The sequence below is a fragment of the Pteronotus mesoamericanus genome, unplaced genomic scaffold (genome assembly GCF_021234165.1).
Source record: "Pteronotus mesoamericanus isolate MK-2021 breed Mesoamerican mustached bat unplaced genomic scaffold, CSHL_Meso_final scaffold_533, whole genome shotgun sequence".
Taxonomy (NCBI): Eukaryota; Metazoa; Chordata; class Mammalia; order Chiroptera; family Mormoopidae; genus Pteronotus; species Pteronotus mesoamericanus.
In genome coordinates, this window is record NW_026555320.1 from 597,188 (window position 1) to 667,140 (window position 69,953).

A 69,953-nucleotide genomic window follows, 5' to 3' on the forward strand; every position below is an offset into this window, starting at 1 on the left:
CACACGGTGGTGCTATTTACCTCTTCAAGTCCTCATCATTGAAAAACTTTCTCTCTTGTACCCCGATTCTGGGACCCGCCTCGCTGTGTCCAATGCTGCCCGCCAGCCTTGAGGCTCAGTGCATTTCCTCCTTGGCATGTCTTCTGGGGGGACCACTGTCCATGGCTGTGAGAACCATTCAGGATACCCATGACCCGAGCCCTCAGAATTCATCTTCAGATCTTGAATGATGGAGTCAGCTAAACACGTCTGCCGACCATGAGAAGCGATGATTGGCTTTGGGAAGCATGTTGAGCTGATGCGGCCCCTCCTTCATCCTCGGGACTGCTGCGTGGGCGCAGGAGCAGGGTAAGGGGACCATCGCAGCTTTATCGAGGGCTCTGTGAGCACGGCTGTGGTTGGGGTGGCAGAGAAAAGCTGTCCTTTGATGAGCACCTGCGAGGTGTTGAGCTCCTCCTTACGTTCACTGTCCTTTCTCACACATTTCACGAGGAAGGCATTACTCCCATTGTATAGACACGGAAGCTGAGGCTGGGTGGGCACATCGTTTGTCCAATGTTACCCAGCCCAAAGTGGTGACATTCAGTTTCAGCCCCAGGTGGGACTCTCTCCACAGCTCCCAAGTTCTCTCTTTTCGTGTGATTTGTAAGATGGAGCCCCACCCTTGTAGCATTTATAACTGAGGGAGATAATATGTTTAATTTAAAAAAATATGTTTAATTTAAAAAAGGTGACAGTGCCTTGGCCGGTGTGGCTCAGTGGACTGAGAGCTGGACCGCGAACCAAAGGGTCGTGGGTTTGATATGCAGTCAGGGCACATGCCTGGGTTGCGGGGCAGGTCCCCAGTAGGGGGCGCACAAGAGGCAACCACACATTGATGTCTCCCTTTTTCTTCCTCCTTTCCCGTCTCTCTACAAATAAATTTTAAAAATCTTTAAAAAAAATGATAGCAACTTAAGAGAGCTGCTTTTATTGACATGGAAATGGCCACAATATATTGCTAAGTGAGGAAAAGCAAGCTTGAGAATAGCAAATTAGTCCTCAGTGGAGGCAAACAGTGAGAAGGATTGTGCCCACCGCCCTGGTCATTGCGACACAGGAGACTTCCCCTGTTTCCCGCCAGAAAGCCCCGTTCCAAGGGCTAACCATGTCTGTTACGTACTGTAGGTTAGTGCTATCTGCTCTGCATACAAAGGAAAGATGTTCACTATGTAGTGACTATGTAAACTATGTAGACACAAATAGTTTGTGTTTAGATGCTTTCCCTGCATTTAGTCTGTGAGATTTATCCATGCTGTTGCATGTAACGGAGACCTTTAAAATTGCTGCGCGCTCTTCCATGGACTGAATATACTACTGGTTGATGGACATTTGGGTGTGAATGAAGTCACCGTGACCCTCCTTTTACATGTCTTTTGGCTGATGCAGTAACTCATCTCCTGAGTATTTGGGTGGTTCCCAGCGTGGGACCACATGAATAATGCAGCGATGAGCACCCTTGTACCTGGGCTTTGGCGCACATCCGCAGGCCGTTCTGTTGGGTGCAGGTCTGGGGGCAGATGTGCTGGGTCACTGAGCCCGGGGATACTTAGGTTTAGTAGACAGCCGGAGTATTTTCCAACGCGGTGGCAGTCTTGCTTGTTACTGGCATTCAGCGCCAAACACAGGGTGTGTGACAAACAGTCCCTGGATGTGTACATGGGGAGGGAGGGAGCAGGAGGACAGGGAGTGAGAGTATAGGACAAAGACTGTCAGCATTGTAGACACGTTTCGTCACAGAGTCATGGGCACGTCTAGTGCTGGTTCCCGTTAGCTTTCACCGCGGAGGGTAATGTTACTGCCTGGTTCCCAGGCTCTCACGGGGAGCCCTGCTGCAGACCACAGGCTACTTAGGGACACAGGCCTCTTGAATGTCACTAAACTGTTAACAGAGGTGCCAGCCCCCAACTCCAGGGCTGTGGACTCCACGCCCTCTCCTCTCTCCAGCCAGGAGCACGCAGCCCCTTAGGTCCTGGGGAGGCTGTGCACAGCCCACCCGTGGGTGATCCAGGGGGCCCAAGGTTCTGTCTGTGCTTCCAGTAACAGAGGGGCGGGTATCGGCCATGTACTCCAGCTCCCCAAAGGGGCTAAGGGATACCAGTACAACAGGGTTGTCTTTCTGAGGGTTTGCAGGGGAGAACGATGGTTTTGGCAGCTCTGAGCAGGTCCCTCCGAATTACCGCGGACTCACAGCGCGCCCACACACCTTGGAGGCGGGATCTGGGCGATGCGCCCAGGCGCGCCTGGCCTCTTGCTTCTGCTCCTCTGCCCTCAGCGGGCAGGACGGTTCCTTCCCAGCACCTGGGCCCCTGCCGCAGGCAGCTGCGGCTGCCCGAGCCCAGGGCAGGGCTTTTATTGTGAAAGGAGCTCCCCCCTTCCGTGCTTTCGGGGAAGTGGGGAGGCTGGGCCAGGAGGAGCGGCAGGGACTTTGCAAACTCTGCAACCGTCCCTAGCTGATCCCGATGGCTTGAGGCTGCGCAGGGCTCCCGCAGACCCACAGATCCCGTGTGCATTGGCCCAGGCCTCCTCTAACACCTCCACCCACGGAACAGCCCGCGCGCATCGCATGCCCGGGAGTTGTCGTGGGGCCACTTGGCTGTCGGGAAGCTGCGGACCTTTGATCTGAGAAGCCCACGTCCAGGGGAGCCTGGAGAGCCACCCTGCCGGGGCGCCCGGGTGCGGCAGGATGAGCTGGTTAGCGGACTGAGCACCGAGGAGCGGGTCGGCCGCATCGCGGGGGACATGGTAGGAACTGCTGGAGGGGAAGTGCTGTGGAAGGGTAGGGTGGGCACCCAGACAGGTGGTCACAGGCAGCGCGCACCCGCTCTGGGCGCCCGGAGCCCCCAGACCTCTGGGGCTAGAATTGTTCCCCGAAGTTTCCATGGGAGCGGTGGCGGCTTTCATTTCTGCACGGAGAACAGGGCGGGCAGCTGTGTTGTTTCCCTCGGGGGAGGATTGTAATTCGGGGCTTTCACCGCCGACCCGCACTCCCTGGCTGAACCCCTCTCCGCTCCGCACAAACTTCATCCAACCCGCAGCGCAGGAGAGAAGCGGATTCTGGGAGGCGTTCAAGGCTGCCTTTGATGGGTGAGGCACCTATGAAGTCACTTTATTCCACTGGAAAATGCATGCGAACTTTATATTATCTTTACATTATCTTCTATAACATAGCCACGTTTGAATAGTAAGAAGTAATGACCTACACTTATTACAGTAGAATCACATTGGCGCTGGCAAGGTCCCACCGCCTGTTCTTAGGGCCCCACCTCCCTCCCCCTCCAAAGGGCAGGTGTGGGAGCGCCGGTCAGCCCGGAATGGCGCTCACAGCGCTGGGGACCTTGTGAAAGTAGCTCCTGCACCGACTGAGTTCACAGACGCCAGCAAGCAGGAAAGGTAGACACTCGGAGGACGTGACCCAGACAGGCAGCCAAGGCAGAGAGGCAGGGCGTCGGGAATTCTGGGGAGGAACTTCAGTTTCCTCCTCGGTAATAAACTGAGAGCTTGGACCAGATGTCCATGGAGGCTCCACTTAGCCCCCAAAATAGATGATGCGTGAATAATGCCGAAGCTGGTCCCCAGCCCTGGCGGTGACCTCTTCTGAGCACGGACAACTTAGAGGGTGTGAGGAAGAAGGGCTTCTCAGCCCTGGTTCTGACTGCTCCCCAGACCAACTCTGGGGCAGGGGCCCAGACCACGGGTTTTTTTTAAGGTTCCCCAGGGTATCGCACGGTGTAGCCAGGACTGGGACCCACCGGCCTCGGGGGGCTGAGGGGGCAGGGGTGGCTTGGGCGGAAAGCCCACTTCCCCAGGGTCCCTGCCTCTGTAGAGCGGCCACTCCTCGGTCTCAGGTCCTAAAATGGAAGGTTTTGGTGAAATCCGTCTGGGAAATGATACATGCAACATGCACCTCTTGGGGAGTCCTTCCATAGAGAAACCTCTTTAAACTCATTAACACTGAGATGGGAACTTTGCCAGCTTGCTTGAACATGGAAGCCTTTATCCAGTAATTCCTTACCCCTGCTGCGGTATGGATCCAGGGTACATAAGAAGGGAAAGTCTGAGTTAGAAATATAAAGCTAAACGTCTGGAATCCTTATATGTCTTTATGCAAAAGCAGACCCTGAGCCGCGCGACCTGAGGGCACCTCTGATCCTCCTGGAGGGGGTGTGGACCTCTGCCAGGTGTGGGTGTAGATTTCTAAGCTAAGATTGCGCCCTCACTGCTCTTCCTTACAGGGACGGTGGGAGGCTTGGTGTGTGCCAAAGACTCTGAGCTGCGATGAAAAATATTGATAGAAGTTAAGACTATTACTGCCAATTTCTTTTTTTAAGTTTTCTTCCTGACTCTTGAGAGGTAAAAATAATTGACAGCCATCCAGCCAACTTCTGTCTTCAGGTAACCATGGTTACTATTGCGCTGCATCCCCTGCTCTTTGAGGAGTATCATAAAGCGTTGAAATCATACCGAACATGCAGATTTACAGCCTGATTTGTTTTGTTCACCTTTTATCAAAGCGTGTTTCCGTGGCTACATCTCTCCAAAGAATCTGCATGACCCCATTTTTAATGCTCAGGACCAGGATTTTGATCATCATCTCCCTGCTCGTGGACCTTCCACGTTGGGGCTGTTTTTAGTGGCATGTGGCCAGCCCCTCATGGTCCCTGGACACGGCCGTCTGAGAGCCTGGCTGAGTGCGGATCAGGCAAGTGCCGGAAACAAAGTGCTGCAGCCTCTTCATCAAAGATTTTACTGCTGCTGGCCAGCCCCCCTTGAGGGCGCAGAAAGTGGGAGGCACCTGTCTTCACTCAGTGCCGTGACCACGCCCTCAGGCAGGCACCAGGAGGTGTGTGGACCCAGGGGAGCCCACGCCTGGGTCCGCGCCCCTCCACGGAACCAAGAGCTGAAATCCCTGGCACTTAGCTGGGAGGGGGGTCTCCAGCTGAAGGAGCTGAGGGAGCCCTCTGGCTGACCTAGAACCTCGCCTCCTGGTTCTTTCGCTCCTCCCACCGCCAGCACACGATCCGTCACAGACACGGTGGCCTCTGCACAGGCTTGAGGCATTTGGTGCAGCTTGGAGTGGTGGCGAGGAGGCACGGGGTTTCCTTACCCCTGCCAGGTTATGAATCAGAGCGGGGTGTGAGTCAGGCTGGGCCGCTCATGGCTCCGAGTGCTCTAACCCTCAGGCTCCTTAGCTGTGCAATGGGGTGTTAAGAATGGGTTGTTACAAGGAGCAAATGGAATCACAGGCAAAAACACTCGGAGCCCCAAAGGTGCTGTAACAACAGAGCCCCCCAAAACAGGTTTACTTTTTGTCAGGACCTGAAGCAAACAGTGGGGAAGTCACCGTGCGTCTCCTTTAATACCAGTCCAGGAGGTGCTTCTGGGAGTCTTCTCAAAGTGTGGCTCCAGTGGAGGCAGTTTCTATTCTAGAATAGTTTTCTTGCTCCTTTAAATCCCTCTCTTCACCAGGCAGGAAATACCCAGTCTGCGGAGATGTTTGCCCAGTGTTTGTTCCCGGGGCCTCCTCGCGGGGCACTGGGCGCTGGGCGCTGGGCGGGCAGGCAGCCCCCACTCAGCCACAGCCCCCGAGGTCTAATCGCCCTGGGCAGGTCTGGGTGACTCCCCGGGGAAGGGAAACCAGTTTGGGAATCAGAACTGGGAATCCAGGCTTCCCGCCGAGCCTGCCCGCAGGAACCTGACACCCTCCGGGAACATGGCTCCCACCTGCAGCTCCTGCTGCACACCTGAGCCAGGTGAGCAGGGGGCTGGCGGTGAGCACAGGATTTTAAACAACCCGCTGGCCCCAGCCACACCACGCAGGAGTTGGTCCAAGAACAGTGGGTTGGAAGTGGGGGTGGCGGGTGGGTTGGCCTCCCTTGACTGTTTCGGGGACCAGCAGGAGACATGGGCTTCAGGTGGGCTTCAGGGATGCTGACAACCCCCCATAAGAGGCCGGGAGGTCCGGCCCTTTCTCTGCATCCAAGGCTCCAGCATAGAAACAGCCCGCATCGGGTTTCCCTGAGGCCCCGGTGCCATGAGCCACCTGAGCTGCCTTTGCTTGGACGGTTTTTTGATGTGACTGCCAAAGTATTTCCATCTGGGGCGTCTGGGGCACAATCCCTGTATTGTCTGGATGTGTCTGCACTGGCCTGTGTCTAACGGCCTGACTGAGGGTGCAGCAGCGGTTTGCGGGGGACCCCTAGGCTGCCCTTCTCTGTGTGGACCCCTGTGCCCCCAACCCCTCCAACACAGACACATAATCCTGGAAGTGGCCGGGGGTCTGGCCATATTCCCGAGGGCCTGGCCCGATGGATCCAGAGCTGGGAGGTGCTTTAAGGTAGCAGCTGGTGAACTCAGGGGTGAGGGAGGAGAGCACGAGAGGGAGGGAGGAAACCGGGGGTCTCGTGCTGGTCTCCAGGCCTTGGCTGGTTCCAATGAGCATGTGTCTCCTTTGGCAAGGCCTGAGTCAGTGGCTTTGCGATTCTTGAGTGGCACATCTGGAAGGCCGCGAGAGGGGAATTCAGTCTGTGCCAGACTGTGTGTTAGGGCCCCCTTTCTCTTCCGGCTGCCTGGGCATTCGTTTGTTCGTTCATTCATCCATTCAGAAGGTGCCAGGGCAGCGGGCACAATGATGAATAACACACACCCTACTCCCAGGAATGTGCAGTCTAGTGATGCTGCTTGTGTGTGCCTGCGTGTGCACTTGTGTGCGTGCACCTGTGTGGGTGTGTCTGTGGGGCAGAGCAGGTAGTAGGTTCCGGGGAGAGGGAAGCACAAACAACTGTTTCTTTTTTCTTTAATTATTTTTAAAGATTTATTTATTTATTTTTAGAGAGCAGGGAGGGAGAAAGAGGAAGAGAAACATCCCTGTGTGGTTACCTCTCGCACGCCCCCTACTGGGGACCTGGCCCGCAACCCAGGCATGTGCCCTGACTGGGAATCAAACCTGCGACCCTTTGGTTCGCAAACCAACGCTCAATCTACCAAGCCACACCAGCCAGGGTGAAATGTTTTTATGAGCTAAATGCTCCAATGAGGATGCAGAGAAGGGGGATCCTCATTTGGATACCCCCAGCCTAAGGAGCGAGGGGGCACAGGAGGCTGCAGGAAGGGACAGAGAGTGTTGAAGGATAGCCTGGATTTTGGCAAGTGAAGAGAAGAGAAGCAAAGCTGTGACATACCAACCAGAATAACTAAAAAGCAACACACCCTGACAGTATCAAGAGCTGCCTAGGACGCAGAGCAGCTGGACGCTCCGTGGAAACGCACAGCGATATGGCCACACTGGAAAGCAGTGTGTTGGTTTCTTCTAAAGTTAAGCATGCACTTACCATACACCCAGGAACCCTATGTGTTTACCCATGAAGAATGACAACTTATGTCTATACAAGAACCTGGATCTGGCTGTTTATTGTAGTTTTATTTGTGACTTCCCCAAACGGGCAAACACCCAAATGTTCCTCAGCTGTAGACAGGACAAGCGCATCGTGAACCGTGCAAGCCACAGGCTCAGCCATAATGAGAAAAGGTACTGATACGGGCAAGAGCGTGGACAAATCCCAAAGGCATTGGGCTAAGGGGAAGAACTCCATCTCAAGGGTTACACCTTGTGGGATTCCATTTATAGGGCATTCCGTAGGGATGGCGGACAGGTGATAGCTGCCAGGGGTGAGGGGCTGTACAAGGGAGCTTTCTGGGGCGATGCAACTGTTACATGCTAATTGTGGTGGTGGCCACATGAATCTACACATGTGTTAAAACCCCTAGAACGGTACATTAAAAATTTTACTTTTCCTGTATGTAAATTAAAATAATATAACAAGAAAAGGAGGGAAAGGCAGCCTGGCAGAAGGAACAGCATGTGCGAAGCCCTGGAGGCAAAAGTGAGCTGTTGAAAATGGAGAGAGTTGAGGGGAACCTCCTAAAAATGGAGGGCCTGACTCGGGAGTGAGTGGTCTCCAGACCCAGCCAGGAATCTGTGTTGTTATCTGAGACAGAGGGGGCGAGGGAAGGGCTTTGAACTTGGAGAGCTGGGATTGTGTTTGCGTTTTAGAGAGCAGTTTGAGGGTAGGGTGCGGGGAGGGGAGGGGAGTGCAGGGGGCGTGTGTGGGGAATGGTCTCGATCCCTGGGGACAGGATGGAGGAACAGTCAGGCAGGACAACTTCCAGCCCTTGGTGGCGTCAGACGGGGAGCCAGAGGACAAGTCAAGAGTGACTTCAGTTTCTTGATCAGGCATCTGGGTATACAGGCCTCTCCTTGTGTACCCGCCTCCCTCCTCTCGTCTCATCTTCACTTTTATTTATCTTATGTATCCTTCAGTCACACTTAGAAGCAGTTGTGATATAGAAGTCACTTATTTAAAAATGGTATCATTTGAACTCTATCAAACGATAATTATGTTATATTCTTAAGAGCAATGCTAAAGTTTTGACATTTGCCCTGTAATCCTCTGAATTGGTCTTGCCTTGATAATTGTGAAGATAGGGTAGACAGAGTTGAGATGCTAAACGACTGCAGCATTATTTAGGCTGCCTTGCCACCTTGCCTTCAGTCCTCCAGCCCTCTGCCAGCCAGCGCGGCCACCCAGGGTCCCATCGTCCTGGCCACAGGCCCCACGGACCGCTCCTGCTGGGGGCTGGGCAGGGCTGCAGCTGCTGCATCTCACGGAGCCCAGCTTCCCCAGCTGCCGTGGGCTTGGGTTTCTGCTAAGTGGCAGCGGGAAGGGACTGTGTCACATACTATTTACTTGTGGGCAGTTTTTGTTTGGCTTTCAAGGGTGTTTGCTTGCAATGAACCAACAGCCTCTTCAGAACCATCTGGAGACTTCAAACCTTCCTGTCTTGGCTTGGGCAGCAGGTCCGTGGTTCCACATTTAAGAGCCAAGTCAGGTAGGGATTTGTCCAGAAATGCCATCTACCAAAAAGCTGGACAAAGACAGCAAAGGGGATAGGGCTAGACGAAAGGAAGAGAGAGAAAAAAAGTGATCCCTCAGAGCCAGAGCCGTGCAGATGGGACAAGGGGAGAAGGAGGCGGAGACAGAAAAGGACCAGCTGTGGAGGCCCTCCCACCGGGGCACCCACGCCGGGGCAGGCAGGAGCGTGAGCGCGCCCCTGGGGCCTGGGGCTGTGCTGGGCTGGGGTTCTGCCGGGGCCTCAGCAGGGTGCCACCCTCCAGCAGCTCAGTGGCTTTTCCTCCGGCCCAGCCGGCGAGGACTGACTGCCACTGCTGGTGGGCACTTCCCCCTGTCCAGGTCAGCCCTGTGCTCCTGCTGCGGGCGGGCAGGGGCGGGCGGGCGCGGGCGGCACTATCAGCAGGACCTCGCCTCTGTCCAGGCTGCTGTTGCACCAGTGCTGCGAGGTGACTTCCAGTGCACCCTGCACAGGAGAATTCTCAAGATAATCCTATCAAGGATTTTTAAAGCGGCTTTAGTATTTCCAAATGGTTGGGGATGTGTTTTAGTGGTAGGGAAGACCCAAGTACAGTCAAACCTGTAACATTGAAGGGTCACAATTTCAAAAAGTGCAGGATCCACAAAGCCGTTCATCCTTTTTGCCAAAGGAGATGGATGAAGCCCAGCCCCGGGTAATCCGATGACCACCAGAGCAGCAGCTGAGGGTGGGCCATGGTACCCCGCTCCGAAGCAGGGGCATTTGGTGGGGGGAAGGGCCAGAGCCAGACTCCAGCTGTCCCCAGAGTGTATGGGGTTTGGGGTCGCACTGTCTGGGACGCCTGCGTCCAGTGGAGGTGGAGGCTGCAGCCGGTTGGAGGTCTGGAGACTGGGGTGGCCAGCGAATGGGCCGTATGGACGTCCATCCCTGCGCTGGGAGGCGGGTGGGTGGGACACACAGGCCTCTTTCTCCGGTACTGAGTGGCTCTGTTGTCTGTCCACACAGAGGCTCAGTGTGCACCTCCTGGGGGACCTGGACCCTGGCTCAGAAACTGACTGTCGGCAGTGGGTGGCCTCCCAGACAGCTCGAGCGCTCCCTCCTGGGGGCCCACACCCCGGCCACGGTCTGCAGATCCTGGTCTGGGCCAGTTCACTGTGTTCTCTCTACCTGCCCCGCCCCCGCCACTGAGTACCCCCAACTGCCCCCGCTTCTCCCAGCACCCTAGAGACCCTGTCGCAACTACGAAGGTGCTGTTGTGTTTCTTTCTTTCGGAATGTTTTCTCTAGTTAAAATCCCTTTGGGCAGGGGTGCGGGTGGCTGATTGGGGGATGATGCCCCTTGTCCGGTCACTTTGCTGGCGGTCAGGAGGGGTTGCTGGCCCCTCGTTCACACTCACTCGTGCCCCTGGCAGGGGCCCAGGACGGCTGAGCTCAAACCGTGACTGTCACAGCCCCATTCTCGGTGCAGCTTCACAGCGCGAGCAGTTCAGGGGGCGAGTGGTAATCAGAACTGAATTCAGACCCGGCTTAGCACCTTGGACAAGTCAGCAAACTTTTTACCTCTCAGCCTCCGTTTCCCCGTGAAGACAGCACTGCCCCTTTGTGGGCTGGTGTGTTCGGTGCTCTGATGAGCATAAAGTACTTGTACAATAGCCATCGGCACATAGTGACAGCGCTCAAGTAATGGGAACCGTGATTACGTTGTCCGGGGACAACAGGCGGGGCTGGAGGTGTGGCAAGGCCTGGGCTTCTAGGACAGTTAGTAGGATCCTGCAGGGGAGCTTCAGGGGGAGTGTGAGTCGGGGCGTAGCCCTGGACCCTAACTCCCGTGAGAAGGGGTTCTGGGTTCGGGGGTATGTGCTATGAATGGCCTGCCTTTATGTCCGCCTGTGGACCCTTCCGTGTAACGGTGAGCCAGAGAAAGCTGGAATCAAATGGTGGACCTACAAGTGTACCTAGTTCAAGGTTCTTTTTTGAGAAAAAAAATTAATTCATTTTCCAGTCGCAGTTGACATGCACTGTGATCGTAGCTCCCGTTGTACAACACAGTGATTAGACGTTTGCCTACCTTATGAAATGGTCACCCCAGTAAGGCATGTACTGAGGGTTTCTTGACCTTAAGATGCAGAGGAGCCCTAAACCTGGTTGAAGAGAAGTTCCACCTTTGTGTTCACTAATCTCTGGCCGAAATGCAGCGTTTCCTCAACAATGCCTGTAGGCGTTAGCCACCAGGGGTTAGCAGGGCCTGCGACGGTCACCAAGAGGAACTGGATATTTTCCATCATGCACATCGAAACAGATACTTTGAAATACCATCTTTACTCTTCACTATTTTGCAAGTGCGTTTGTTATTAGATGTCAGGGCATCTTGTTACTTAATGTGCTCATTAAGAAGCACATGCATTATTATATCACAGATTTTGCTTTTAGACACTTTTGATAACAGCGTTTTGATATCATTGGTTGTCTTTGTAACCCTATGTCTTTTATTTTATCCATTAAAAATAAAAGCACCCTGAGAAGGAGCCGCGGCTTCACCAGGCAGCCAGAGCAGCCTCTGGCACTAGAAAGATTCGGGACCCCTGCGTCTGTGTATTCATCCGTGGGATCTGATCTTGGGGGCATGCCAAGAGACCCCTGCCCCTTTGCCTAAATGGATCTTGCCTCAGCCTCTACTCCGGGATCATTTAAAAAAAAAAAAAACTTCAACAAATTTCTAGTGTGTGCTAGACACTGTGCTGTGTGTTGGAAGATAATTTTCCCCAATACTAATAGCAACAGATGTTTGTGTTGGGCTTTGTAGCTTTCTTATCCATTATCTCATTGAATCCTTAATCCTTCCCATGTTAAGGACGATGCTGTTAGGCCCACTTTAGAGATCAATACACAAGGCAATTCAGAGTTCTGGGAGGCAGAGTGATGGCCCGGTCACACGGTTCATAAACGTGAAGGACTTCCAGGTGGGCCCCGCAACCACAAGGGGCATACTCTGTCCCCTCAGTCCACCTCAACACCCTCACCCTTGGATGTAGCCCTTTCATTTCGATAACTAGTCTTTGGAAATTTCTGTTAAAAGTAAATATCCTTGGAAATGCGTTGCTTGTCCGAAGCGCGAGCGCCTGGGTCCCAGGAGTGTCTTGTTTAGGCCTCGCAGCGGGAAAGGCATGCGGCTGGATTGGGAAGATCGGGGTTAGGGGATCCCTGGAGAGAGAGTCTCCTTGGGGCCCAGGGGGCACGGGCAGTGGGGTGTGCTGCAGCCGGGGGTGGGGGGCCAGGAAGGCCAGAGTTCTGGGGGAAGCCCCACCAGCCACCGTGAGCTGTGAAGCCCAGCTTGACTCTCTTTTTGCGTTTTGCTCGGGGAGCCTCCCACACACAGGCTGAGCCCCAGACACCTCGCGGCACTTCTCTGAGCCGCTGCGGGCGCCCCCGTTCCTGGAAGCCCCTGAGAAGAGTCTGCGCCAAGAGGGCACGTGATGGATAAGCAGACGTTTTCTTTGCATCCCGACACCAGAGACCTGCTTCTCTTCTCTGACTCTGAGAGGGTCCCTGGGACACTGCGGGGTGCCCCCGCTGTCTCGTCTTCAGCTGTGGCTTCCCGTCCGTTGGACGTGGAACGCCCCGCAGTGCCCGTGCAGTGAAGATGCGGAGAGCCGCTGAACAAGTGGTGTCCCTGGTGGGTAGCCTCCCACGTTTTATACTTAAATCTCTTCAGAGCCGCCCACCATGACCTTCCGAGATGATGGAAATGTTCTCTGCGCTGTCCACCACGGTAGTTGCTACTCATAGGGGGCTGGGGAGTGCTTGAAACGGGGCTGGTGCAACCAGGAGCGGGAGGTTTCACTTTTGAGTCATTTACGTGTAAGTAGTCCCACGTGGCTCTCGCACAGGCCAGCGCCGCTCTGGACGGAGGAGCGTGAGGGACGTGCGGGTGGAGCCCAGGCCAGGCTCGCGCCCATGAAGAGAGCTGGGTGCGTGGAGGAAGTCCGTCTGTGTTCCATTTTCTCAAGTTTTACTGAGTTGTGGTCAAAGAAGGGTTTATCTCCTGCGAAAAACAGTGAGCAAGTGAGATCCCAGAGGCCAGCTCGCCTCCCGGCCTCACCTGAAGCCGTCCACACAACCTGCTGTGACTGGGTGGATGTAAAGCAAAGACGGAGGTGACTCCTTCTGCTTCTCTCTTTTTTTTTAAGATTTTATTTTTTTATCTTCAGAGAGAGGTGAAGGAGAAAGAGAGGGAGAGAAACATCAATATGAGGGAGAAATATCAGTTGGCTGCCTCTCGCACGCCCCCAACCAGGGACCTGGCCCACAGCCCTGACCAGGAATCAAACCAGTGATGTTCTGGTTCACAGGCTGGCGCTCAACCCACTGAGCCACACCAGCCAAGGCTGAGGTTCCTTTTTCTCTAAACGCCTTTAATCTGCTCAGCCTCCCTGTGGTCACGAGTTTGGTCAGAAAAGGGAAGAAGTGTGTCTGGAAGATACAGACCTGCCCCCTCCCACTCTTGTCTGGGGCTGTGTCCTGGCCTCTGAGGGGCCGGAGAGCAGAAATCTCTGGAAGGCTGGACAGCCCAGAGAGAATGTGCTTCATTCTTCTCAGCCGTCCCCCCTCCCTCTCGACCCCAGCCTGAGAGCAAAACGTATGGCTGTTAATCTGAAGGCAGCCAGAGAGAATTTCCAACGAAGGACAGGGTCTCCGAAATTCCGGCTCTCTGCGGGGTCCCCACACGGGTGCTCCGGTGAGCGGGAACAAAATGGGAATTCCGTGTGGGGCCGGGAGCGGGCTCTCGTGGCCGACAGGGCTGCCTCAGCGTGTCGTCAGCGTGGAGCCCAACAGCCCGGACATGGAGGCAGAGATAAAGGACGCGGCGGTGAACTCCTCTCGTCTGCGGGGGAGAGGGTTCGCGGCCCACCTGCGGGGCTTGTGTTCTCCCCACGGGGACCAAGGGCCCCTGACCCCTGGGCATTGTCAGAAAGTGATCACCATAGTGACAATGGTAACAATGGGGATGTGGAGGGAACCCGGCTCTCCGCCAGGCTCTGTTCTGAACGCTGGGCCTACAGCAGCTCATAAAACTCTCTCGGGGCTTAGTGGAGTGATTTCATTTTCATGAGTGACAAGTCACATTCTTTTCCCACCAGAATGTCACCTTCATGAGGGGAGTGACCATTGTCTGCATTGTGCTTGACATGTCTCTTCCGTAAGGAGCAGCATGTGGCTCAGGACCATCTGCTCAATGAGCTAATGAATGGACGGATGCTCCTCGTAGGGCGATGTTATTCTAATCACCATGGTTCAGACGAAGACACTGAGGCCCCAGGTCACACAGCAAGGACACAGTGGAGCTGAAATCTACTTCCAGACAGTCTGGCTCTGAGCTCCACGTTAATGGCCTGGTGATGGTAGGAAAGCCTGGTGAGCTGCCACCTCCTCTGGGTTCAAAAATGAAACTTGGCAGCCAGCTTAGGAGCTGGAGAAAGGTCGAGGAGAGTCCAAGGGGCTTGTCTTTCAGTTGGGGACCCGGTGGGGCCCTCTGGGACCATTCGAATGTGAGGTGCTCCGTCCCTTGCGGAGCCTACGCCTGTGGGCCTTGCACCATCCCCATGGAGCCTGAGGACTCGTGGCCTCCCTGGAGAATGTGCGCCAACCCCAAGAGGCTGTTTGTCTGCCTGATGACACGTAGGTTACTCTGTCCCTGGAGCAGAGACTGGGCAGCTGGCTGCGCCAGGGACTTGCGCAGAGGCACACATTCCACCCTCCCTCCGTGAGCTGAGCAGTGAGTCAGAGCCGGGCCGGGACGCGGCTGGAATGCTGCTGCCTTTGCGGCCGGGCCAGGTGCCCGGGGTGGGAGGCCCCACGCGCCAGGGTTCCTCGCCTGGTGCACGTGGTGCAGAAGTTTTTCTTCCTGCCCCGTCTCCGCCCTCTGTGACCCACACCTTGGGTGACACCTGCAGCTCCCTTGAGCAGAGTCACAAGGAGGTAGTTTTGTGTGTGGCTGTGTCCGGGGATTGGCAAAGGAGTCTGGGATCCAACGGCCAGGCCGAGGGTGGGCAGGCCCGCAGCAGGTCCTGTTGGTCCCACTGCTGGCCTCTGCCCCCTGCCCTGCAGGGCTGCCTCTTGGCCTGACCATCCTGCTTTCCAAGTGGCAGGTATTGTGTGCAGGCTGCTGTTCTCTTGAGAGAGTGGGGGAGGGCGGGATCAATAGACAGACCTGGGATTCACACACGGGGGAGGATCGTCAGATCAGAAAACGACACATTCTTTTCCAAAAATGTACCCGGGGCTCTCACCCAGGGCAGCTCTCAGCCTCGGCTGTGCAGACTCTTCTCTCAGCTGCCCGTCACATGAGTCCATGCAGAGAGGAGCCTCCTCCACCCCGCCCCCTCCTCCCAGCTGATGCCTAGGCATCCACTGTGGGTCTGGAATAATTGCAAGCATTTGACCGTTATCCCATCTGATTCACATAACCACCCTATAAGGTCGTGTCTTAGGTTGGCTGCCCCCAGAAGCATACCTTCCGACAAGGATTGCAGCACAGGTAGTTGATTTGGAAGCTGTCACCAGCAGAGAGTGGCTTGGGGGTGGGGGGGTGGGAGGGAAGCCCGTCTGGAAGGCAACGTGCCTGTTGCTGCATTTCCAGGCCACACCCCTCCCTGCCAGCATGTCCTCTTCGGGACCCGCCTGGTGCACACGGGTGCCTCTCCCCAGCCAGCACCCTCCACCCCCAGCAGACCCCAGGGTGTCAAACAGAGGACACTTCCTTGGTCTAACTCTGTCACGTTCCCTCTAACACTTCTGGGTAGCTGAGGTTGTCAGGAATGTGAAAGAAAAAGCACATTCTGCTTTGTAAATACTTTCCTTCTTACATGTGTTGTTTCAGAGCGCCTCGCCCACGCAGTTAACTGTCAGATCGGCCGACAAGCCGCTGAGGTTATGGGCAATTTAGTTTTCATGGTATGTGGGGGCAGGATGCAGCATGGGAGACACTGAAGACTAATTTCTCCTACTTGTCAGTTCTGCCTCTTAAAGTCTTGCCTTGGACCCATTTCCCAAACGATAATGTACATTTTCTGGAAGACAGGGGAACCCTCATTCTTTGGGACCCCGCGGCTCCACCGCACACTGGGGAGGCGCCGTGGAGATGCCTGTCACAAGAGCGCTCTCTCCTCGGCTCTCTGTCCCCTTTCCTCCTCTGCCACCACCGCCTCCCCATCCAGCAGTCACTCCATTCCAGGCGCCTCGGCAGCAGGTCCGCGCCTTGGCAGAACTCTACCCAGGGCCCTGAGCTAGTCCAGAAAGCCGGCCTGGGGGCAAATGCTGGACCAGTTCCGCTTCATGACCCAGAGAAGCCCGGGTGTCGCCCTTCCAGCTCCTCTCTGTGATGGAACCTGGGGACCCACAGTCCAGGGTCAGGGACCATTCCTTCTAACACTGGATGCAATGCCGTCCCACAGCACGTGGTCCCATCCAGCCTGGATCGGGTTTGGCCCAGCCAGGCCAGGGCAGGAGGCCAGGACAGAGGGGAAGGAGCCAGGGTTATGAAATATTGGTCTGTCTCCGTGCGGCTCGCTCAGCCCTTACCAAGAATGCGGACAGGGAGGCGCGCCTGCTCATTTATTCAAGGACACGAAGCTGAGACAGAAACGTGGATGGGCTGACTTCATCCCTTTCGAAAGGGGAGAACTGAGATGCAAGGTAGGGCCGCCGCTACTTCCAGGAACACCTCCTGTGTGTAGCCAGGGGCCTCAGTGAGACAGTTGAGGCAGAGGGGAAGGTAAGGGCACCGGTCGTGAGAGCCCTGGCACTGGGGACTCTGGGACACCAATACTTTTTCTATTTATGTGGCCAGCGAGAGACAGCCAAACTTGCTTTGGAGGCAGAATGTCTGAGGCCCGCTGGATCCTTGGCTGGCTGCTCTTCCCTGAGGGCTCCTGGGAGCCGGCCTGCTGCCTCCGGCCCCCTCTCCTCCCCATGAAGTTGCGTGTCTTCTCAAGGCTTCCTCTGCGCAGCCCCCTGACTCTTCCGGTGGTCACACGCGCCCTCCTTTCCTCTCCGGATTCTAATTAGGACTAGAAACTACACAACATAGAAACTGCATTGATGAGAAATCTGGGCTTGACCATCACTAGTCTCCTTCCAAAGGAGGAGGGAGCTAGGGTAGGTTGGGGTTCAAATCTCTTGTCCCACAACCCTGTGTTAGGTGGTGCGGGGCATCCGACCTTTTGGCATCTCTGGGCCACTTTGGAAGAAGAAGAGCTGTCTTGGGCCACACATTAAATACATTACGACATGTAATCACCAAAAACATCTCATAATGTTTTAAGTAAATGTACAATTTTGTGTTGGGCCGCACATGGGCCACGGGCCGCAGGTTGGACGCCCCTGGTAGTGCCTCGCCTCAGCGGGGACCCCAGACAGTCCACCAGGTTACGGTCTGAAAAAACCAGAGCTTCTGGTTACATTTACTTCACCTAATCCTTTCATGATTTTTATTTCTTGTTCATGTTTTATAATGAATATATTCACAGAGCACTACCTGCTTATGATTCATAAGTACTAGGAAAAATAATTTGTAAAAGTTTGTACCAACAAAGGCACGTCACCAGCAGGCTTTGAGACCTCTGGTTCAAAGAAAGTGGTTTTACCCCCTAGCGTGACTTGACCCGAACACTGTGTCAGTTTTGAGTATGTGCACTTCACCCGTTCGTTCATTCATTCACTCCCACATTTATTGAGGATCTGCTAGGCAGCTGCTTTGGATTCTGAATCGGTTGTTCTGCCCGCCTCGCCACTGGAAGAAGTTTTGGTGGGCTGCCGGCGCTGGGGATGGAGCGGCGCGTCACGGAGGCCTCTTTCCTTGGGTCTGGCAGGGTGGCCCTTAGTGCTTAGCATGTCTTCACTGAGGAGAGCTGTTTGGGTCAGGCTGTGGGGAAAACATGCGACAATTTCACGAGAGAGCTGTTCAGGTGGCCACGAAGAGGGGCAGTGACGCAGAGCGAAGGCTCCTTCCTTCCCGCGTAGCAGGGAGACTCGGGAGATCTCGCATGCGCTCTTTACCCACAGTTCCCTCAGGTGTTTGGGTTCACCTGTCCCAGGTCTCATTAATTAGTTAAGACACAAAACGTAAACCAGCTAAAGGGAGATTATCACACGAGCACCCACACCTGGCCACCCTCTTCTTGAGAGAAGATGCCTCATTGGATAACTAACCACAGCTTCCCTGGGTTGCTCTTTCCTCGCTTATGAAACAGGAGAGAGCGTCTCAAAGTGTTCTCAGTTCTGATCGTTGCTCAGTGCCTACCCCCATGGATGATGAAGATTTGGGTCTTTTCCCACCTCCACCAGCAACACGCACGCACGCGTGCACACACACTGTTCTCATCATTCACCTTCCCAATATAATTAGATGATAATTTTGGTTCGATCGCTGTTTACATAATTATAACTAAGTTGCCACAAGCTTAATGACTTAAAACAGCACGAACTTATTCTCGGGGAGCTCTTGCTTCCGGAAGCCTTGAGTCTTCCAGAGCTGGACTCCAGGGTGCTTGCGCTCAGCGCCTCCTCAGGCCCCCTCAGCCCCAGGCCTCTGCCGGCAGCAGCTCCGTGTTCTAGCCCCAGATAGAAATGCACCTCATTGCATTCTACATTCCAAGTAAAATGCAGCCCAGGGGGCCAAGAGTTAAAATGTCCATTTCTATTACTGTGTTTGAAAAATCATTTCTATTTTGGCTGAGCCTTTGCCAAAGCAATTTCTTGAATTGCTTTTCTTATTTCCACGAGGGGGTGGAGCATGCATTTGGATCAGATTCCGGCCATCTCCAAATGTAACATTCTTCTCCTTACTGTTTTCATAGCTGGTATTTCCTGGGGCTCTTCTCCCTGTTCCTAGTCTCCCCCTGACTGAGAGCCATCATTCTCTGAGATGTCACTGGGTCTTCCTCTCTCTCTGCCGCCCCAGCGATTGCCATTTGTTCGACAGGGAGTTCCCCGCCATGTCCCTAGGTCACTGCGTCCCTGAAGTGAGGTTGGAGAAATGAAGCAGCAGACCCCGGCCCGGGCAGACAGCCAGGGACTCGTTTGTTTGGGGGGCATGAGATTCGAACCTGAGCTCTGGAGGACTGGCCGTGACCCCCTGCCCTGGGCCGCCGGCCCCCTCTGTGCCATAAACCTCCAAGTGCCTTTGCCTGTCAAAATGCTTTTCCTCCGATGTGCCAGGGAGAGCATTCACGTGGGGCAGTTAAGGAAGGGTGAGGAGAAGATGGAAAGAGATTTTGATTTTCAAGGACTTTTTCTGTCCTTAAGAACCCACTGTGTGGACTGCTACTTACAAGCCGGGCCTGTCTTCTTGACGTGGCACCCACTTTTGCTGCAAGCCAAGACTCTGAAGCCCAGGAAGGTATTGAGAGAGGCAGCAGAATCCGAGGATCCTTTCCCACGCTCAGCCCCTCCCTCAACTCCCCTCAGTCTCCAAGGTTCTCAGATCTTCCCTGTCATTCTGTGAGGCAGTGCCGGGCTCTGGGGAGAATTCACACCGTGCCTGCCGTGGACTTGCTATGTGACCTTGAGCAAGGCACGTCTCGAAATCTTAATTTCTATAGCTGTTCAATCACCATCTTGGTACATGCCTTGCCGGGTGTCAAGAGTGCTTGGTCTGTGGTATATGCTGGGTAAATGGCTATTGTTAATAGGATCTGCTGTATTCACCTCTCTGGCCAGATCTATCTGTTTTCCTGGCCAGAGTCTTGAGAATGCTGGAGCTGAAAGGGACTTGGGCACCATCGGGTTCCGGAAGGAGCAACAGGTGTAGAAAGCCTCCTGGTTTTGAGATCAAGCCCAAGACCTATCGGAGGATAACAGATCATTGGAAACCTGCTTCTGATGTTACCTCTCAAGGTGCTCAGAGTTCAGTGGGTCAAATGGTGGCATTTTCTCATTGATAGTCTTCTACTTAATAAGGCAGGACTGGAGACACAACCAAGTTATTTTCATTTGGGGAGAAAATTAACTGTAGCCCGAAAACATGCTTCTTTTCCCTCGACCTGTGCAAACAGGCGGCCACCTACCCTGACCTCTTTGAAGCGTCATTTTTCAGATGACCTGCTTGGTCCCAAACAGGTGACCCTCCTGTAGGGCCCACCCCGAGGCCCAGTGCAGTGTTTCTGAATCACGGCTGAAGCAGCCCCTTCCCAGGGTGGCACAGCAATTAGGTCGCCAGCTCTGCAGCCAGACGGCCTGGGTTCCTGTCCTAGCGGTGCCCCTGCCAGCTCTGGGGGCTTCAGGTCACCCCGATTCTCTATGCCTTGTTTTTCTTGCCTGTAAAGTGGGATAATAAATATTAATACATACCTCATAAGACTGGCATGCAGCGTAAATGAGTTAACAGAGCAAAATTTGGTCAATAGATGCCAACAGCCCCAGGCACATAGTGAACACTGTATAAATGTTAATTATCATTCTTTGGGGTTTTTTTTCTCCCTTTTTTCTTTTTTCCTGGAAAGTGGCCAGGCCTGAAATTACAGGGACAAAAGTCCTCTCTTGTCTTGAAGTTGCTGATGTGGAAGGGAAATCACAGCTCTCCAGCGATGCTGAGTGAAGCAGCCTGGCCGGGTGGCGGCTGAGGGGACAGGCAGCCGGGGGTCCTGCCCACCGTGGAGCGAAAGCCCCACGCCCCCCGGGCCGGGCAGATCTGACTCGCAGAGGGGCGCTGGGTGCCTGGAGAGCCGGACGGGCTGTGCCTGCCGCCTTGGCCCGTCGAGGCCCGGGTCCGCCCCGCCCCAGCCCGGGGCCTGCCTCTGCGTTCAGCCCAGGGAGGCAGGGCCTGACCGGGTCTAGTCTGCAGCGTCGCTCGCAGGCCTGACCTGTGGCTTTAATCCAGTGCTCTGACAACATGCCCATGTATTCCCTGTCACCTCGGCTGTGGCTATGAAAATTGTTTAACTAATTTTTAAAAAACGGAACAAAAACTCCCAATTCCAAAACCTGTGTCGTCTCACTGAACGTCTGAACGGAGACGATCAGTGATCAGCCAGTGGAGACGTTTAGAAGAGGGCAGAGGTCAGGGAGCAACGCAGAAGGGGCTGTCACTCCTTAGCGGCACGCGCACAGCCCCCCACCACCGCCCTCACCATCCTCCTCACCATCCTCCTCACCTTCCTCCTCACCATCCTCCTCACCATCGCCACATGGCTCCCCTGGGCCCCTTCTCCCACCGAGAAAACTCCTACCAAGTAGCACTTTGCAAGGGCTTTGCAATTTTGCCTGTTTTGATGGGGCAGGAACATGTGGTTTCCGTCTCCTCTCCCCCTTCACGGTTATCCGCCCTCCATGGCAGGTTCGTGGAGGACCAGGTTTGGTCATCTTTTTTTTTTTTTTAACATTGGGAGTTGAGGAAAAACGGCGTTTCCCCTGTCCCCGATGTCAGTTCCTCTGCCGCAGCCGGGGTTTAGAGCAGTGCATTCTGGAAAGTGGTCCGGGGAAGGGGCAGCTGGTGCCCCAAAGCGGGAGGTCCCGTCCCGGCTGGACTTCTCCCGGAGGAGAGGGGCTTCCCTTTCCCTGCGACCCTTCAGAAGCAAGAGGAAGCCTCCCGCTGGCGGCTGCAATACGAACTGCAGTCGGGTCCTTCCCGCCAGGAGCCCTCGTTTCTCAGGCTGCTCCTGGGCAAAAGCTGCCCGCCTGTGTTGGAATTTTTTTTTAAAGTCCTTCTCAAAAGACCTCTCTGGTTTCCTCTCCCCATGCCATCCGCCCATCTTAGGGGGACGCTGGTTCATGGATATATTTGTGACCAGTTATCAGATTGCGTCATCGTCATCACAGCCTGAGCCCCACCTGAAGTGACAGTACTTGTACCCTTATTAGTCAAGGGAAGGATGCTACGCTTTATCGCTAACCTGCCTTATCGTTGTTGTATTTTTTCAGGTGAGCAATATTATAACTTGATACCGGTATACACTACACGGTGTTCACAACTGTAAATCCCATTACCATCCATCACCACAGAATTAAACTCCTTGTGGCGCTCTGACCAAGGGCCCACTGTGAGCCCAACAAGAATCACCAAGGGATCTGCATCAGCTGGGTTTTGCTGTGATGACGCTGAATCACAAACAACCCTGACACCTCAGTGGCTTATGACAACATATGCTTTTATCTTGGTTACGAGGCTGGGGGCTGAGTCCCGGTCTGCCCCAGGTGCCCCACCGGGGACACGCTGCTCTCATGGCAGAGCACGGATTTGCCAGGAGGCCAGTCACACCGCACAAGCACATTTAAAGCCTCTGTTGGACGTGGCGTATGTTACGTCCACTCACATTCCATCGGCAAAAGCAAGTCACATTGCCAAGTCAAGGACCACAGTGGGGGTGTGCTCCATCCTCAGTGAAATGTGGCAAGGGGAGAAGGGAGAGCAGTGAAGGGTAATTCCGTCCTTCCCTTCCCTTCACATTTCCCTGCCACTGCCCTTCCCTTCATGTTTAAGAGCTGCCTTCTACCCAGCATGGAGGCCACAACAAGGAGTTTGGCAGTGGCTCCCGTCCCCAGCCCAGCACAGCAACCCCACCCCCCAATGCCCCACCCCCCATCCTGGCTTCTCTGTGGACCTGGCTCTTTACCACTCTCCTGGCTCCTCCCCTTCCCTCCGTTGTTAGGGAACCAAAACCCAACTCAGTCTTTTCCCTTGACCCCTCCACCTATCCCCCCCGCCCCCACGCTTCCTCTCCTCTCCGCCCTGCTTGCCTTTAAGCCCAGCGAGTCCTTCCCCTGCCACCCTGGGTATCTTTGGGCAGAGCCTCGGCAGGACGGGACGTTTCTCACGGCCAAGGTGGCCTCCTCCGGGTGGACACTTGCGGTGTAATGATGAAAGAGTTTCTCTCTCTGAACGCCGTGAGTCACGCTCTCAAATATCTCTACTTTTCAACTCTGACGTTCCAATGGGCCCAAACCCGGGAACGGGCGTGGGTTATTTTTCAGATCCCAGGAAGGCAGAGGGGGTTCAGAAAGTGAAGGCAGAAAAATCCTGCTCCCACCACTCATTCCAACGTCCCAAACCACGCAGTGGGCCCTTAACCCGTTTTAGCGCATGTCTTTCCCGCGCCAGTCCTTTGAGGGAGGAATGGCCTCATTCTCCCCCAATTCTGCAACTGAGGAAATGGGGCAGAGAGGTGTGTATCTGGCCATCGTAATACAGCTCAGCAGTGCAGGAGCTGGTCTAGAACTCGCCTGTGTCTTCCCCAAAGAGCTGTCTTCTCTGAGGAATTAAGGGGGAGTCGTGGTAGATGGGTGGGAGGTGGGGATTTGAGGAGGGAGGAGAAAAGGAGCCATCACAGAGCCAGACAGCGAAGGTCCCTGTTCCTCTTTCCCTTCCACCACAGCCATCGCGGGGCAGAAAAGGCCATGTGGGCATTTTCAATGGGGGGAGTGGGGAGGCGGGGCGGGGGTCAGCTGGGGCCTGGGCAGCGGCGGGGCCCCCTGGGTTCCACCCACAAGCTTTCTAGTATGTGGGGCGTCACCCCTTTCTCCCTTCTCTAATGTATTCTTCCTCATTCAGCTGAATAGTTCTCTTCAGAGGATTTCTTTTTTTTCAGTTTGATCAAAGCTGCTTTTCTTCTCCCCGAGCTTTACTTGGGTGGCCCTGTGGGGACATCTGCGCGGGGCGTCCTGCACACGTCTCTCGGCATGACCGCACGCTCGCCAGCCTCCCCAGGTTGTCTGACGCCAAGGCAGGCTGAGAGCGGGATCAAAACATTCTTTCTGTCTTCTCGAGGCCTTTTAAAAAGATGATTTATTTTTCCCCAGTGGAATCCAAATGTTTGAGAATACAGATGATGAATCCAACTTGAAAATATATTTTTCTTTTTAGAAGGAAAAAAAAAGAAAGCCCCAAACAGAGCCTTTGTTCGTGGCCATTTCTCCTTCTAGTTTTAATTGAAAATACGGGCTTCTTGCCCACTGTGTGAGCCTGGACAAACCTTAGCACTCTGGACTTTTTGGTTTTCTCCTCTGTCCAATAGGAATGGTAGGATTCCCATTTCTGTATGTTTTTGTGAGGATTAAAGGATATACTAACTGATATGCAATGAGAAGTTAATATCGATGAGAAGGAGAGGGACCGAACACTTCATCTTTTGGGGTCTCCTCTATAGAAATCCTCATTATTTCCCCCAGAACTGCACGCCTGGATATTCAGCACAGCGTTATTCGCTATAATAAAAACTGGAAATGATCTGAATGGCCTTCCCAGCAAGGAATGGGGAAAGGAATTCTGGCATGTTCCCCAGGGAATGATGTGCAGCCCTTAAGTAACTCTACATCGACAAAGACAGATACGGAAAAAGGCTCTGGGCATGTTGTCATGTCAACCAAAGCAAGCGGTGGGATAGTCACCTCCTTCATGCTAAAAATAATCGCCCTGTGTAGTGGACTGAAAAACTGGTATAGCCGCTACGGCAACAGTACGGAGGTTTCCCAATCCATTACAGATAGAACTACCATATGTTGTAAGTTGAATAAGTTATAGGATGAATAAGTTCTGACTCCAAAGCCCGGGGGCTCAGACAGCTGTTGGCAGCCCTGTTCCCGCCTTTCCCGCCGGCTCCCCAGCTGCTTCCTTCTGGGGGCTCCACGGGGCCCAAGCATCAGAATCCCAGGTTTCTGGGCCCCTGCTTCTGACTGAGTAGTTCTGGGGTGGGGCCTGTGAACATGCCTTTCTGACAAGTAAGTTTCCAAGTGATGCTGTTGGTCCTGGGGCAACATGTTGAAAATAAATCACTGCCCCAGGGTGCGTCTTTGCCAGTAGCACCTGTGGAGTTGGTGGCCGGGCAGCCAACTTCCTTTTGAGCAAGAGGGGCCGGCAAAGTGGCGCACTCCTCCCACGGGCAAGGCCGTGGTCGTGAGACCTTGAGCCTCCCCTGCCTGCAAGGGAGGCTGGGCAGAATCACCTGCAGCTGAGCAGCCGTGTGCCCCGGTAAAGGGACCAGTGTGTTTGTGGGAGACAACGAGAGGCCTGCAGAGTGGCCGGGGGCCTCATAGGGAGCTCAATCGAGAGAGGCCCAGCGCTCAGCGGTGGCGACAGATGTGGAAGAGACTCTTACGGTGCTTGATGATCAGTGTCATAGGGTGGTTTACTCAAGGGGAAGCCCCAGTCTGCCTGCAGGTCTCAGGGGATCCCCGGATGCAAGCAAGCTATGCGGTGAGGCAGGAGGGCTGGTCGAGTGCCCCGCCTCTCTTGGAGGCAGCTGGGTATCCCTGCCTGGGCTCTGCTCTTTCCCCTCTGCAGGCACCCAGGGTGGGCCTTCCTGCACCGTCCCCGCTGTTTTGTGGGTTGGGACAGACGATATCCTGGGTCTCAAATTTTCTTTTTCTACCCCGTCCCCCAGGCATCTTGGCTCAGGAGAAAGCTGCGTGGCAAGAGGCGGCTGGGGATGGCACTCTGCCTCCTGATGACTCTGTCTGTGATGGCTGTCCCCTGCTTCCCCACACAGCCTCAGGCTGCCATGGAGCCGCAGTGGGTAACCGGTGGCCCTGCCGCCCACAGCCCGCAGGCTCTGGGCTCCCGCTGGAGGCCGCGAACAAGAAAGCTGCGCTTCTGGAGAGACTGGGCCCTGCCCAGGAGTTCCATTGTGTGTGCCGAGGAGCAAAGCCACAGAGGGGGACCGGACAGAAGCAGGTCCCCAGGAGGGGAAGGCAGGCGTATAGGGCGGGGCAAGAGGGACGTTGCTTTGGCGCCTGCAGGAGATTGGAGACTCAGGACTCAGCATCTCGTGCTTCTGAAGGAGGGTGAGGTTAAGGGTCCAGAAGTCAGAGACCTGCGACCCCTTTGGAAGGATGGTCCCATCCAGGAGAGGCAGAGTGAGACAGACACCCTGACCAGCCCCATCGTTGGGCCCCGGGCAGCAACTGCTGGACCAACTCTCCGGCCCCATCCAGCCCAAAACAGGGATCTGCCAGGAGCTGGGAACAGAGCCTTGCCTGGTGCGCTGAAAGCAGGGGGACCCACCCCAGCCACAGGGACTCACTGGTGGCCTGGCTCTGTCAGGGAGCTGCAAGGATCTACCTGGTGTGCCGCTGAGACCTCTGGGCTGGTGACCAGCCTGGGGACCGGGGGGCAGGTGCCCCCATGGCTCACGGAGCACGACAGGCAGGCCCTCCAGCTGTTGGCCCAGGGGCAGGTGGCGGGCAAGGCCAGGGTCCCCGGCCATGGGCAGGTGCTGCAGGTCAGCTTCTCCTCTGAGGGCGCCCTTCAGGACGCGTCTCCCAGGCTTGGCGGACTCTGCTCCCAGGGGCTCTGTGGCCTGATCAAGAGACCTGGGGACCTGTCTGAGGTCCTGTCCTTCCACGTGGACCGCGTGCTGGGGCTGCGCCGGAGCCTACCTGCTGTGGCCCGGCGCTTCCACAGCCCCCTGCTGCCCTATCGCTACACGGATGGTGGCGCGAGGCCTGTCATCTGGTGGGCCCCCGATGTGCAGCACCTGGGCGACCCAGACAATGACCAGAACTCTCTGGCCTTGGGCTGGTTGCAGTACCAGGCCCTGCTGGCGCGGGGCTGCGGCGGGCCAGGCCGGGCGCCGTGCCTGGGCATCCGCTACGCCGAGTGGGCGCGCCTGGCTCTCTTCGACTTCCTGCTCCAGGTATGGGGGCTGGGCCGGGCGGGGCTGGGGAGCAGCAGGAGGGGGGACTCTCCGCCAAGGCCTTGTGTTTGGACCACCAAACACCTGGTTTGGTCGTTTTTCAGCCTCTGTGTTTGCTTATCCAGTCACCGTGTGCTAGAATTCGTATCAGGTCACGAGAGCGGATGGTTAAAATTTTCAGGAATTTTGCGGCCTGGTTGTGAAACACAGGTATTTTAAAAATTAAATTAAATAAACTAAAAATATAATAATGGCATTATCAACGAAGGTAATAAACATTCAGAACCTATTGCTTCCTCATTCTTTTACTAATTTTCTTATTACCTGTGCTGTTGAGGTGGTTAGCGTATGTCTAGTAAATGCTACGTAACGGGTGGCTCCATGCCTCCCGCCAGCTCCACACGCGGTCTCGTGGGCCTCTTGGAACTGGCCTGGGTGGGGCTACTGACCCCATGAAACCCAGCTCAGGCTACGTATCAGGACTCCCCCTCCCTCTGCGGAGTTAAACATTCATCAGCACCTACTATCTGTAATGTTATATCCTTGACTCAGCAAGGACTCAAGATGGTTGTGTAATTTAAAAATGAGATAGAGAGAGAAGAGGGAGAAAGAGAGAGGTGATCTTGGCCCAGTCTGGGCACTGAAGAGTGAGAAGGAAGCCACAGGGCAGCTGAGGTCCCTGCTATACCGGGAGGTGACCTGGAGTTTCTGGGCACCCTGGGGAAGCGGCTGGAGTTTCTGGGACCCCCAGTCAGGGCAGAGGGGTAAGTGGGGGACTGCAGGCATCAGCTGTTTACGGACTGGCCTGGGGTGGCTCTATGGCGTGTATTCCATGAGTGTCTCAGTGTTCCCTGCCAGGACTGGGCCCAGGCACCCAAAGTGATGATCGCTGGCCCTCCCTGTGTCACGTCCCCTGCCTGTATTTTGGGATTAGCTCACAGGTAAACCACTTTCACTTGAATCCTCTTCTCCAGGTCTGTCTCTGTGGGAGCCGGATCTGGTGGTAACACTGACCTTGTGTGGTTTCTGTACACGAGATCCTTCGTGCGATGTACCTAAGACAGTGCCTGGTAAATGCCACATGCTCAATAATAAGCAGGCGCTGTCCTCAACACTTGACATGGATTAACTCATCCAGTCTTCATAGCAAACATATGAGTGAGATACTACCTTTGTCTCTATTGTAAAGTTGAGAAACTGAGGCTGGGAGAGGTGCAGTTACTTGCCCCAAGGTCATGGCTGCTGGAGCAGAGATGCAGCCTGGACGGTCTGACTCCTGAGCTCGTCCTCTCCATCAGAGTCACCAGTCACCTGGCCAAGACCGAGGGCAGGAAAAGGGGACCTTTGCAGGGACGCTCAGGGGCCTTGAGATCGGAGGCACCTCCTTGCGAAGCCCCGGTCCAGCTGCACAGCGGCCTTCTGCTCTGCACAGTGGCTCCCTGTCTGTCTCCTGGGGTTGTGGTGTGGGACCCACCCCCAGCTGCCAAGGCCTGCCGCAGGGACGGAAGTCTCAGCAGCCAAAGCACACACAGGTTGGGTGTGCGGTCAGACGCGACTTAGTTGGCCTTGTGCCACATTTTCCCTGGTCTGCTGCAGAATGGTCAAGTCAAACACTCCTGTCTGGCCAGCGCTGCCTTCCTAGAAACCACTAGCAAGCAGGGAGAGGTGGGGCTGTGGGTTTCCCAGCACAGGAACTGGAGGTACCTTCTGACCAGGAGCTGGATACAAACTCCGCATACAGCTTACTCTGGTGGGCTTGCTACTTTGTTTTGTTTGATCCATCACAAACTCCTATCTTCCTATGTGTGTGAATCACGACATACCACTTTCCTGGACACAAACTACACAAGCACTGCACACATGCACATTCTTTATACCCCCACACATCCTATGCTTTGCAAATCCTACATGGCACTCTGTATTAGTTAGTGATTTTGGAGATGATGCTGTGTAACAAACCTCTCCAAAACTCAACAGCTTAAAACATCAGCTCCTCATTTCTTGCTCCAGGGTCTGTGGGTCAGTTGGGGTCATTTGAACTTGGCTCCCAGCTGGGGGCGAGCTCAGGACAGCTCTTCACCTCTCATTCTGGAGCCCCAGCTGCAGGAGCAGTACCACCTGGGCAAACCTCTCATGGGGAATAGGAGAAGCCCAAGAGCCCATTCAAACTGCAGGGGCACACTGAAGGCCTTGCTGATGTTCGCTAATATTCCTTTGGCCAAAGCAAGTCAACGGCCAAGCCCATCATCAGGGAAGAGAAACAAGCACAGTCTGCGCGGTGTAGAAGGGGGAGAGGAGAAAGTATTTGTTGGACAACAATCAAGTTAATCACACACACTTCAAACAGACACATTGCACACTTATATGCGAACCTTGTAAGCCTGCATGTGCTATAGCCACACACCTACGCACATACTCCCAATGGCGCCCAGACACTGCTACGGGCAACTGAGGGTCAGTCCTACAGATATCTCTGGGTGGGTATATAGGACGTGCCTCGGAGCTGTCCCACCTGGGGACCAAAGGAGCCTGCTGTTGACCCACCGACTCCCAACGTCACTGGCTGAGACAGCTCCTAAGGGCATGGACCTTGTGGCACTTGTAGCCTGGCCTGCGCGCCAGCCAGCCAGACCTGTTCCAGCTCCCAGCAAGGGGCGAAGACCGAGAGCCAAGGCACTTTGTGTAGGAATTGTGAGTGCCAAGGGGATATGGGTGGGATACCAACAGCACCTCCTGCTTATAATGGTGTGAGGTCAAAAACAAGTTTCAGCAAGCCAGAGTTCCCAGGTTTCGGGAGGCTGGCTTCTTCCGGGTGAGACTGGCCTATTTCCTTCCCAAGGAGTCCATTTCAGTCACTTGGGATCTTGTATGTGTTACTTATTTTGAGTCTGAATCTACAGCTGCTTCATGGGTACCTCCTCTGGCTTGGTTTACCTGGAACATCAGGTGTTTTATCCATTAGAGAGGAGACCAGATTTATGACTGCTCTGACCTCTTGGGCCTCCAACCAGAGAGACGTGAACTATGATAGCAGCTACCATTTATGAAGTGTGACGTCTGGTGCAAACAGCACACATGAACTCATTTAAGTCCCAAAACAGACCCAAGAGAGGGGGGCTGTGCTTCTCCCTATCTCACAGGTGGTGCAGCCAAGGACAGCAGAGCGAGCACCTGCCTGGACAAGGATGTTGGGAGGGTGGCACTGAGCAACTTCTCGTATGTTTAAAAGCGGGACCCAGATTAGGCTGAGGTGTGATAGGCAGAATTCTAAGATGGTCCCCAAGATTCCCTTCATCCCAGTACTAACCCTTCTCGTGAGTGTGGGCAAGACCTGTGAACCTGGTAGACTATTGCTCTAATGATTAGGTCACTAATTATTAACTCTGAGCTGATTAAAAGAGAGGTCATCCTGGGTAAGCTGAACCTCATCAGGTGAATCTTTTAAAGAGGATAAAACATCTGAGAGACTTCGCTGCTGGCCTCAAGGAAGAAAGCAAAGAGCTACCACATGCACTGCCTGTGGGCCAGGGAGCCTCTAGGAGGACCCTGAGATTCCTGAGGAAGTAGTCCTACATCTTCAAGGACTGGTTTCTGTCAACTACGTGGAATGAGTGTAGGAGGAGCCCTGAGCTGCCATGAGAGGCGGCCCTGGCTGATGCCTTGAGTTCAGCCTGGTGAGACCCTGAGCAGAGAACCTGGCAGACAAGCGATAGATGCCTGACCCACGGAAACCGTAAGATGACGTGTTTCCTTAAGCCACTAACCTCCTGGTGATTTGTTACACAGCAGTAGGACATGATTTTATGAGGCAAGGGAGGGCCCAAGGTGCAAACATGGTGGGGGGCTCCCTCACAGGCATTGACCCTGCTCTGCATGACCCCGAGAGGGGGCCTCCCCCGATTCCTTCCGCCTCGCCCCCATCCGGTCTCTGTTTAAACATTGTTTAACTGTCTGTTCATATCTTTGTCCCATTTTCTGTTGGGTTGTTGGTCTTTTTCTTAATGGTTTCAAGACTTTTCAGAGTTTGGGAAAATTATTCTTTTGTTTTCATTGTACTGCAATATTTCTCTCAGGTTCCATTGTCATTGATCTTCATTGACAGTCTCTTTGCTGTGCAGAACTTTTAAAAAATTTTATGTTAAAATTTTCAAGCTTTTATGACTTCTAGGTTAGTATATTATAATTTTAAAAGCCAGCCTCATGTCAGGGTTATTTTAAAAATTCTCCCATGTGTTTTCATATATCTTTGATCTATCTGGCCGTTATTTTGGAGTAAGAAATAAGGTGCAAAACAGTGATTTGTTTTTCCCCCTGAAGTGGCAACCCAAATGTTCTACCACCGTGTGTTGAATAATCAATCTTTACCCCAGTCTGAAATATTGCCAATTTCCATGTGTACGTAGGTCTATTTCTGGGCTCTTTTCTGTCCCAGTAAAGGGTCTATTTATATGCCAGAATCACACTGTTTTAATTACTGAGTTTGTATATTATGTTAATAACTAGCAGGTCATAGTCTTTCTCATTGCTCTTTCTCAGAATTGTCCTGATCGTCTAGTATACTATTCTCAAGAAGCTTAGAGTCAGCTTGTTGCTTCCTTCTCCCTTCCACGTCCTATTGGGATTTTATTGGAATCAAATTAAATTAGTGTGGACTAAGAGAGAGAGAATTTACACCCTAAAACGTAGAGTCTTCTAGCCAAGAGTAGGATACAGCTGTGTATTCACGCCGCTTGAAGCATCTCGATGCTTCCTGCAGCTGGATCCTCACTTTCATATTGGGTTATTCCTGGGTATTTCATCTCCTGTGGCTGCTGAAAATGGGGCCTTTCTCCTTCTTTATATGTTCTGGCCTTAGCTCTTGGTCTGCGTGAAGACTCTTATCTCTGTGTATTAGTTTGGTTACTGGCCACCTGTTCCCTTTGCTTTGCTTCAACCGTTGAGGGTTTGCCCTTGGTTTTCCAAGTTCACCCTCATATTATCTGTAATGTTGGTTCTCTCTTCTCATCACTTCTTCCTTCTTTATCCCACCTCATTGCATTGCTGGTGTCTCCAGAGCAATGGTAAATATTAATGGCACAGTGGACGTGACTTGTTTCTACAGACTCGGGGCGATTTCTAGTGTTTTTGCTGTGGAGGATGCACATTGTTCGTAATGGCTGCTGGTCTTTGTGTTGATGTTTAAAATTTGGAGTGATCCCCAATGTCTTTTTAGATAAGCTCTAGCTCTCTTCCACCTGTCCTCTCAAAGCCTGTCGGTAGGCCTGTTCATCCAAATCCTAAGCTGGTGTCTCGACTTCCTCCTCAGGCTTGGGGCAGAAGGGGCTCTTCCGGAGGCTCTGGGAAGATTGCCCTTTGTTGGGAGGCCCCACACGAGAGCGTGAGAGTTAGTGCAAGTTACCTCCCCATGCCCCGACCTCCCTGAAGCCGTGTGAAATCTTTCATAGGCAGCCAGTTCGTGTGAGACCAGCCCCCTGCCCTCCCGGGAGAGAGAAGCTGCCACCCTGCAGTAATCTGACCCCCAGGCAGCAAGCCAGCTCAGCCCAGGGTCCGCCCTTAGAAGGACTGTGCGGCTGCCTCCACGTTGAGGGAGGGCTCCTGCATTGTGGGCTGGGAGGAGGGGTGATGGGGGGCATGGGCCGCCAGTGACAGCCGACACGGCTCTTCCAGAATCTACCAGGCCCAGGGCAGTTTTTCAAAAAGGGTGAAAAGAATCAAATCCTGAATGTTTGTGGGAATGAAATTTGAACTTGGTGTTGATTGGTTGCTAGTCTGCTGTTGGTTAAACTGAATTTCTCTTAAGTGGAAAAGAATAGCCAGAGGGTGTGGCACAGTAATCAAACTGGCAGCTGGGCCCAGCCAGGCCCTTTCTGTTCGGCATTTAAATGGGTGAAGATTTAGGGAAGCCAGTAATGCATGTGTGTCATAGGGGCCAAAATTCCTTGTAGCTTTCTTTGTAAATAAACATGGCTGCACATTGAAATCTGTGCAGAATGGCCTGGAGTCCTGAGTGGTCCCCTAGGTAGACACGCAGTTAGCACCAGACCCCGGGCCTCCGGCCAGAGCTCCGGAGCAGCTGTAGGTGAAGCCGAGGGTGTGGCTGGAAACCCGTGCTGGCCTGAGGCAGAGCAAACGGCTCTTGGTGTGCAGGGCACGCCGCTGGCCAGAGGAGCGGAGCAGAAGCCTCAGTAGGAGGCAGAGGCCAGCGACAGAGTCATGGAGCCCTGTCCCCAGCGTGTGGCCCTGGGTGCTGGGCCTGGTGGAGACGTGCACTGTGCCACCTGCCCTCAGAGGATGGGTGTCCCCACAGGTCCACGACCGCCTGGATCGCTACTGCTGTGGCTTTGAGCCCGAGCCCTCAGATCCCTGCGTGGAGGAGGGGCTCCGAGAGAAATGCGGGAACCCAGCTGAGCTGCGACTGGTCCACATCCTGGTATGCGCCCTCATCACCTAGGCCCCCATCCTCCTGATGCTGTTTGCAAGCTTCAGAGATCTTGTGGCCCTGGGGGTTCCCAATCTTGTTCCTTGTAGCAGCAGAACTTTTTGTTTGCATAATACATAAAACTGAAAAAGTGGAGCTTTGAGAATGGGGTCGAGGTGTTGGGTGGGGCAGGAGCCTTTTTCACTGACTCCACTGTCCCCAAGAGACGCCAGGGAGCCCCAAGGGCCCCTGGACTCAGAGTATGAGAACTGTGTGTCTAGTTGGACGCCCTCCTTGTGCCCCCAGTCAATGCGCACATTGTGACCTGGCACAGGGAGGGCGTTTCCAAGGCCATCGGGCTGGTTGGTGGCAGCGACAGAGCGGGCTCGCCGGCAGCGCTGATCAGAAAAACACGGAGCTGCCCCCTGTTGAAACTGGAGTTCAGGGTGGGAAGCACTGTGCCGGGGCCGTCAGAGGGAGGCGCTGGTGTGGCAGGATGGCCACCCGTCCCCACAAGGAGCCAGGGCCCCTGGGAAGCAGGCGCCTCTCCCCCAGTGAGGCCTGGTGTCTGTGCCACCCCACCAGGCCGGTTGCTTTCGGAGGGTGGCTGTTGGCACGGTGTCCCAGGCTGGGCTTCAGGGGAGCCACGCCAGCCCGGAGGCCGGGGCTCCGGCAGAGTGGCTGGGCCCTGGGAATGCTCCATCTCCCGCCCTCAGAGTGGCTCCCCCCTTTCTTGGTCAAAGGTAAGGCTTCCTGTCCCATCATTCGCCCTGGTGGGCAGTCATTTAACAGACCCTTTAGTCTTTGGAGGGAGCAGTCACCCGGCTTTAAGAGATAGACGATCCCTGCTGCGTGGAGAGAGGTGAGGGGGGAAAAGAGGCAGAGAGAGGGGAAGCTGGGGCCCTGGAAACAAGCGTTCATAATTTGAACCGAGGCCACTGGAGGAGGTTATGGGAAATTACCGTGAAACCTTGGAGAACTATAGGAATGGGGTGTGTGCATAATGTGGGAAGAGGGGGCCGGAAGAGATGGCCTTTTCTTCCCAAACACACCACGGCTGGGAGGTGCTAAGGAATTCCCCATCGCTGACTTCAGTTTTGAAGAGGTCCAGGAGGCGCTAAACTCTTCTCCCATGGAGGTAGAGCTGGGAGGAGAGTGTCCTGCTTCTCAGCGTTGCTCGGGGGCACACCCAGGTGTGTGGGCCCAGGTGTGTGTGTGGAGTGAGTGCGCACGTGTGCCTTACACGCTGCCATCCTGCAGGGCAATGTGACCTCCTCACCTGCCCAGTTCTCACCATGCTCCTCACCCCTTTGGCCACCAAAGCAAGACTCAGTCCCTCTGCCTTGCAGTTTCGCAGGATGACACTGTGGCTTGGGCCCGGTTTGCACCTGCCCCCTTCTTACTAGCAGTGGGACCTTGTGCAAATTACTTCTTTGTGCTGCTTTTTTCTGCAAAATGGGGCTCACCCTAGTGACCCCCTTCTAAGGTTGCCAGGAGGGCTCATTGGGGCGACGCCCGGAAGCACTGAGCAGGGGCAGCACTGGGTCAGCTGACAGCTCAGCACCTGGGGACCATCCAGACAAGTAGCTGGGCAGATGGTGGGACAGACAGCTCAGGGCCCCCCAAGCCCCTTCATTCACCTGACAGAGTTCATGGCACCCACTAGGCTGCCCCCCAACCCGCCTCTGTCTCCGTCCCTCTTCTTCCCCGAGGTCCGGAGCAGCGATCCGTCCCATCTGGTCTACATCGACAACGCCGCCAACCTTCAGCAGCCTGAGGACAAGCTGAACTTCCGGCTACTGGAGGGCATCGATGGGTGAGGGTCGGAGGGGTTGGGTGGAGCTTCAGGGGCTGAGGCTTGACGGCCCTGCAGGAAACTGTGGGACCTAAAACTGTGGCTCCCGAGAAGTCCACAGTCCGCCACCAGACAAAAGCTGTGGGATCTGGGCCACAGGAGGGGGTGTAGGGCCTTGGGAAAGCTGAGAGGGGATTGAGCCAGCAGGCCCTTCAACTCCTGGGGGGAGTGCCTCTACCCCCAACACCCAGAGGGCCTCCTGGCCCCACAGAAGCCCGGCTGACCTGCGGGCTGTCAGCAGACCAGCCCTTCCCTTACCCCGACGGGGGACTGACCAGCTCGGCAGCCTGTCTTCCCTGCTCGGTCTTGGAAGGCAGCTCAGCCTTCCTGGGATTTTTTCTCGCATTTGCCAGGCAGGACAGTGGGCATCGCTCCGGGAGGGCGGAGTTAGCTTGCCCAGCAACTCTGGGGGAGGGGACCCACCCCGAAGCTTTATCCCCTGCCTGCTTCCACAGCTGGGTGGGAGGAAGAGTCCCTGATAACTAGTCATCGAGGGCAGGCGGCCCTTGGGCCTCCACTGGCTGACCTTGCCAGGGTTCCCCAGCTGCATCTGTTCTAGCCATCTGGCTTCGCCTCTCACCGAAACGCTCTGAGATCGCTTTTGCTTTTCCTTTCCATTCTGTTGCCATGCGTCCAGGTTTCCTGAGTCTGTCGTGAAGGTTCTGCAATCGGGGTGTCTACAGAACATGCTGCTCAAGTCACTGCAGATGGACCCGGTGTTCTGGGAAAGCCAAGGCGGGCGGCAGGGGCTGAAGCAGGTTCTCCAGACCCTGGAGCGGCGAGGACAGGTCCTTCTGCAACACATGCGGGAGCACAACCTGACAGTCTTTAGGGAGGAGGATCCGTGAGCCCCGCCCCGCCCCGCCCCGCCCCAGCCAGGCGCTCGCCTCGCTGGTCACAACACGATCAGAGCGGACGAGCGCCCACGCTGCGGCCACACTGCCTTGGGCTCACCCATCCTGAAGACAAATGGGAAAAGCCAGAGCCAGAGGGGTGCCACCATAGATGCCATGGGTGTGTCACCTGCCTGGGATGGTGGACATATGGATGTTGGGTTTCAATCTCACCACATTCGTTTCTGCACTCTCGGCTCTGGTCATTGGCTTCCTTGCACCAATAAATACATTCAAGAATGTCCTGTGGACTGTCCCGTGTGCTGTTGAATTGTGTATCCCACAGGTGCATGCAGAGCTGGACAGCGGTGTATATGTGTGTATGCATGTCTGTGTGTCAGTGTAAGTACATGTGACATGTGTACACGCCCACACACACATAGGAGAGCAGCCTAACTAAGTGTCTTCAGAGAATTGTACTCGTGGCCCAGAACTGCTTGGGCTGAGAGCTGACTCAGGTCTAAAAAATGAAGCACTAAGCATTTTGTCTTCATAGGCTTTAGATGTTCAATTCTTATTCAGTTATGTTTTGGGTTTAAGAATTATAAAAGTAATACATGCTCTCCAAAAACAAATTCATAAATAATAGAAGCACAGAAGATAAAATGTGAAAGTCCCACAAACTTCCTAGAGATGTGTGTATGTATATTTTATCTACACACTGCATGCAAATTAAACTATAATAAATGTTGTGTCATTTATGTTTGTGAACTCACTACTTTCACTTTACTACGTTCTCTCTATTCTGTGTCAGCCTCCTGGGTTGACCCAATTCTTATTTTTTTTTTTTTAAATAGGGAAAGTTTTCTTTTTTAAGGTTTTATTTATTTATTTATTTTTAGAGAGAGGGGAAGGGAGGGAGAAAGAGAGGGAAAGAAACATTGATGTGAGAAACATTGATCAGCTGCCTCTTGTAGGCGCCCCAACCAGGGCCCAAACCTGCAACCCAGGCATGTGCCCTGACCAGGACTAGAATGGGCGACCTTTTGCTCTACGGGATGATGCCCAACCAACTGAGCCACACGGGTCAGCCAATTCTTACTGATGGCTACATAGAATTGCAAGGCAGGGATGTGCCATGCTTTGTTTAGCTATTCTCATGAGGATGAACGTTAGGTGGCTCCAACTTTTCACCAATTATACACGATGCTGCCATGAACATCTTTGCATGATGCAGTTATTTCCGTTACCTATCCTCGCATAAGTGGATTTCTGCATCAAAGGGCATGTATGAGTATGTATTGTTTTTGAGAGAAACTGACAAATTTCCCTCCAAAATGGTGCTGTCAGGTTATATTCCAACCAAGAGGGAGGGCACTGAATGTCTTCCCCTGACCTCACCAACACTTGCATGCTCAAATTTTATTTTTTAATTCAACTGACAGGAAAGCTATTTTTAAAACTTCATTTCCTTAATTATTAATGATACTATATTTTCAACGATTTACCGGTCATTTGTATTTGATTTTTTTTGTGAGTTGTCTTTTTCTCTTGATATGTTTGCTCTTTCCTTGTTAATTTGTTAGAGATCTTTGAATCTAATTAGCATAATCAGTCTTTTTCCTGTTAGTTATGTTGTAAATATTTTCTTTCAGGCTGTCATTTGTCTCTTGATTTTGTTTATGGTGTCTTTTGCCAAGTAGACAATTTTAATTTCCATGGAGTCAAATCTCTCTTACTTTCCCTTTAAGTCTTCTGAGTTTCATGCCTTCTTATTTTGAGACTATTGAAATAATCTCCTATGCTTTATTCTAGTATTTGTATAGAATTTCTTTTACATTGTGTTCAGATAATGGTAATTTTTCATTTTTATTCCACAAATGTGTGTATGAATGTGTGTGTTTTATGAAGACCTTTAATCATTTTTGTTGTCTTACTACTTTGGTTGGGATCTCTGGGGAAAAGTTGAATAATAGCAGCAATAGTGAGCATTGCTATCGTATTCCAGAGTTTAGTGGGAACGCCTTTAGAATTTTGCCATTGAGTATTATCCGGTTTAGAGAAGTAGTTTATGACAAATATCTTTCATTAAGTAAAAAAAAAAACACCTTTATTTTTATGCTTAGCTTACTTTTTAAAAAATCAAGAATGGGGATTGAATTTTATTAAATACTTTCTCGATATCTATTGAATGTATAGGTTTTTCTTCATTATTTTTTAATGCTGAATCATCCTTACATTTGGCTGAGGTATATTGGTCTTTTAGGAACTACAGGATTTAATTTGCCAATATTTCGTTTAGAATCTTTGCATATACATTCATATGCGGCTGAAGATATTTCCTTTTCTGTGCCCTCCACGATCCACCTATTATTAAAGTTAAGTGGACCTCATGAAATGGATTCAACATTTTTCAGCTTTTTAACACTCTGGCGAAGTTTAAATAGAAACCGTATATTTTGCAAAGGTTTGACCGCACTCTCCCATAAAATCATCCAGGCCTTGTACCTTCTCTAGATCCTTCGCAGCCTTTTCAAGGCACTTTCGAGCTGATGTGGGAGAGGGGCAGTTCGGGGGCGAGGGGCGGGGGCAGGGAGTGGGGTGGGCTACACACATACCAGCACCTCTCATGCCTGGCGTATTCAGTGGTCACAGGAGCAAGACCTAGGCCCCTGGAAGAGGGGGTTTGGCTTCAGGAGGTTCAGGTATTTCTTTAAGGGCATCGATACATTTGTCTTCCTTTGACTTCTTGTATCTTCTCCTCTCCCTTTTCCCTTGGTTCTTTCCTAGGCTCCCCGTATCAGGGGACGCTGCCTCTCCTGGATCAACTAGTGTCCATGGAACAGCCCCTGCTCGGCCTCTGTCTGGAGCACCCCCGCCCTCCCTCCTGCCTGATGGACCTACCCTCAGCCAGAGGTGGGAGCAAGACCCTTGTCACCCTAGAAAACGTTAAGGAGAGGGGGACGTGGAGAAATGTTTCATCGCAGAGGCAGAGGGCTCTCCGTCTCTGGTTGCTCTTCATTTTCGCGCTGCTTGACTCGGAGGCTCAGAGTTAGAGGGCAATCTCGGAGAAGGTGGCTGGCCAGCGCCCCGCAGGGAGGCGAGCTGAGCCCCAGCCCAGGGCAGGTCTCCTCACAGCGGAAAAAGGCCTGGGTGGCTGCCTGGGAAAGGAGGGAAACTTGTGTGGTCTGCGCGGGGCGTGCGTGTGTAGAGTTCCTCTCTGAAGACGCCAAGCCAGGACCTCCCTGTCAGCGAGCAAAGCCCCCCCGCCCCCGCCCCGGCTTCCAGCAAGCAGGTCTGCTCAGCCAGAAGGAGGGACCCCGGGGCGGACACTCGATGGCCCCTCCCAGCCTGCCCAGGGCCTGGGGACCGCCTGAGGCTCTGCGGCAGGAGGCCGCTGTCCCTGCTCAGCCTCCCCAGCCAAGACTCCATCTGGGCGCACACTCCCCTCAGCACTGGCCTCTTTCTCTGGGGTGGGGAGTGGGGAGGGGGGCCGGGCAGACCCAAGCCCAGCTCTGTCCAAGTCCCCAGAACTCCAGGGTCGAGCCCCAGCCCCTGCCTCGGCCACTCCTCGGCTGAGAATGGCTCCAATCTGGGGGCACAGGCCTCTCAATGTGCGGTTCCCTAACAGGCACCCCTTGAGTTCCTACCTTCTGCTTCAGAAAGTCTTTAAATATATACCTATATCTCGATATCTCTATCTATCCTTAAATTTTTTTCTAGTGTTGCCTTTCAGGGGACTGGACTGGAATGTATGAGCTGTGGGTTCAGATCTGAGGTGAGCACTTGACCAACGCCCACTGAGAGCATCCGCTATAACCACCACTAACGTCTAACGACTGGCATCCACATACCAGGCACAGTGACAGTGGTTCCTTGGTTTACAGCACTGAACCTCACCATGCCCTGAGGGGGAGATGTGATTAAGTATTATTATCTCCATTTCACAGATGAGGCCCAGGGGGTTAAATAACTTGTCCAAGGTCACCCAGCTTGTAGGTGGAAGGGCCAGAATTCAGACCTGGGCAGGAGCTGCACTAAATCCTCCCCAAAGCACGTCCACCCCCCCCGCCCCGCCCCCGCCCCCGCCCCGCCCCTTCCGACCTTGCCTCCCCCTCTAACCCCTTGGGTGCAGAGCTGACGCAGAAGCAGCGCCAGTTCCCTGCAACATGGAGCAGCAAACGGAGGCTCTGGCCAAGCATGTTCCCAGGCAGTTGGCCCCCCGCACCTGGCTCTTTGCTGGTGAAAGCCTGCTCCATCTATGAACTGCGTCTTTCCGGCAAACTTGAAACCTCATCCGCTTTTTATCCTTCTCAAAAAGCAAGCACAGCCTCCGCGCGCACTGCTGGCTCTGTGCCCCGCCCACCATTACCTCTGGAATGAGAAGGACGTGCCAAGTGAGCAAACTGCGAAGGGTGGGGAGGACATTCCCACCAACGTCAGGTGCCTGGAGGGCAGGAGCCGCCTGGGTCTGCAGCACAGGGGCGGGGGCGGGGGAGTGGGAAGGGTGTCTGCTCAGCTGCAGGCTAATCCGCCTTAGGCAAGAGGCCTGGCAGAGGGCTCCACTAAGCTGCCCGACTGGCCTCACCCTAGGCTTGACTCTGTTCCTTTGCACCTCACCCCAAAAAGGCTATTCCAAGGAAATGATGGCATTTCCAAGCAGGGGAGGTTCGTAACTCTCTACGTGCCATTCCAACAGTCCCCAACCTCTGCAAATTGAAAACCTTTTCATCCGGCCGGTGCCAGAACTCTGGTCCCACGCCACGGGGACATTCACGTTTCACTGCTGAGACATTGGCAAAGGTTCATCGGGAGCACCCACTATGATCAGCACTAACATTCAATGACTGGTGACGACGTACCAGGCACAGTGACAGTGCTTCACATGGTTTAAAGCACTTAACTTCACCACAGCCTGGTAGGTAGATGTGATTAATTATTACCTCCACCTCACAGATGAGGCCCAGAGGGGTTAAGTAACTTGTGCAAGGTCACCCAGCGTGTAGGTGGAAGGGCCAGAATTCAAACCCGGTAGGAGCTGTGCTAACTGGCCTGGAGCCCAGGGCTCAGTTCCTGGGTGGAACCTCCATCCCTCTGGGAGGCTTGCATAACACATGATACCTTTCTCTATCCGGAAAATGCAGATTTCTGGATCATCTGGCCTCCAGTGCCAGGTAAGGAATTCCGGAGCTGTCGTAACTAATTTATTACGAGGCAGTTGCTCAGAGCTCTCCCCGGATGACTTCCTGAATGCCCAAAGCAACCCCCGCTGCAGATCCTCCCTGCAGAGAAAGAAGCTCAGCCGGGCAGGGAGTGCGTTGCCCGCGGCCGCACAGGTAGAGGCGGCAGAGTCTGCGTGAACCTGGGGGGTGCTGCCTGGAGTGACCTGAACACAGACAGTGGCCTCCATGCCAAGAGCGTTGCCTTTGCTCCTTATGGCAAACCTTCAGAATGACTCCAAGGAGGCGTTATTGCTCCCATTTGACAGTCAAGGAAACAGGCTCAGAGAGGCTGAGTCACTTGCCCAAGGGCACAGAGCAGGTAACTGGTGGAGCTGGGATTTGAACCCAGGCTTGTTTGACTCTAGAGCCTCTGCTCCTTCCTTCCTTCCTTCCTTCCTTCCTTCCTTCCTTCCTTCCTTCCTTCCTTCCTTCCTTCCTTCCTCCTTCCCTCCCTCCCATTCATTCAAAAAATCTTATTGAGCAAATTTCCCCAGAGAACATACAATTTGGAAGGAATTAGAGGCCGTGTGCTGTGGTGGCCACATGTTCCAGATGTTTGGAGACAGGCCCAGTTTTATGTTCCATCTGGTCTTCAGCGCGCGTCTCAGCGTTCTGTTTGGAAAGCAGTCCCTGTAACTGAGGACGCAGCTGTGGGCCCGAGGAGGTCAGAGGAGGGCACAGGAGACGCGGGTGGGGAGGGAGACCTTGGTGACCGTCCTGAGATGTTTCCCCGTGGCCTGGCTGCTGGCCGTCCCACCTGAATGCCCGAGGCTTGCCAGCCAGCTCAGGTAAGGCCCTTCCTGCAGGCTCCCTCCCAGCCACCTGCGGGCAGGGGCTGTCTCTCTGGTTTTGGATTTCTCCGTGGATGCTGGCCTTGCTTCCCCTTCAACCATCCCACGCTCTGCCCCAAGGCAGGAGGGGCGTGGATTTATGACCCCTCGGAGGGCCAGTGTAGAGTCCCCCCCGCCCCGTCCTTCCCTCCCCCCTCCCCTTGGCACCACCCGCCTTCCTGACTCACACAAGACCCCTGCTGGCCCACCTGGGATTCTGGTTAGCGTGGCTCGGGGGGTGCTCCTGTGGGGTTGGCATCTGGTAGGGCCTTTGGCTGCGGCGGCTGGAGGCTTTTGGGGGGTGAATGGGAGAGCTGGGGCAACCCCTGGTTTTGTCCAATCAACGAGTCACCAGGTTCTCTGAGGACGTTAACCAGGAGGAAGGTGTCTCTAGGTAGAAACTCAGGTTTCACTCAACAGCAGAGACAGTGTTCAGTTTGGGTCCTAGGGATGTGGAAGGTGATGGGCTGGGGAAAGTGCTGCATGGCAGGACTGTTCACCTGAGAGGCCCTGGCGGCGATGGCAGTGTCCAGCAGGGAGGCAGATGGAGGCCCAGGGAACCCCAGAGGCGGTGGGATATGATCCGAGGGGTGCTGGGGCGGGACAGACACCGGGCTCCCTGTTGATGGAGAATGTGGCCCACGTGAGGTGCGGTCTGAGGAGCTTCCTGAGCAGCCTCGCTCCCTGCTCCCAGCTCCCTGCTCCCAGCTCCTGCCCTAACCTTCACCTGAGTCTCTAATAGGTCCTTGTGTTCAAGATGCAGATTTAAAGCAAACAGCCTTGAGAAGTAATATCTTTCATGTTAAATGCATTTTAATAATCCCTATATAACAAAGAAATCCTGCCTACTAAATTTCTGAAGTTTAAAAAGTTACCAATATGGGGATGATGGAAATAATCCACACCCATAGGCGTTGGGCGGCCACAGGCGGATGTGTTTGTCCAGCTTGTGGATTTCTACACCGGAGTCCTGTGTATTTCACTGGAAGTTAATTGAACTCCAATTTAAAAACAAAAAACAAAAACATTAAAAACAAAAAGAAGCAAAAGTGGAAGAGCTGGCAATACTCAGAGCTATCAAAGGGTGGGCCTAACCAATGCTGTGACTTGGGGAAGGGGCACCAATTTCTTTGTGAGTCCACACAATGGTAAGTTCTCCAGCCAACCAGGACTTTGTTTTCAGATAATGTTTAGTGACATGGTAAAGTGTTCGTGTTAAAACGTCAAGAGAAAACAGCACCCAGGATGAAACTTCATGGCAGGATTTCAGATTCAGAAAAAGTGCTTTGGACACAGGCAGAAACCCTTTCCTTCACAGAATCGAGGACCAGTCCTGGAGCCCCTTCTGCGGCCGAGAGCAGACACAAACACCCACACTGACCCGTGGGCGCCCCCTTGTGGGGGCGGAGTGCCTTCTGGGCCGTGGGACTGGCAGGGCAGCGGAGCTGGGGCTGGGGGAATGCAGCAAGCCTAGTTACCAGGGAGCTGCAGGGATACACACCGAGTTCCCTGCCCCTTGAGCTGAGTTTTTCCTTTGCCATGAGGTGTAATGTGCATACGTAAAGTGTGTAAAGTGCACTAATCCCCCAGTGTAAGCTGATGCTTGTTTGCATGGACAGCCACATCGTGTAACCCCTTGCGGATCAAAACATTCCCCACCTCCTAGGCTCCCCCGTGTTCACCCAGTCGTTAGCCCCTCCCTAGTAACCACGATTCTGACCTCTGTTGCCAGACTGGTTTTCTTGTCCTAGGATTTCCCATAAATGGAGCCATATAGTATATATTGTTTTGGGTCTCACTTATCTGTGAGATTTACATTGTTGCACGTACGCAAAGTTCTTTTTTTTTCATTGTTGCGTCCTTTGCATGAATTTACCTGCTGGTGGTCATTTGGGTTGTTGACAGCTTTTGTTTAGTTAGAGCTGGGAATATTTTAATACCTGTCTTTTGAGGACATCAGCACCTAGTTCTTGGGCATGTATCCGGAAGTGGAATCGCTGAGACAAATGCTGGCTGGGACACACATTCCGCTTTAGTGGAAACTGCCAAATAGTTCACACTCCCCACTCCCCAGCAGGGCCTGAGACTTCTGACTGAACTGACTTGTCCCAGGTGGCTTCACGTAGCAGCCTGGGACGGTGGCAGATGGAGGGCACGATTAGGGAGAAAGGTATTCTGGGTAAGGGGAGTATTTTGGAGGTACATGCCAACCATGGAAATGTGCCCCTCAGATCTCCTGCCGTGAATCCGAACCAGCACTGGGACCACCCTTCCCACGGTGGCTTGCAGCCAGTGACTGGGACACGCGTCGGATAGACAACCCTGGCTAAGAAACCCAATTATCCTGGTGCGCACCTCTCAGAACGCAGCGTAGCCTGAGGCTCGCTCCTTGACCGCCATTCCCTCTCCTTCACAGGAACCAGACCTGCACCAGAGTCTCCCTCTGAAGGAGAGGCCAAGACACTTTCTCCTCTAAGGACACATGTGACATGGGGTTAACTTTCTAGCTCTGTTTCCACAGAAGCCAGATAAAGGTGGAATGTCAGGTGTGTGTTTGGCAACACTGCTGATGGTAATGATCTGTGTGCTAGATAAGCTGCCTCTGGACTGGGGACTAGAATGAAGGAAGTAGGTGCCCACCCAGGAGGACACCAGAGGACAGGCTCCACAAGCCCAGTAACTCACAACCGGCATGTCCCAAGGGACCCTGGGAACCGACGGTGAGTTGTTTAAATGATAATGGCTCCTGCGGGGCTTCCAAGCCAAAGTGTCCCCCACAACTACCACTGTGGGTCACGTCTCCTTGCCCTTGAGCGGTCACTTGGTGGGGGGGAGGAAGAGACTGGCCCCTGGCCTGGCGTGAGGACCCCTCTCCCATGGAAGGAGAGAGCCTGATGCTGCCCTGCCACCCCGCCGAGCATCCTGTCCTACGTCCTTCTGAGTGGATCCCGTGGCGGGGGCGGGGGGGGGAGGGTCTGTCATGGTCTCGTGAGTGTGAATGTCCAGCTGACCCTGAACCGCTGGTGGTCACTGCTCCGCCTCACCACACCCTCTGCCACGCATTCCCAGGCTTGTAGCCCTTCTAGGTGGAAATGTGACCTTCACCCAGCAGTCAAGGTGAAATCCGATCAGCCGGCCTCCCTTTCCGGTCCTTGACGCTTTCCCCACTGCCACATCCTCTTGGTTGACAATTTGGACTAAAGGGCATCTCCCAGCCCCACTTCCTACCATGCAGTAAAAAAACTGGACCGAGATGTTTATAATCATTTAATGCATGTCCCTTTAGTGGGCTACAGGGGAATTGTATGGGGATGGAAGCTGATAAACCAGCTGCCCAAACCACCACATGATCGATTACTTGCAGTTTCCAGAAGCCTAGGAACCAGCCAGAAAGACTCGGTAGGGACCAACATGATCGCCCAAAGAGGTTCTGTAGGATTCTTACCTTCCTTCCTCCTCTTCCTCCTCCTCCCCCTAAAGACCTTTTCCAGGGGTACGGATGCTCAGGATGGGAGAAGGGGACAGGGGCGGGGGTGTCCCATCGCACCACGGCGCAGAGGACTACTGCGAACCCCATCCCCCAGATGCAGTGAGAAGACACAGAGGCACAGGCCCGGGGCAGGCCTGCTCAATAAATAAACAACTCCCAGAAGCCACCAGGGGCGCAGGGAGGAGCAGGCCCAGGGGCCCTGAGCTGGGGGAGCCACCGTCCTGAGGCCTGGCCCCTGCGCGCTCGCTACGTGCTGCACACCAGCACGTCTGCGAAGGGTCCCAGCAGGAGCTTGTTGAAGATGCAGCGGACCCACACCAGGTAGGTGGTGAAGGGCTTGATGTTCTCAGTGAAGGTGTGGTTCTGCAGGGCCAGGATGTAAGGCACATAGGTGTTCTCCCCCTGCTCCTGCAGCCACACCTCGTACTTCACCTCCCTCACCTTCAGGTACTTGAGGTTCCACGGGATCTGCCAGGAGACGGTGAGGCGGGCCTCGGCGGCGCCCTGCACCGACGCCTGGCACCGCGCCTCCCGCACCTTGCCAGGGTAGAGGCCGACCGCCCACTTCTGCTTCCGTGGCCCAGGCCGGCCCTTCACCACACGCCGTATAGTCTGGATGAGGGATGGGATGTCCACCTTGGTGTCCTGGTAGATCCGGAACAGCCACTCGGGGTTGCGGCAGCAGAGATGCCGCGGGACCTCCTGGCTCTGTAGGATACGGGCCTGCTCGGCCTGATCCAGGTGCGCGATGCCCCCCTGGTCCCAGGGCCGCTCGGGGTGCGTGACCGTGTTCTCTGGCAGCGTGTTCCGCCAGGCGACATAGTGAAGGTCCATGCCCGGCAGTGTGGCCAGCGTCTTGTAAGGGGTGTAGTGGTCAGGGTTGACGGCATACGGGAAGAGCTCCACCACAGTGGCCCCGCGCGGCAGGAAGAGCGCCGTGACCAGCTGCGCCCCGTGCATGCTGACCAGCATGGAGGCGTTGCTGACCAGCCCCACGACATCCGCAAAGGCGTGGTCCTCCAGGGACACCGTCACCGTCTTCATCTGGAACTCCTGAGCCAGCGCCAGCAGCAGCTCTGCCTCGTTCAGGATAAGCCTGTTCTCCGTGCGGCTGAAGACCAGAATGTAGTCCTCGCCCAGCGGGGCCCCCGCGTGGCTCACATTCAGCTTTTCCCTCATGAACCGCGCGAACTGCCGGATCTCGTTGCCAGAGACGAGGATGTTGGCCTTTGGGCCCTGGGGCTGCACGAAGCCGTACTGGTACCAGGTGGTGATCTTGGAGAGGCCTACGAACGCGTGGGAGAAGCACAGCAGGCGGCCCAGGGTCTTCAGCTGGGCCCGCAGGAGAGGCTGCTTGGGGCTGAGGAGCTTGTAGAGGTCAAAGTGTGCCCCCTCGCCCCAGCCCTCCATGAAGAAGAGCCGGGCCTCGCGTGCCAGGCCGGGGAACTGGCGCAGGGTGTAGAAGAGCGGCAGCAGGTCGTCGTGGAAGACGTGCATGAGGTTGTCGGGGTTGAAGCGATTGGCAATGAGAGCCACGTCCGGCAGGAACACCGGCTTGGGCAGGAACCGCAGGGCGGCGGCCGGCAGCTCCACGAAGTTGAAATACTGCGTGTTGTGGTCGTCCACGGTGGACAGGTCCAGCAGGGCTGGCTGGAAGCGCCGGGAGCCCAGGTTGGGCAGCATGACGGAGGCGTTGCCGTGGAAGAAGATGAACTCCTCCGCCTCGTTGGAGTAGCAGAGCCACTTGAAGCGGCAGATGCGGTCGGTGTGCGTGCGGCCCGTGCACACCATGTGCGTGCCGCCCTCCATCAGGCTCTGCAGCGCCTTCGGGTAGTCGATCCTCGGCGCCGGCGCTGCCTCGGGGGCCTGCCGGCCCAGGGCCAGCTCCTCCTCCAGGCTGGCCGCATGCTCACGCAGGCGCACGTGCTTCCACAGCACGGCCGCCAGCACCGACACCAGCAGCGCGTTGACCACGGCCGAGAGCTGCATCCTAACGCCGCCACCGCGGGGCCCTAGCAAGGTGAGGACAGCCGCTGGGAAGCGCCGCAAGCCATCCCTGCAGGCCCCCTGAGCATGGACCAGCAAAAGCCTGTGAGAGAGAAGGACAGGGAACAGGTGTTGGCACAGTCTGTCCGCGGCTGCCGCTGCGGGCCGGGCGCTGTGCTCAGCTCTGGGTCCCGGCCCCCGCGGGGCCCGGACACCTTTCTGCGCACACCGGCAGCGCAGTGGATCGGACCTTTGTGCAAAAGTACTTACTCCCCGGACCCCGCTGCTTCCGCGGGACCATACACACGTCTACACCTTGACTCTGGGCTTGGCCACTTGCCTTCACCCAAAAAGAAACAATAAAGAAATCGCTATTACAAGTGACAGAACTCTAGAGGGTCGACGAGTCATAAATTAATATTCAGAAAAGAGAAAAAAATAAAGCTCTCCCAGGAGGAATAAGACACAGATTGTGTGGCACAAGCTGATGCATGTTTCACTCCGATCATACAAAGAACGGCTTCCAGTAGAAAGTAAAGCTAAAACCCATACACCCAGGGCTATCGAAAAGCAAGACCCCCAGGAAAGTGAAGGGGGAAAGAGAGGAAAGGCCCGCCTCCAACCTGAGGGGGCATCCCAGCCCCAGGTACTCACCTGTCCAGTGAGCATTCTGCCACCTGCCCTCCCGCATGCAGGAGCCCCTGGGGTGAAGGCAGGCTTGGGGGTTGGAAGGTGGAGGGTGGGGCCTGCAGGCGGGAAGGAGGCCAGGGTTGTCCCTTGGGCCTGGGGGGCTGAGTGCAGCAGCCGGTCCACGGAGCTCAGGCCTTGAGGCAAAGCTTACGGGAGCCAGGCAACATGGGGGTTGGGGGTCTTGTGGGGCAAATGAGCAACGAGGCAGGAACCAGTCTTGGGGACTGGGGACGGAGGGGACTGTTTATCGCATGATGCTAAGTCCTCCATGCCCCCGAGTCCTGCTGGACTGGTGCCGACAGATGGCGGGATGAGCACAGGCACCCTCCCTGGGCACTCCAGGCTCTCAGGTACCCTTCGAAGGGGGTGCGGGGTGTGGAAGGCAGGTTTGCTGGGGCTGGACGGAGCATCGCGCTGGAAGTAGTGCAGTGCTAAAGCTCGGGGCTCAGAGCGCCTGGGTTTCTTACCCGACCACCGACGAGCCAGGCAGCCCGCACCAACGTCCGGTGGGAGCACATGCACAGACACCACCCTCCCCGGGTGGGAGAGCTGAGGCGTGTTCACAGCGGCTGCCAGAGCTCCCTAAGGACGCAGCAGGCCCCCGCGGTGGTGACAGGCTTGATGCACACCCTTGTCCCTTCCGCTGTCTCACTTCTCCCCTCCCCCGTTCCTGATCACTGGGAGCCAGTGCAGATAATCTCCGTGCACTTGAAGCCTCGCCTCGGGATCTGCTCTGGGGCCACGTGGATTACGCGGATACTGCGGCCTTTCACCACGGGGAGACAGATGGAGAACCGCCCTTGGACTTTCACCTGCTGGGAGGTCCCCCCGCCGAAGTGATGTGGGAGAAAGGCAACAAGTACTGGGAAGTCACTGCATGGTCACCATGGAGGGGCCCACACTCCCCCTGGGTCCCCGCCCCCCAGCTGTCCTGCATAAGCCAGCACAACTGAAAGATCAAGCAAAGTCCTCAGAAAGGTTTTCAAAAGGGAAGAGATGGAGGCAAAGAGTACATTAATCAGACCCCTGGTTCTGCAGAAGATCAGGGAGGGCTTCCCCCATCGCTGTATAAAGTGTTCCTGGATAATGAACCCGACTCCCTGAGAGGAAGATTCAAAGCCGTGAACACACGGGTGGAGTCGCTTAGTGGGCCACAGCCCCAGCGACACCCCCTTTCCCCAGGCCAGGTGCACTGTCCTGGGCCTGCCAATGCCTGGGCTGTGTGACCCGGACACCGGACACCCGGGCCGGGCTCAGGGTAATGAGGGCGGGCAGGCACGCGGCCTGGTGGTGCCCACGTGCCTCAGTCTGCTCGGGCTGCCGTCACAAAGCACCGCAGACTGGGGGGCTTAAACAACAGACATGCTTTTCCTCACGGTTCTGGAGGCTACAAGTCCAAGATCAACGCGTCAGCACGTCTGGTGTCCCCCAAGGCCTCGGCCCTTGGCCTGCTCGCCGTGTGCTCGTAGCCTCTTCCCCATGTGTCCACAGAGAGAACGAGGACCCTGCTCTCGCTCCCTCTTCTCATGACGACGCCAGCCCTATCCAATTAGGGCCCCGCCCTGATGACCTCGCGTAACCTCAGTTATCTCCTTAAAGGCCTTGGGGGGTTACGGTTGGACGATGTGAATCTGTGGGAACATAATTCAGTCCATGACACTGCTCTGCTGGTCCTTCCAGAGGAGACAGAAGTCCACTTCAAATGTCAAGCATGCTGCCATATACCTTCCGGCAACTGTTCACACTGAATGAAGCTGACACGCAGGCCCGAGGGCTGAGGCTGCTGGCCTCTCCAGCTGCTCCACGTCCCCAGCTTCCCGACAGCCAGAACCAGCTGCTGCGCACCAGTCACTCCTCCAGGAGCAGGGCCGAGGAGGTCAGGGACTGTTGGCCCCCGCCCGCCCCCGCCCGCCGAGGACCCAGCCGGCCAACAAGGTGGCCATGCAAGGTTTTACGTCATTTTCTAACCATTTTACTTCCAAGGGCGGTTCCTAATTCTCTCGGAGAATTACAGCACGCTAATTCAGTCCCTGAAAAGTGCCATGATCCCACATGCAGCCAGGACTACTAGTGTGAGGGATGGAGGCGTTCGGTCCCGTGGGGACGTGTCTCACACCCGGGGAGTTAGGAAAGCGCAAACAAGTCCCGATGCCTCAAACATCCTCAGCATGACCCCTCCGGCCCCCACCTCCTTTTGTTACCAGAAGCAGCATATAAAGCTGGGCTAGCAACATGCCACTTGAATGTGCCCCAGAATTAGACATGTACATAGCAGCAGGTTTTCTGACGAAAGTATTTACCCTTCGCCAAAACGTCGGCAGCCTCTGCATGCTCCTGGTAAGACTTTGCGATTAATTGAGTGGGCATATTTAACACTTCGTTAAGCGTTCACATTTTTAGACTAAACCCTTGACGTGAATCGTATCTCCTTGTTTTGAATAAAGGGCCAAGCTGAGTCAAAGCTGGAGACATTAATGGTAGGGTGACAGCTGGCGACTGGGACGCGGCTTCCTTATCAATAAACGGTGATGGGACGCCTTCAAAGAGGGGGACCCCAGTAGAATTCCAGGCCGTGTGACTCAGGCGTGATGGGCAACGTTAGGCTCGGCCGGGGAAAGCCCAGGTCCCAAGGTCCTCGGCCCAGGCAGGACAGTGGAGCCGGCGGGGGCGAGCCCAGCCTCCCACCAGCTCGCCTGCACCCTCTCACCAGCCCCCCAACGTAGAAACCTTCGGTCGCACAGCCTGCTCTGACACCGTCTGGTTTTTGCTTGGCACCTGTCAGTCACCGGGAAGTTAGAGCCCGTGTGGGCCTCTCCGGCATCGCAGAACGGCACGACAGCGCACCCGTGTGGCCGTACACGGGGATGCCAGCAAGGACCAGAATCGCGCGAGCCTCTGCTGAGATGCTCAAACAGGTGGCGCAGAACACGCCTGCATCAGTTTCTCTGGGTGAAACTGCAGAGTCAAATACAATCCATTCTTACAGGGAAGGCTCCGACCCCAACGTGGACACATACCCAGTGGGTCCCCGGGGCCTTCCTGAGAGGACTGACACATCAAGAGAGGCAGCAGACAACTCACCACAGGAAGCATAACACAGTCACGGAGAAGCACGAAGTACGCACAGCACACAGGGGCGTGGCAGGAAAGAGCACTGGTCAGGGCTGGGGCCCCCCAGAGAAGCGACCTGGTGGCGAGGGAGTTCTCAGCAAGGTTTCGGGGATATTTTGGTGGTCATGGGGGATAAGGTGAACATCTCTGTTAAGTGTTCACATGTCCCCATGGGCAGTGACTGCTCCGAATCTGTCCACAGCAGGCGTCCCCATGCCCAGGGGTCACACGTGCCCGCTCAGCAAGTCCTGAGGCCGCTGGGCTCTCCACCCATCCTCGGGCAGTGCTGGCCAGGCCCACCGCTGCATGGCGCTGCGTTACCCGGCGGGTAGGAACTGGGAGCCGGGCTGCCGGCCAGGCATGGGCAGTGCCAGGGGGAGGCAGGGGGTGAAGCTGCCAGGGCACCTGTGGAGCCCCGCAGGCTCGGGTGGCCACTACAAAGCCCTCTGCAGGGGAAGCTGAGTGATGAGTGGCCAAGGCACTGGTGGTCGCTGCCAGCCACCCAGGGAGCCTGGAACCAAACATCAGCAGGAGACGGGGCAGGCTTTGGCTTGGGTTTTCTTCTCTTTTCTTCCCCCCCCCCCCTTTATTTTTATAGAGAGGGAAAAGAAGGGAGAAAGAGAGGGAGAGAAACACTGGTGTGTCAGAGGTACAGTAATCGGCTGCCTCTCGGCGCCCTCGAGCAGGGACCAAACCCGCAACCCAGGCACATGCCCTGACCGGGGATCAAACTGGCGACCTTTCGCTTTGGGGGACCCACTGAGCCACACCGGTCAGGGCCGGCTCAGGTTTTCCTTTGGCCTCTTCACCATCCAACAGCAGCAGCAGCAGCAGCAGCAGCAGCAACGCTGGCCAGTTACTAGGAGCCAGGCTCCCCACTTCCCAACGACAATCTGCGTTTTATAGATGCTCAAACCACAGCCAGAGTTGGAGCTGCCCAGAGTTACACAGGAAACAACCAGGAGGCCCGCTACAGCATCTGTGATCTTGTTTTTTTCTTTTTATCCGGAAATAATTCCAGACTTACAAAAACTTTCATGTATACTACAAAGAACTCTCCTACAGACTCACCAACTGCGAACTGGACACATTTTGTCATTCCCTCTTTTCTGAACCATTTAAAAATAAGTCGTAAACATCTTGCCCCTCTAGCCCTTAATAGTTCAGCATGTGTTTCCTAAGAATGAGAACACCCTCTTATGTAACATAAATTCGGGAAGTTAATATTGATATGAGATGGTCATTAACCCGCGGTCTCCATTCTGTGGCCCAGAACCCAATCCGGGGTGAGGCGTGGCATCAATGACCGGGTCTCTCCAGTGCCCTCCAGCCTGGGCAGCCTCTCGGTCTCTCCTTGACTTCCGTGACCTTGACCGTGGTAAGAGCGAGGGTCAGTTATTTCCTAGTCTTTTTTCTCAACGTGGGCTTGTCTGACGCTTCCTCATGAGTAGACGTGGGCTCTGCACCGTCGTCAGGAATCAGGGCCTACGGGCTCCACCGCGGATACGACCCTACTCCACGGCGTGGTCAGGGTCAAGAAGCGCTGTCCTGTGTGGGATGCCCGAAGGAGCAGGGGAGCCCCTGGACCCCGGGCAGTCTTCCGACACCCGAGGGGCCGTGCAGCGGGAGTGGGGCACCCAGGGGGCGGCTGCAGCCCTTTCTAAGTGACTCGGCACCCACGCGTGGTGATGCCACATGCAACCCAGACCCCAGGCAAATGGATGGACTTCAGGTGCACCCAACTCCGAGCAGCTGGCTGCCACCCTGCCCCTGCCCAGCACACCTGCGCGGGCTGGCCCAGAGCCCTGAACTGAAGCCAGCCGAAAGACGTCATGGGGTGGGGGCAGGGTGGGGGAGCGGGGTCTAGTGGGTGGGTAGGAAGAGGATTTCTCTAAGGGTTGAAGCTGTCTATACCCTGAGACGGAGGGACCAGCCACTTTGTGAGTCCCTGCGTGGAGGTCGGCCAGCACAACCAGGCCCGCCTGTGAGGGCTACTTCACAGGCACGGAGTGGGGCTGGGCTCGGGTCCCGCAAAGCAGGGCTCACATTGGGCCTCCTGGGGGGACCCAGGATCAGCATGACCTGGGAGGTTAGAAATGCAGGCTCCTGGGCCTCCTCCAGATTTGCTGAACCAGGATCTCAGAGGGGCACCCAGGAACCTATGCGCCCAGGGGTTCTTACACGTGCTCAGCATTGAGAACTGCTCGGAGGTGCTGCTAACACACCCCGATTCTGCCGTGCCCTACTTCTCAGCACCCGGCAGGCATTTCCGTCCAGCCCAGGGCAAACAACCAATTCGACAGAGGAGGACCCGCCCCCTCCATCAAGGCTCAGTAAACTCTGTCCCCAGCCTCGGCTGAGAGGATGCACAAGCCCCCATGCCAGGGCACACTGAGAGGCCCACCACACTTGGGGCCCCTTGGGAGCAAAGTGTCCCCAACCCACAGAAGCTGTACCGCTTGGGGCAAGAGCAGCAAAAATCTGACCGGGGCTTTCCTCTCGGCACGGCTAAATGGAGGAAGGGAGGAGCTGGGGTCTAAAGCAGCCACCAGCCAAGACACAGGGAGAGGCCAGACCCCCCTCCGCGCCCCCACCCCCAGCCTTGGTGGCTTGTATCACATGTTCCTCCCCACAGGCAGAGATAAGTGGGCCCCGGGACCGCCTCTCCAGCTCCTTAAGGTGCCTGCTCACACCCTCTCAGAAGCTCTGGGGCCCAGCACAACCGTGGCCCTTCCTGATGTCACCCCAAGGATGTGCCATGATTCCGGCCGCAAACCTCCACTGCTGGAGGACTTCGCATGGGTCTCATCAGTGGGTGCGTGTGTTTAAAACAACCTGACACAAGATTCTGGCCTGGGAACAGCAGTAACAGTGGCCACGGGGCAGACCAGGGTCCCCAAACCCTCCCTGGGCCTGGCTCAGGGCTGAGGACCCAGGAAGGGGCCCTCCGTTGCACTTTTCAAAGTGGAGAAGGCACAACTCTTAGCATGAGACCGCGCCAACGGTGCTCACCCCTGGCAGAGGGAAAAGCCTGGTTCTCTGCCAGAGGCCAGGCCCCGGAGCAGAGGAAGCCACAGTACCCAGGAGGACGGATCGCCGTCTGTGCTGGCTCAGGAACAAAGGCTGCTGGCCTCCGGGCGGGGGGTGGGGGGTCAGGGCCACCACCACCTCCCTTTGCAGAGCACCTACTGAGCGCCCGGCATGGTCCTCTGCCCTTTCCCTGCCCTCTTCATTCAAGCCTCGCAAACGCCCTCCTTGTAGGTACCGGTACCACCTCCATTTCCGTTTACCGTGAAAGGAGTTGATCTTAGTGAGGTTAAGCGCCTTGCTTTAGGTCTTCCGGCTCAAGCAGGGGGTATCAGGATTCAAATCTGGGTCTGACTCCAGGGGGCCGTTCTCTGGCACTGTGTCCCTTGGCCATCCGACTCGGAGGCACAATGAGTGAGTGACGGAGACAGAAGTAGGGTGCGCCTCAGGGCAATGCGTTTTTATCACGCGAGGGCAGAGCGGGTGTGGGTGGCTCTGGGAATGCAGACCCACGGCCCTCAGCTGTAACTTAGCAACCCAAGGCTTCCTCCGTGGGACTGGATCTCACCAGCCAGGCTCCGAGCTGCGTGCGGTGGCAGGAGGCGCAGGGCGCTGTGCCACTCTCTCCGCCAAGGGGACCCACTGGGGACCCACTGCTGTGACCATTGTCCCTCCCGCGCTGGTGCCATGCTGAGAGGGGTAAGCCATCAATTTAGAGCTGAAAGAGCCCTTAGAAATGATTTGCTACAACTCTGGTTTGGAAAAGAGGTCTTGAGAGGCAGCGAGAGCCGTCACAGGCACAAGATGAGAACAGTGGCACCTGGCTCAGCCCGCGGCTCCTCCCCACGCCCAGGCTTGCGGGTGGGCCTCCTCGCCTCCCAAAAGCAGACGGCAGGCCCAGAGAGAGGAAGCCAGTTCTGAGACCCTTCCCAGCCCCTACACAAGACAACTCTTCTTCCCCCCAGCCCCGTGGGTCCTCACTTCAGCCACCTCTTCCTCACACTGCATCGCCCAGACTCACCCAGTGGGCAGCCTCCTCCAGCCTCACACAGGACCTCACACAGGGACAAACACACAGCCGGGCTGCTGGGTCCCGCCTCTGCTCCAAGCGGTGTGAGAACACCCTGGCCCTGAAAGGGCAGGCTGCCTCTGGTCCCGGTTGTGCTTCAAAAGCCGCGAAGACCGGGAGGTGGGGAGTTAAAAGGCACCGTTCCCGGAGCTGAGATGCCAGCATGGGAGCTCCTGTCCTGTCGCTTAGCAGCACTGTGACTCTAGACCATCTCTTCTTCTTCCTTTCGACCTACAGAGAGCTCTACATAATTAATATCTACACCTTGATGAGTTAGGAGATATGTACACACCAGTGAATCCATCACCGTAATCCATATGCCACAAACCTACCCATTACCTGCAAAAGCTTCCTCCTGCCCTCTTATGATTCCTATTATTTTTTTTTGTGTGATGAAACCCTTAGCACATCAGATCTATCCTCTTAGCTAATTTCAAGTATATAATAACACAAAAATCATCACCTATAGGCACTATGCTGTACAGTAGATCTGTAGGATGTAGTTATTTGTGGACCTGAAACTTTGTGTCCTTTGACTAATACTTTCCCGTTCCCCTTCCTCCAGGCCCCGGCAACCCTGTTCGACCCTCTGCCTCTACGAGTTTGGCTCTTTTGGATCCATCACTTAAGTAGTGTCACGTGGTATTTGTTCTTCTGTGTCTGCCTGGGCCAGTTCTTGACCCCTGCCAGCCTCCACTTCCTGATCTGAAAAACAGCACAACGATGCCTACCCTTCAGGGTGGTTTTGTGATTTCAAAGAGACGGTACAAGCGAAGCACACTGTCCGACAATTCCTTTTATACTATTATTCTTGACCGTAACAATGACATAGCGACTCCTATCCACTGGCCCGCACTCCCCGCCTGGCACAATGTTAAGTGCTTTACATGAATTATCTTGTTTGTTCATCTCACATTTGAGGATGCAGGCGCAGAGTCGTTAAGTAAATTGCTCAGTGTCACACAGCTATTAAAGGGGGGAGCTGGGATTCAAGCCCAAGTCTGACTCCAAAGCCTATGATGACATTTGTGGGTCCCCTTTCAGAGTCATCATTTCATCCCATTTAAAATGCCCCTCAGGTGGTGAGCGGGTCCTGGAGGGGCAGGGCCACCAACAACCAGACTGAGAGTGACGAGGATCCTTGGGGAATGGAGCATTTGGTAATTTCATTTTCCAGTTAGCTCAATATAGTCACTAAAAGCCTTTGTTTATAGCTAAATATTTTCGAAAGCAAAGCTTAGAGCAAGAGCTTGCCAACCAGAAGGCCAGTTTGAAAAAAGCTGCAGCTGCTTTGACAGCCCACCACGTCCTGGCCACCAGGATGCTCCCACGTGTGCCGGAACCTCGCCGCCAGCGCTCCTCCCCACCTCGCTGAGCGTCTCCGCTCCCCATTTTCCTCGCCTCTGGGGGCCCGAGGCTCTGAACCGACGGGCTGGCCACCCCCCGGGGAAGAGAGTTCCTTCCTGGCTGTGCCTCCACCGGGGGCTCAGGTTCCCGTCAGGGATGTGAAAAGAGGAACTGGAGGGTCTCCGAAGCCTGGACAGCAGAGAGGGCGGCGAGTTCCGGCGCAAACTCAGACCCGGCCTCCAGGCTCGCCGCTGGCATTTTCTACCCTTGGCGACCACATGTGCTGACAACTGCCCAATGGTCATCGTAGGCCAGGCCCCGGGCTGAAGACTCGTTGGGATTATTTCATTTAATTGTCACAGACACGCAGTGATGATGGTACTTTTATTCCCATTTTGCAGAGGAAGAAACAGGCTCACAGAGGATAAGTGACTTGCTTACGGGCACACAGCGGGTGAGAGTCGGATCTGAACGTCCAGCACGGGTAACAGTGAACATCCGGTGAAGGAAGGCTGTCCTACCAGAGCTCTCAGCCACTAAGTCCGTTAGCCCTACCTGGGCGGGTCTTGCCCCGGCCAGGAGTAAGCTTTGCGGGTTGGTCGGCATAAAATAAACAGACACTGGGCGCCCACCACCAAGTGCAGGGCTTTGGCCCGAGGACCTCAGACTTTGGCGGCAGATCTCCATCAGAGACCTGGAGAAGGGTTCCTACACCTGGGGTCCGGAGTCCATGGGCCCCTCCTTCAGAGGCCACCCAGGCACTGTCAAGCAGGCGTGTCTTATCACCAGTCTCACAGTAGGTGCCTTGTGGAGCCCCAAGTAGCCAGGGATCGGCTGCAGGCCTGTCCAAGTACTGCTTTCTAGGGGAGCTCGGGAGGCCCAGGCCCTCTTCGCTCACCTCGCCGGGGCCCCCGCCACCTGCGTCTCACGCGCACCATCATCTCCCAGGTAAAGCGCTCGGGGACCCGCTGCCAGCGCCTGCCCCGAGCCAAGGACTTCAGCGGGCACGGTGCGGCTCGCACCACCAGGACCCTCAAGGTCCACCCCTCCCATGACCCCTACTACCTCCCGCGCCTCCTTCAGCCCTCATTCCACGTCACCCCTCCGTTCTGCAAACTCCCCTGGGCTCCCCTTCACCCAAGGGCCAGGCGATCCCGTCGTCCACTCCCCGGGGAGGTCCAGGGGCCCCTCACTCAACTCCAAACCCAGCCGGGTCGTGGAGACCTCGCCAACCTCGAGCGCGCGCGTCTCACCCGCAGCTGGGGCTCCGCGGGGCTGAAGCCACCTCTGCTCGCGCGTCCAGGAGTGCTTTCTGCGGCGACAGCTCTGGCTGACTCCGCCGCTGCAACACCGCCCCGGCGCCTGCCCAAAGTGGGGAGGCCCAGGCACCGAGCTCAAGCAGCTCCGCGCCGTCCCATCTGCCACCGCCGGGCTCGCGGGTGCCCGCCGCGCGCCTGCCAGACAGGCGAGCCGGGCGCGGGAGTCCCTGCGTGTGCGCAGGCTCACGGGCACAGCCTCCCGGCCCTCGCCCAGAACGCTCTCCGTGGCTCCGGAATTCTGGGAATTGTAGTTTGAATCGGAGAACAAACCGGCTTTCCAATCCGCGGGATCCTGGGAGTTGTAGTTTGCTTCGGGAGAGGCTGTTTTACTTGGTGTTAAGTTTATACAATTATGGGAGTCCTGATAATAAATTTAAATGCAAATTAAACCAACAATCAGAAGCTATTTTAAAAATCAAAGTAAGTATTTTTCCGTTTATAATGCGCACTTTTTGCCCAAATTTTTGAAGGAAAAATAAGGATGCGCATTATACATGGGTATAATGATTCCATGCCATAGGTATAATAGATAATATAATCCCGTATATAATGATCACAAAAATAATATCATATCATATATAACAATCCCATGTATAATGCACACAAAAATAATGTTATTACATTATATTTTATATATTTTTTATTATCTTACATTATTTTTATATATTACATTATATTCCTTGTTACAATCTATGTAACAAAAATGTGGGTATGCATTATACACAGCAAAATATGGTAATAAGTTCACGTACTTTAAAAATTGCAGTGTGACAGGTTACTTAAATACAAAACACCATTCCTCTTGTGCGGCGCCTTAATCTTCTCAACCTCACCCAAACCCACCGGGACTGACCCGCTCCTCAAGGGCAACCAATCCCAACTCTCACGGCTGCTGCATCTGGCATGTACTGCCACTGCTTGAAATATACATATGCCTTATTTCTTCATTTATGAATTTTAGGCCTCTTGGCTCTTTGCTAGGAGAGATTTGAATTTCACTCATTTCCTTTTTTTATTTATTGATCTTGGAGAGAGCAGGAAAGGGAAACATCGATTTGTTGTTCCACTTCGCTGTGCATTCATTGGTTGATTCTTGTACGTGCCCTGACTGGGGATTGAATCCGCAACCTTGGCTTATCCGGACGAAACTTAAATCAGCTGACCTACCTGGCCAGAGCCTGTTTTGATTTGAGGTTGAAAAGCGCCTGTGTTGAGTATTCGGTCCTCTGTAAGAAAGCCAGTGATGGGCAGCTGATGGAAAGGGACGCCAAACCGCCCAAGAGGAGGGTGGGGATTGTGTTCCAGTCAAAGCAGGATCTTCTGGTTAGGATCCCAAGAGGACATGACCTGTGGGTCCCTAGGACCCAGTTTGCAGACAATGATGATGTTTTGTTTTATGAGTTCATCGTATTTTAAAGACTATTCTGGCTCTGGAACATTAGGTAGGGTTTTATTTGTTGGCAGAAGCTTTAATAGACCGGAAGAAGCAAATACTTTCCTTTTAGTAAATATCCAAGGTGGGCTGGATAGCTGGCTTTCTGAGGTCTTGCCAATACTTTCAGTGAATCAATAATACTCACACAGCACCAAGCTGTGCTTGACATTCCTTTCAGCTGAGCCCTGCTGCCTTCCCCTGGAGTCACACTGTCTTTCTAGTTCTCTGTGTGAGTGACTCCCAGACCCACACATCTAGCCACACATTCCAAATCCACATTCGTGACCAAGTTGCCTGGGACACAGCTCCGCCGGGCTGGCCTGCCAGCATCTTCAAATCTATATGACAAACATATGATGGTAATACTGGGGATGGGTCTTAAAATATATCTGCACATTATTTTACTCTCCTTCCTTTAAAAGGTAGAGTCGAATTCCCTTTCCTTTGCATAACTTAGCGACTCAGTGGCAAAACTTAATGACTCACTTCTAATAGATAGAATATGTCAGAAGTGATGCTCCATGACTTCTGAAACTAGGTCATAAAAATGATACAGCTGCTGTGTGTGTGTGTGTGTGTGTGTGTGTGTCTGTCTTTGGAACTTAGCCATTGTGTTGCGAGGCAGCTCAGCCACATAAAAAGGACACACATGGCTTTATCAGTGAGGTCAGGCTGCCATCACAAAGTCCCACAGACTGGGGGGCTTAAACAACAGAAATTTACTCCCTTACCGTTCTGGAGGCTGGAAGTCCAAGATCAAAGTGATGGCAGGTTCGGGTTTTTCAGAGGCCCCCTCCCCACAGACCTCTCTCCATGGCCTCTTGAATGTCTTCATCACCAGGTGGTTTGCTTCCTCCCAGAGCAAGTGATCCGAGAGGCCAAGGCAAAGGCATACCACGTGACCTAGCTTCAGAAGCCTCCGAAGCCTTGCACGCTGTCACTTGTGCAGTATTTTATGGTACCATAGGTCAGCACCGGCTCCGTGAGGGAGGGGGCCAGGCAAGGATGTGAACACCAAGAGACGAGGATCGTCAAAGATCTTCTTGGCTACCACAATGATAGCGAGAGATGCCATCTGTTCAGCATCTATTACATGCTTGGCTTTAGATGGAAATGATCTCATTTAATCCTCATTACAACCTTTCGTAGTAGCTCATTTTTGTCCCTGGTTTACACAGGAGAGAACAGGCTAAGAGTCATTAAAAATCTTGCCCAAGGCCATGTAGTTTAGCAGTTGGAAGAGATACAGGTACTGAGCTCAGTGTGACCCTGTACCAGCCTCTCCTTTCTCTCCCTGGGGCTGAACCCTCCAAACTTTTCCACCCCTTAGCTCCCTCTCCCTCCCTGTTGCCAAGTTCTATAAATTCCTTCAATGTTTCCCCTCCTCCTCTTCCTTTTCCAACCTTGCTTCTACTGTCCTGATTCAGGGGGGTCCTATGTGTATTTGTTATTTCAAAAAAATAAGGTAAAAAAAAAGAAAGTACATGTCTGTTAAATTAATGAAAAAACTGTAACAACCTGTTATGACTCTACTCAGTTTGAAACTTGTATATCTATCAGGATATTTAAAAGGAACGCTCAGCCCTAGCTGGTGTGGCTCAGTAGACTGAGCGCCGGCCTGCGAACCAAAGGGTCGCCGGTCTGATATTTCTCTCCCTCTCTTTCTCCCTCCCTCCCACTCTCTCTAAAAATAAATAAATAAAACCTTGGGGGCGGGGGGAGGAATGCTCAGACTCAAAGCAAATGGAGAGGCAGAAAGCCAGATAATCTCAATGGTGTCTGTGCCCAAGACTGAGAGTGTGCCTGTTATTGGTCAGGACTCTTGAAGACCAGCGGGTTCCCCCTTCCCCCTCCGAGGAGGACGCTGCAACCCAGACAGGCGTCTGAGCCGTGCGGATGGAAATTTTCTGCGTGTCAGAGGTTGTCTGCCTGACGACAGCCTAAGGCTACCATGGTTGCCCTGTCGACTGCAGGGGCCTCTTAGTGTCAAACTCCATCTGAAGAGGGGCAGGTGGTGGTGCTTAATCGGCATGTCATGAGTGGGGGCGGCGGGGGGGCTGCTCAGGGACTCCAGCTGGCCTGTCTGTAATGACACAGCACTGACCGTGCAACGCAACGCGAAGGGCTCCCCTGGCGGCTCCGTTCACCTGAAGCTCCTTCCCAAGGAAAACTTGAAAGGGACTCGGGGGAGATTTGTCTGGGAACAGCCCCCTCCACGGGGAGGATCAAAACCTGAGTTACCATCCAGCTACAGCTTTGCCCTTTCTGGAAATGAACGGGGCATGTGGAGGAAAAGGGCTCACAGCTGTGCGGTTACAGACACGGGGGAGAGGTGATCGTCTTCCAGCCCTGAATGGCCAGTCACAGCCACAGCAGAGTGGAGGTTTTCATTTGAGAGTCTTCCCAGGGATGTGTTCTAAGTCTGTGCTGTGCTGTGGGCTGGTGGCGGGGAACACGCATGGTGAGTGTAACGGGAGCCCCCTCCCCGCTCCCCTCTCCCCATGGAGACACCAGAGGCCTCAGCACAGCGCCTGCGGCATCTTTCCTTCGTTCCCCGTCTGCCTGACTCTCAAGCAGCACCTGCTCTGGCTTCTCTGTCCCTCTGCCCCAGTCCTGGCTGTGGGACCCCTCTAAGTGGAGGGGTGCCTTTCGCGGGGAAATAGACATAGTTTGGAAGCCTTTGGGCCCGTGTCCCTGTGAGAAATTGCAGCAACTTGAAATAAGAGCCGAGTGCAATCCCAACACAGACGGCTCCGTCGGACCGGAGCCTGCAGCTTTCTCCAGAGGCCTCAGGGCAGCACCGTGGGGCTGTTCTGGGCCTGCTTGGTCGATGTGCAAGGGCTGGGAGGCCTCTCCTCTTCCCTGGCCCCATTCATTCACGCCATGGACATTGTCCCGACACCGCGTCCATGCCAGGCACTGTGGACACGCCGGGGATAAAAACAAGGCAGGACTGAATAGGTGTGCCCAGCAAACCAAGGCTCGGACCTTGCAGAGCCGTGACCTGGGAAAGTTCGGCTGAGGGATGCAGGGAGAGGCGTTTAGAAAGACTCCAACAGGACGCAGGAACAATGCTCTGGATAGAGTGTGTGGCGAGGGAGAAGGGGCGACTGAGTGTAGAGAAGGCGATCCAGGCAGAATGGCAGGGACCGCGGGTTTAGCCCACCTGGCACCCATTCTCCTTGCAGCTACGTGCCCTGGAGGTCTTACGGGGAGCCAGCGTCCTTCTACCTTAGTCCATGCGGTTTGAGTGGGCTGGCCTTGTCCCAGTGCCAAGGGTGGCCCATGACCCAGTCACATCCAATCATAGCAGTCCTACCCTTGACCACAGAATTTGGTTCAGAAGTGAGCATTGAGCCTCAATTCCAAGACTTGGTGGTATCTTCCGGCAAAGAGAAACCCTTTCCTCTGGGTCATTCAGGGTGTGGGCCTGGATATGCCAAGAGGCAATTTAAGGTGAGACCCTACTGCAGAATAAAAGAAGGGAGGAAAGAAATGAGGAGAAAATGAAAGAAAGTGAGGGGCCCTGGGAGCCCCTGGATCCAGCCGGACCTGAAGCTAAACATTCGGGCTTTTCAGAAACATGAACCAATCGATTTCCTTCCTCTTTCTCTCTCTCTGTTTTCCTTTTGAGCCAGGTTACCATCAGAGTTAGGAATGAGTCAGGCTGAGAAAAAGAGGGTATTGGAAAAGGGAAAAAGGGCACTTTCTCCCCTTTCCCACCCTTAAGTTCTCGAAAGATAAAGAGCTGCCTCCAAAGGAGTCTTGGGTGCAAAGACCAACACAGCTAATGTGTCACTGGCCACAGTGTGGCCATAGGCTCTGGGAGAGCCAGGAGGGACCCCACCACTGAGGAACAGGGACGGTGAGGTCAGAGACCGGAGAGCCCCTCGGAGCACGCAGCAAGGGCCGGGACACCGGCTGGGGGACCGTCTTCCCTGTGCGATGGCCAGGAGCAGAGGAAGGGACCCTCCTGCCGGGCCGGGCAGCACGAGGACTTTGCCTCTCTCTCTGCACCGCCTGCTGGCTCGGTGCTGACCACGTGCTCCCTGCCCGGCCTCTGACTTGGCCTTCTGACTGAACTTCAGCTCGTTATCAGCGGCCTTATCGGAAGACAATGGTTGGAGTTCAGGCTCTGAAATCAGGTGGATCTAACCCTGAGCGCTGACTCACTGGGTGCCCTTTTTCAAGCCTCAGATTTTTCATTCAGAGATTGGAAATCACGGCACTGTGCAGGCATGATGACACAGGTGTCAGCTGGGGCCTCCCCGCCACTGGAGAATTAGGGCACCTGTCTCGATGGTTGCCCCTCCCTGAGTCTGAGGACCTGGTTGGTCACAAGGCCCCCTGGGGACTTCCGTGGGTTCCAGGGACTCGGAGCCTCATTGTTGCTATTAGGAATCAGCCCACACTGGAAACTTTGCCCTTTTACTAGTTTTCCTCTAAACCCTCCACATAGAGCATCCGTAAACATAACACAGGAAGAGACTCTACTGAAGAAGTACACAGCATGGAGCGAACAATTTCCAAGTTAGAGGCTCTTCGCCTGCTCCACCAGGGGGCCCCTGCTGCCTTGTCTTTCTCTCCCAGCAGCGGCTGCTGTGCAGTCTGCCTGCCTCTCCTCCCGTCCTCCCAGTGCTCTTGGCTCTTCCAAGGCGGCTGCTCCTTCCCTTGGCCGGAGGCTCCTTTCTGAAGCCTCAGCACTCGCTGCGCCCAGGCCCGGAGGTCTCGACTTGGGCCGCCCCCGTGCCCCCACCCCCGGCCCCCACCCCCACATCAGAGGCGCTTTTAGAGGCAGACAGTGAAGTCCACGCTGGCTGGCGTAGGCAGAAGAGAGTTTATTAAGGGACAGTAGGTGGCTCGTAGATCCATTGGGATGATGGAGGAACACACCCTGGCCTGGGCTTCCAGGACAATTCCTGCCACCGACCTGCTAGGGAGCTGCTGCCTCCTGCCGCCAGGATCATGCCACCCGGCCAGGAGAGCGAAGCCATCACCGCTGCCCCTCGCATTAGCGAGACCGCCCTCCTCGGCTACCACTTCCCTGCGCAGGGACACCACCACGTGATGATCACTCGGTCGTTTGGTTGCCCAACAGACTCTGTTTTCTTTCCAAACCATGCAAACAACCTGCTGTGTATCCCGTACAATTCTAGCAAGGGGACACCTGCAGGTTGGGGTGGCGGCTAGTTAACTTGCGGGGGCCCAGGTCCAGGCCAGCGGCCGCACCCGGGCGCTGCTCACTGCGGACGGTCTCCCGCCGCGGTCCAGAGGGAGCCTCCGCTTCCGCCGGGGACAGCGGGCTCTGACAGTGATCTTCCTCCAGCAAGCGCTCCGGGCAATAGGTCACTGGAGGGTGTTTGGGGCGATCTTCAATGTGTATTTTCAGACTACAAAACCTCAGAGAAGGCATTTGGGTCAAGTTCCATCCATCAGGCACAAGGTTGAAAGGCTTGCTGGCTTTGCTTCCCTTTTGGGGGGGAAAATTCTTCGAATCTGGTTGAATCGACCTGGTTCACAGCCAGACCGATGGGGGCAGCTGCCTGACAGGCAGTCTAAATCGTTCTGGAGGAGAAAGGGACCCCCTGTGTGTCCCGCTCTCTTCGGAACGCAGTCACCCGCTCCCTGGGCCCCAGGAGAAAGCGCCGGCCCTAGGCCTGCCTTTGGAGGGTGAGGGCCAGGCTCTGGGACTGATTTTGCCCCATATTTTGTCCTTCTGTCAAGCACATGGTCCTGGCTTGTGAAAGAGACATTTTGTGAGAGCAGAAATATAGGTTGACTTGGGCCATGTGACCTAAAGAACAAATGAGCTTGGTGACACATTAAGAGTCACCTGTGTGTCCTGAAGATGAGGGAGGAGAATACTTAAACCCAAGACGGCTTGTTAGAGTGGAAAAGCCCTTCCAATACAGGCTGCTCATATTCCACACCTGCCCCTTGAAGCTGTGCACACAGAGCACAACTTGGTCCTCGCCCAACGCCAGGCTTCCAAAGCCCAGGGAACACGCTAGATTCTGCAGACCAGCTGTCTGGGGCGGGTCATCCCCACAGACAGGGCTCTCCCGGCGACCCCACCCCACGCCTTCCATGCAAGGTATCATCCTCTTTTTTTTTTCTTTTAATTTTTAAAAATATTTCATTTATTTATTTTTAGACAGAGGGGAAGGGAGGGAGAAAGAGAGGGAGATAAACACCAATGTGTGGTTGCCTCTTGTGTGTCCCCTACTGAGGACCTGGCCTGCAACCCAGGCACGTGCCCTACCTGGGAATTGAACCAGCAACTCTTTGGTTCTCAGGCCGGTGCTCAATCCACTGAGTATCATTCTCTTAAGTTGGGTTCCCCCAGAAAAGAATTTGAAGGGGAGCAGTTTATTTGAGAGGTGGTCCCAGGAAGTTCCAGCCAGGGCGCGGAGAAGTAATATAGGGAAGGGAAGGAAGCCGGCGTGAACGCCGCCACTGTGGGGAATGGCGGCTGTGGTCCCCGGGGATCTCTGGAGATTGGGCAAGCTTGTTCCTCAGCCACCTTACATGACTGAAGTAGGAATGAAGGCTTTTATCTTCCAATGCCCATTCATTTTGGCAGGAGCTGTTTCTAGGAGTCTGGGCCCTTCCTTCCACGCCACACCTGTGGACTGAGCATTCCAGAGAAAGCCCTCAGACAGGATCCCTGGTCCTCTCCTCAGGAAGCCTTCATTGTGCGGGGGAATGGGGAGGGCAGAGGGGATATGGGTAGGCGCTTTGAGAAAGTGCAAGGATGGAAACATATGCCACTATAAAAAGATAAACCACTTTCTTTTTTATATTCTTCGAAGTCTCTACAGTGAACTCGTAACACATCACATTTTAGTCATGGAAAACATCTGAAGGGCTCAGAACGGGCCTTCCCAAATGTGCTACTTTGGCATGTGAGTTGTTTTGAGTTGAAGGCAATACGGACCTTGACAATCACATGAAACTTTTACTTTTCCCTTAAGGAGTTTCAATTAAGAGCTTTACCCATCATAAGACTTATCACCAGATAGCTTTTTATGACCTATCTTGAGGGCAGGGCAAACTTTTAATTACTGAACACACACTAGTCTTATCATCCTGGAATGACCTCTCTCCCCTCTGAAGGCCCTCCCTGACCCTGTCCTCAGCTCAGAATGCCATCCACCCCTCTCTTTCCCTTTCTGTCTCTGAACCTCTGGCGCATGTGGGGTCTCTGTTTTTTTCAGATATGCAGCGTTCCCACAGGTACGTACATCATTAAACCTGGTCCTTTTCTCTTGCTAATGTGCCTCATGTCTGTTTAATTGGTAGACCAGCTGAAAGAACCGAGACGGGTAGAGGAAAGTTTCTCCCTCCCCCACACATGATTTTAGAAGATTTATGGATGCCTTACTAATTAAGAGCTGGAAAAGCTCTCCTGCCTGTTCAAACTTTCCACATAGGCAGGAGCCTGGAACCAGGAGGGAGGAACCGCTTGTTTCCCCAGGGCCATGGTAGGTAGGTGCTGTGGGCCGAGGGCTGGGCAAGCAGTGATGACAGGGACACCGGCCCCAGGGAGCCCAGCCTGCTCCTGCGGCCGACAAACGACGCCTGCGATACCGCCTCCCCTCCGCGGGCTTATCCCACTCAGGACGTACAAGTTGGGAAGTAAAAGGTGTTTTGAAAAAGCTTCATAGGGAAACAGTAATAATATGCTCATTGTGGGCAAAACTGAAGGCCACTATAAGCCAAAAGCAGGCAATTTAAAATTACCCTTAACTTCATCACCCAGAGAGCTCCGCCGTTGGCCTCTCGCTGTGTCGCCTTCCAAACCATTAGCGCTGAGTGGTTACATCAGCCTGCAGGGTGAGGTCATACTGTGCACATGGGTTTGAAACCTGCTCCTTTCACTCACCAATAGGTCATGAGTTTGGGGAGGAAGAGTATTCGGGAAATGACAGCAATTCTCATGAGAATCACAAAGAGATTGGAATAAGGTTGCTGACTCATCTGTCTTGGCCCAAGCCACTTTCTTTAAGTGCCTTTGAGATGAATGCAGAGAGTTTTAAATTATAATTTTCTATTTTTAATAAGCCCGTGATTGTCTTTGTTGCCATAGGTGCGCGCGTGCACTCTGTTCCAGATTAATACATTTTATTCCATTGGGGTGAGTCTAATTATACCAGTGATGTGAGCTAATTGCTCAGCCTTTCAGATCATAGGGAAATTATTCATTGCATAGAGGTTGAAGAGGCTTTAGCAGTGTTGTAGTCTGATCCCCTTCTTTTATGGCTCAGAAAATTGATGTCCAAGATAGATGGAACTGGACGTAGGCCAGAAAGCTGGCAAATGGCACATCTTAAGTCCCCAGAATAGTTTGCACATTTTCCAAATGCCTTTGTCTTATGGCAAGAGCATAAGCAGAGAATGTTGTCTCACTGAGGCAAGATAGGGACTCCTAATGTGAACACCGAATTAAAGGCACCCCGGCTGTATCCTCCAACGCTGGCAGGAACACACAACCCCAGAAGAAACTCTGGTTATGTGAGCTGGTGACGGGATGGGATCCCAGAGCCAGGCTGGGGTTTGCGGGGGTCAAGGCGGATGGGAAAGAGAGGAGGAGGACAAGTCTAAAACTAGGTCCAGGAGGATGTGATGAAGGTAACATTGGAGGTGTCAAATGACTATCCAATTCAACAATAAGCCAGTGAGGAGGGGCTTGCAACCACAGAAACGGAGTGGGCTACGAGGAGCAAGGAAAGGCTGGGGGGAAAGGAGCTGGGAAGATCTTTCTGTAGCCGTGGTTCTCAATGAGTTGTCCCCAACTGGTGGCATGAGCACAACCTGGGGACTTGAGCCCCATCCCAGAGCTACTGAACCAGAAGTTCCAGTAAACAGCAATCTGTTGTTATTATTATTTTAAACAGCCAGTTGGGTGATTTGGATGCACTTTTAAGTCTGAGAACCACTGGTTGTTAATCCCCGACGCGGCACATTTTACAGCGCCCGGGCCTGGGCCCTACCCTCACACATTCTGATGGGCCTGTTCCGGACCAGGATCACAGGTGCCATTTCCCTCCCCTAAAGGGCCCAGGTGATTCTAATGCGCTGCCAGCGATGACAGCCAGGTGGGCGAATGTCACAGGGTTGACCTGGTCCCTGCTGGGTTGCCACTCTGGGCTTTGGCGGGTAACTCTGGGCTGACAGGTGATGAGGCGAAGACAGAGGTGAGAAGGAGAGGAGTGGCTCGCCCGGAAGGCTTTACCTGAGGCTCCTGGCCTTGGCCTTTCTCCAGCCTGCCCTCTGCAGAGCAGCTCAGGCCGTTTCAAAGGGGATGATCCCTCATTACAAACAAGAGAGTTACGTGGCACTTACAGAGTGTCCCGTTTTCTTCCCGTCTTTCTATTAACATCCTCCCAGCTCATTACCTTCAACTGCCGTCCAGTCGGATGGATTATCTTTTGACTTAAATCTTTGGGGGGCTTTGTGGCATCAGGGAGAGGGAAGGAGGTGTGTGCATGCGTGCGGGCAACTGGTGGTGTTACTTGATCTGCAACAGTGTCAAAATCACAGTTTTCATCACGGGAGAAAATAAAATGGGAGAAAATCCGGACACACTCTGGTATGGCTCAGCATCAAGGATGCTGAATCGCGCCAGCGCGGGCCAGCAGGAGCCAGTGCTCGTGCCTGCTTGTTTGCTCTTGCTGACGTGCTCACAGAATTTACATGTCTTAGTACACAAATATCTTGCTCTCCTCCAGTATTTTGATTTTCAGTAGGGGTTGGTTGGAGTCTGTGTTTCTTGTAATTACTTGAGAATTCTGTGAAAACGAAAGTACCCCTCCCCCCTCCGCCCCAGCAATATCTTAGGCGATCTACACCTTCAGTAGTATCCGTATCTACCTCTCTCATTTTCTTTCCTACTTCTTGATCTCTCCAGACAGCTTCCTTGCCCCCTGTCTTCTTTCCACTTGGCTCAGAATCTCTGAAGAGGTTCAAGAGGGGGTCCTAAGGTTCTACAGTTAGGAGAAGCAATGATCCCCCCAAAACAAGTATCCAGCACAAAGGAGAGCAGCTCATACGCTCTCCTGAACAACCGCCTTCTCACTGCCCCCCAGTCTGGTCACACCATGGTGCGCAGGCCTTGGATCTCCACCTATTCTTGCAAGTCGTTTGCTTCCACGCCTGGCCCAGGCTGAGTTCTCTCTTACTTCCAAGGATCCATGGAAAGCAACCCCTTATTCTGTTTGAGCTTCAGAGAACAGCTTCAACTGCCCTACTGAAAACTACACCCCCTGAACTCCTTTCTCCTGAGCTCTACCCTCGGAAACGTCCTGAGCTGTGTGTCTTTGGTTGTTGCCTTTATTACTTTCCTGGGGGTCAGTTGCTCCCGCCTATCCATTGTCATCCGTCTCGTTTAGGTTCTTCACAGCCCTCTTTTCCTGGTTCTCAACAATGCTCACAAACACTTACTGGCTGTTTGCTCTTTGGCAGGCCTTAAACCTGCTTTAGGGGATACAGTGCAATGGTGAACAAGGCTGACACGGTCCTACTGGGGTCTCTGGGCGGACAATTTAATAAGCAGATACAACACAAGGTGTGCTGGGCACTTACCGAGACCTGCGGGCTCAAGGAGGAGCTCCCAAAGGAATTCCCCTAAGGGCTGCTATTTAAGCTGAGAGCTGAAGAATAAGAAGGAACCGGGTAGACGGAGGGAGCTTGGGGAGGGGGGGGTGGCAGTGGAGAAGGAAGAGAGAATGCCAAGCCTGCCAAGGAGGCAGAGCAAAGAGCTCTTTGGGAAAA

General features: G+C 54.5%; 2 protein-coding genes across 2 annotated transcripts; one reads left to right on the top strand and one right to left on the bottom strand.

Annotated features, from left to right (window-relative positions):
* Positions 1–2,587: 2,587 nt before the first annotated feature.
* Positions 2,588–35,669, top strand: GASK1A (golgi associated kinase 1A). Its single transcript, XM_054594501.1, has 5 exons — positions 2,588–2,784; positions 25,298–26,548; positions 32,856–32,978; positions 34,679–34,782; positions 35,459–35,669. Exons 1-5 carry the CDS (start codon positions 2,782–2,784, stop codon positions 35,667–35,669), a joined length of 1,692 nt encoding a protein of 563 aa, XP_054450476.1. The 5' UTR covers positions 2,588–2,781.
* Positions 35,670–45,300: 9,631 nt separating this feature from the next.
* POMGNT2 (protein O-linked mannose N-acetylglucosaminyltransferase 2 (beta 1,4-)) lies at positions 45,301–57,956 on the bottom strand. The gene is made up of 2 exons (XM_054594561.1): positions 57,680–57,956; positions 45,301–47,285 (listed from the first exon to the last, which is right to left on the bottom strand). The coding sequence occupies exon 2, from the start codon at positions 47,183–47,185 to the stop codon at positions 45,443–45,445; it is 1,743 nt and encodes a 580-aa protein (XP_054450536.1). The 5' UTR covers positions 47,186–47,285; positions 57,680–57,956; the 3' UTR covers positions 45,301–45,442.
* Between the last annotated feature and the right edge of the window lie 11,997 nt (positions 57,957–69,953).

What these genes read in the sequence shown, in the direction of transcription:
- POMGNT2 (XM_054594561.1), bottom strand. Translation starts at nt 47,185, where the DNA reads ATGCAGCTCTCGGCCGTGGTCAACGCGCTGCTGGTGTCGGTGCTGGCG.
- GASK1A (XM_054594501.1), top strand. An exon ending in TGCGACTGGTCCACATCCTG is followed by an intron (nt 32,979 to 34,678) that starts GTATGCGCCCTC and finishes TTCTTCCCCGAG; the next exon opens with GTCCGGAGCAGCGATCCGTC. An exon ending in CTACTGGAGGGCATCGATGG is followed by an intron (nt 34,783 to 35,458) that starts GTGAGGGTCGGA and finishes CCATGCGTCCAG; the next exon opens with GTTTCCTGAGTCTGTCGTGA.